A 72,089-nucleotide genomic window follows, 5' to 3' on the forward strand; every position below is an offset into this window, starting at 1 on the left:
TCCGACCTCACATCATTAAACCATGACCTCCATACATGTCCCTTTCAAGGGCATTAAGGGGTTAGTATCTTGTTCCTTGTTCACGCCAGATGAAAACCCGGCAAGAATCACTGTTCAGACTATACCTGGACTCATCCATGAACATAACCTGGGACCACAGTTCCAATGACCATGTACTGTGTTCTTGACACCAGGCTTTACGGGCTCACCTGTGACCAAGGGTCAGTGGAATGCACCTTGCAGGTCTCCAGGCGACTAAACATGCCTGATCAGTCGTCTGTAGACTGTGTGTCTGGATACAACTGTTCCAGTGGCTGCGGTAAGGTCCCGAGCAAGGTTACCTGCAGTACTCCGTGGCCATCTGTGGGCACTGATGGTGAGATATCGGTGTTCTTGTGGTGTTGTACACAGTGCACGTCCCGTACTATAGAGCCTGGACACGTTTCCTGTCTGCTGGAATCGTTGCCATAATCTTGACACACTGAGGGCCTGTCCTACGACCTGATGTGTTTGAGCAGCCTCCAGTCGCCTTCGTATTCTACCCGTCATAACGTCATCAATATGTGCTCTTTGAGACATTTTCAACACACAGTCACCATTACCACGTCTGAATACGTCTGTACACTTACTCGCTGCACCGTATTTTGACATGGACCAACACAGCTCTGTGTATGTGGACTGCTACCAGCGCTATCGTGCGACGACCGTAGGTCAAATTCACCGCATGGTCATACCCCGAGGTGATTCGAACCTGTAGACCGCCCACTAGAGCGTTGTTTCACCATATATCAGCATTATCCATAATGTATGAGCGTTAGTGTATCATGTGCAGTATGATGGACGGTTTTGTGTCGTTATAAACAACAATTGTTGTTGTTGTTGTCTTCAGTCCTGACACTGGTTTGATGCAGCTCTCCATGCTACTCTATCCTGTGCAAGCTTCTTCATCTCCCAGTACCTACTGCAACCTACATCCTTCTGAATTTGCTTAGTGTATTGATCTCTTGGTCTCCCTCTACGATTTTTACCCTCCACGTTGCCCTCCAATACTAAATTGGTGATCCCTTGATGCCCCAGAACATGTCCTTCCAACCGATCCCTTCTTCTGGTCAAGTTGTGCCACAAACTTCTCTTTTCCCCAATCCTATTCAATACTTTCTAAAATATATGTTTCATGGTGTCTGTTATTTATGAAATTATATATGTAGTTGTGTATGTAGGTTCAGAAAACACACGACATCGATTACATTTTTTTTAATGTTTAAAGTCAGATAATACATAAATCTAAATATAAAAAAATCAATATGTTACTAAGATGTCCTATTTTGCTATACTGTTACAGCAACAATTCGTTTGAACTAGTCACCTGGCAACAATTAAGTGTTCGATGTTATTCCATCGGGAATGCTTCTGGAAATGGAAAAACATGTAATTATTTTTAAGAGTAAGTCATCCTGTGATCAGTACAAACAAGCACATATAGGTTTGTTCGATGAGGTTTCGGGATTGCAGCCGGATCATGTTGACGTCTTGCCACGATATTTGGCTGGAAATCGTCCAGCCATCTTCAGGAAAGTGTCCATCACTGGAGACAGAAAGTTTTTTTTTTTTTAAAAAAAGAAAAAAAAGCAAACTTGCAGTCTCCAGTGACGGACACTCACCTGAAGATGGCTGGACTCAACATGATCCGGCTGCAATCCCGAAACTTCGTCGAACATTCAGTACCCCGTGAAAGCTTCAAGAATCACACGTATGGTTTTTTTTTGTTACACTGGGAAGTGAACAAGAGGAAATTAAGTTCTAACTGCCAGTTGCAATAACGCTGGAGTAAAATAAAAATGAACTGAAAAACAAATCAATAACTTGCTGTAGCTCATACTCAAAATAATATTTCGAGCAAAAATAAAAAGGCGAGACGTACAAAGGTTTTGTATAAGGGTGATGATGAGAACTGGGTCTGCGCATAAACATATTTTATATATTTTTTTGCATAACTCATGTCTATGGAAGACTGAGAAACAGTCTCCAACACCAATTCTTAGAAGAACGCGATGCAATATCTATAAACTGTTATTAATTAAATTCATGCGGCACTATTCAGCCTAATTGTTTTTGTTCAACTTTGGCGCAGAGGCCGCAACGGTTATTGCAAACTAAGCTTGGGAACGAAAGTACTGTTTCCCCCTTGAATGTGTGCGAAACTGTAATTTAAGCAAACCAAAATCAACTTTTAAGACTGCAACAGAGAAACATTGATATTATTTCAAGTCACAAGGCGCGTCTGTTGTATGATAGTATTGACGTGTGTGTTATCTGTGGTGTATTGTGAGTCGCGCGTGGTGGTGTTGATTGTTTACACTTTGCGTTTGCAAAAATAATTAAAATAAAAATAACATGCCGCAAGGAAGGAGGAAGGTTCCTTTTAGCGCGAAAGCCAAGAAAATGCAGCTGCAGAACAAGAGGAAGATGAAAGGTGTGTTGCCACATTCATAAAGTCAGTATTTTGTAGTCATCTAATGTCATAATGACATTATATGTGTTTGAAAACAATGTTGTTTATCATTGTAAGAAAAAATGGGTAACTTATTTAATTCACTAAAGAAAAGACTCAATGAGAATACATATAACTGTCACAGTTTTGTACACTGGCTATCCTAATGACTTTTTAATCTATTTTAATTCTGATTGCAAGCCTGGTGATACAGTTTTTATTCTCTCAGACCGTGTGTTTGTCCTTTACTCGTGTTGTGTTCGCAGTCATTTAACAACTTCTGAAATGTTGATAGTTTACTTCGGGCACCAATAATTAGGGACAGTCTTGTCTCACACAAGCATACGTGCGCTTGTGGTAAGTTTTGTTGCCAAAGTTTCAGGTAAGTACTTTGAGCAATGTAGTTTGCCGACTGTAAAAAACGAGAAACAAGACTGCTGAAGTTTTGTTCTAGAGGTAGGGAGAAAAGGTGTACATGTTTGTCTAAAAGGAGTTGCAGGAGCTGTTAGTTTCATGTTTGTTTTTCAGTTGTATGTATGTTCGCCTTTAATGTAATAGTAGAAAAGGGTGTGTCGCTTTTAAGTGTCTGCTGCCACCCCTCATATGCTGGCGGCACGACGTTACTGACTGCAGTAGATTATGTGGAAATAAGCGCATTTATGTGAACAAACAACACATTACAGTTGCTCATACTGACTGGCGTAATTACAAGTAAATAGACAGTGTGCATGGTGTTCACAAATAGAGAAAAGGAAGACCACATAGATATAGCCATAGATGGAACAAAACTGGAAGAAGTTATTTCTATAAAATTTTTGGAAATTACTATTGACAATAAGTTCCAGTGGACACAACATGTAAACAGTGTCTGTTGTAAATTAATCACAGTAATGTTTATTATGTCACATCTGGCACATTATACTGACAAAGAACTTCTGTGTACAGCAGTGTACCATGCTCTATTTGATCTATACTTTCAGTATGGAATTATTGCTTGGGAAACATCAACAGCATCAGCAGTAGTTCAAAAGTAATTTTCGTATTGCAAAAAGAGGCCATTAGAACCATTTTGAATGAAAAAATATACTCGCGCAGAACTGCCTCCCACAATTTAAAAATATATTGACTTTTCCATAGATGTACATATACAGAACAATAATTTCATTAATCAAACACAATACATTGCTGGAAAAAAGATGGCATTCTTATGACGCAAGAAATAAAAGTCAGCTGAGAAGCATACCACACAAAACTTAGAGCTGCTGGAAAAGGTCCTTGATACTTGGGCATCCAATCAGTAATGCATCTTCTGAAGAGTCTACAGGACAGTACGAGTGAAAAGACGTTTCAGAAACTTTTAGGCCTAAGGAATTATGTAATGGAAAAAAGAATCATATAGTGTAGAGGACTATATGTGTAAAGAATGAGAAGTGCTTTTATTACTTGCATATGTATACTGTAATCAGATGAAAATGTTATAGAGGTTGTATGTAAATAACTTGTAGTACATCATTTTATATTGTAATAAGTCAGGTAAATATTTTAAGATAATTGATTACATTGCCCTCTCCTATATTGCAAGTACACGCTCTGTACATAATGGAACAAAATAAAAATTAACCAATCAACAACCTCTGGAGATAACACATTCGTGGACTATTGCGTTAATCAGATCTTTCACTGAATGAGTGACATGAGCTGTTGCTCATGTTGTATGAAAACAGTGGTTTCCAGCAGTCGTGTCCTTCCAGGTCAGGTATCACATGCTGTACAAGGTGGTCTCAATAACATGCAGACATTACAGTACACATCACTGTCCCCCTGTGTGTACTCTCTTCAAAGAAGAATTGACCCAGAATAAATGTGCTTGTGAATCCATACCCCACATTCACATCCAGTGAGTGCAATGGTAATTTGTGCATAACACTCGGCTTAACAGTACACCAAATTCAGCAGTTCTGTGTATTCACTCCACACTGTAGTGTAAAATGTACCTCGTCACTACATAGAATATTGCCCGGCAATTTCCATCCATGCCAGAAATTTAAGAGAATGTTGTTGCAGATCATCAGGTTCAGTTGCCTCACTGTCTGGATTTTGTATGGGAACCACTGTAAAATAGACCACAAAAATTTCCATGCTGTTGACCATGGGATGGACAGTTCTTGGACACTGCATAAGCACTAGCACTAACCAGGTCACATGCTGTATGGTCACTTTCAGCAATAGCAACCTCATCAATAACTTCCACCAGGATAGGACACGTTACTCTTCCAGGCGCCACACAAAGCTCACCCATGGTTTTTAATTTCATTATTATCTTCTTTATACCTTTTAATGAAGTCAGGCCTCTCCTTGGACATTTCAGTTGGTGATAATCTTTCAGTGCAGCACTGTAATTGCTGGTGTTCACATAAAACACTTTTACTAACAGCGCACGGTCTCTCTTCTTGATAGCCATGGTATTCACTCACATTATGGCATGTCAAATGAGTTTATGGCTGTCATAACATCATAGAAACAGTGTACATCTTCACATTTGCAGCTGGTGACCAAAATTTGAACTAGTTTTTTTCCAGTGTAACCACATTTACCGCATTAAGATATCTACTAAATTTTGCTGTAATACGATAATTAAAGCCCACACTGGACCTTCATGAATAGCTACATTTTATTTATAACCACCTGATCAAAAGACTTTTCAATTACTTTTCAAGTACTATAAAGTACAGGAATCTGAAAAAATAGGCTGTGAAAATAATTGAAAGCTTCTGTTGCATTTAGTAATAAGACTGGGTCCACTGTGACGTAGAAATGTTTGTTGTTCAAGTCAATTTTCACAACAGCTGATATTTAACTTGGGCATTGCCAGTGTACTGCATTTGGAGTCTGACGTCAGAAATATTTTCTGTAATTGTATAAGAGAATTTACTGTGTTGTTGAAAACTGTAATTTTACTTTTTATGGATGCCAATGTACAAATAAAAGTGCTGTACAGTAGTTGATTTTAACCAAATGCTATGCCAAATTTTTCTTTCTGTAACCTAGGAGGTGTTCCAAATTTTGTTGTCCGAGGTGACTCTGAGGATGAAACATCTGGTATAAATACAATAAACAAGCAGCCATCAAGCCAGAAAGGCCGGGGAAATGCAAATAGGTAATTTATTGCAGTGTTCATTTGGTTGTCAATCATATGATATTATTTATGTTAACAGTGTAGGTGTAACAATGTACACTGTGGCTGGATCAGCTGTCTCTGCCCTGAATAAATTTCGACCCATCTAGCTTATCTCATATTGATTGTGTAAAGCTTCATGACTTGGCCATAATGAAAACTGAGAACTATTTGATTAACATTTTCACCATGTTGGTGCCTTAGTCATACGCTGAGTGTGTATGTGGTCTGACTTAAATGCCAAGCAGCAAAAGTATTCTCCACACTAAGTTTTTATTTGTTACTGTCAGTGCTGTAGTTTGGTGAATTAGTTTCATTACTACATTAATCTGGAAATGTGCGAACAACCTTGAGAGGCATATATTTCACATTTCTAAAAGACTGCATCAGTGTGAATTTTATCCTCAGTTAATTCATTCTTTCTTTTCCATATATTGTTGGATATTGTCATTTTTATTAGATATTACAACTAATTTGGTTTGATGCTCACTGCTGGGTCACATCTTGTAGCAGATCTTAGAACAAGATTACATTGTGATATATTAGATAAATAAAATTGAAGAGGAATATAGAAATAAAACTAAAAGTAAGGAGGAATGTAACAAGAATGTGAGATGTGGAGGAATACAGAATACAAAGTGAAGAGAAGGGATAAAATTGTACAATGAAATAAAGTTATATATTATCACTGGCAGATATAGGACTAACTACAAAAATAAGAATTTGTGCAGACAGACAAAGGGTACTTGATAATTTTGTATGACATATGGAGCTCTATTTGTAATTATCTACTGCTTTTAAAATATAATAAGTAGTGGGCTATGACACCCGTGCTTTTGTACTGTAGCCAGAATTGTTACTACAGTTTTGGTGGCAACTGCTCCAAATTTTAGTTGAAAGGTAAAGCAATAATTCAACAGCTGGATTTGAGTAGCAGATGATATGTAACAAAAATAGTAACCACCTCATTAAAATAAACTCAGATTCGTGATGTAAACACAGTGCAACATACAGTGATCACGAAGCTGTTGTGCAGTAATTGTTGGTTATCTGTCTCTCATTACCTAAGACTCTCTCAGTTAGCTACAGCATTAATGTGCTTTTCCACACATCACTACTCTAGAATTATCATCTTTGGTTCCAATGGTAAGCCATTTCTGGTGGAACAGTCTGTGTTTTGTGAAGTCACTGACATTCAGCTTTAACAAAAGCACTGCTTACAAATATGAAAGTTCAGTTTAGTTTGAAATTTGAACCTTAAGGACCAATTTAACATTGAGAGTGTTGCTGCATAGCGGTGCACAAAATATTGTGGACTTGCCCCTACACTGCCTCCATTTTTCTGTGCATCTGTATGTTTTAAGGTAGCTGTGTGATTTCACTTTAATAATGTTTGCTGTCATTGGGTACATGTCATCCAATCCTAGTTGAGTGTTGTGATTGAATACTGCTCATTGTTGTATATTGAATACTGCTGAGTGTTGTACAAGAACAAATGTTGTCTGAAGTGATGTTCGATACTCACTGTGGATTCTTCATCATTAAAGAAATATCTGACTGCAAACACAGGGATCTCTGAATCCATGGCACCATGAACACTTAAACATGTTTCTTCATTCCTCCATGTATTTAATGTTATGCATGTACGACATGGCTGTTACGTGCCCAAATCAATGCATGATCAACTTATAGCACATGTATTTTCTTATAATTTATTTATTTATTCGGTAAAGATGAGAAATGAAATTGGCTATGTCTTACTTAAATGAACCATACCTGTATTCCCAGGAAGGAATTAGAAATGTTACAGAAAAATTAAATCTGGATGGGTTTTTACCATGGTTTTTCCAAACTATATGACCAGTAATATAACCCCAGTGCCATCATTTTTGGTCAGTACAAAGCTTTTTTCATGTGGGCTTAACTCAGGTGGCTGTTCTCATATCGACTGTAAGCTAGGTGCAGAACTCTTGCTATTGAAACATTTAGAGTATGTGAGTGTGAATGATTTTGCAAATATGTCATCTGCTCATACTCATCAACTGCATGTAAAGTGTGATGTAAGAAAAGACATTTTGCTGGCATTGTAGAGTGTAGGTATTTATGTAATTTTGAAATATCTTGTAGAAAATGTCCTGTCCGAAATGTTTTTGGTCATCATATACAGTATCTGTTGATCTGGCCCCATCTGGAAAAATACCATAGATTTAACTGAATTACATTAATTTAACATTATGAGGGAAAAGCATGGTTGCAGGATGTTAGGTTTCAAGAACAATGCTGCTCTGATAACTTGATGCTAGATTTGCCAAGGCTTGGTTGGCTGTGAATGGCGAAAAGTCTGCTGTTCAAGTTGCAGAGTTCGGTTGTGCTGCTGACACTCAGTGTCAGAACAGAAATATGTTACACTGATTGGGAAGGAATGTTCTACATGGAAAAAGGATCTTGTAATCCTAGTTAGAGTGTAGTGTGAGGAAAAGAGGGAGCAAGCTGCGTCTCACACCTAGACTACCATTGAGAGAGGAACAATGTGAAGGGAGCATGTGCTGCCTTTGCAGTGCATTTACTTTATGTATGCTTAATATTCAAGCCAGGTATCCATGAAAACATAAGACGTAACAAAAGCTGAAATTGAAATTTGAAATCCACAAATAGGGGGCTGAGCGCTCAACAGAAAATGCATGCACTGTTGTAAGTCGTCTTCTTATTGTAGGTGTCATATTTGCAGACTCTAGGTAGTATTAATTTGGTTATACGAAATAAAAATAATCGTAAAGTTCATGTAAAGTAGCTACATTGCTGCACCTATAAGTTAATGTGGAATGTTTATTGTCCCCTCTACCTAAACAGCTTCAAACTTCAAACCAGTTCAGTGGTAAGATACTGGAGAAATAAATACAGTTCAAATCCTAGGGAAATATTTCTCTCATTGGTTCCTTATGGTTTCTTCAATCAGTCCATTAAAGCTGAGGTATCTCTTTAACAGTCTGCCCTATTTGATATGCTATCTGAAGTGTCCTTGTTAGTTCTGTGTAGAAACGTCACCAAAAAGTGTAAAAGAGTGTCATTTGTCTCTCTATTTTTAAATGTATGTTTAAACTCCCCTAAGCAAAAAAGTTGATTTACAACTTTGAGATATAGTGTAAGTGTGTTGATGTCACAGCATGTCTCTCAACAATGATGGTTTTATGTAAATAATCTTCTTTTATAGCCTTAAAAATTTACATTCATAGTTTATGCCACATATTATTATTATTTTCTGTGCTAGGTATGCACTGCAATTCCATCGTGAAACAGAAGCTGAAATTCGTGAGAGGAAGGAAGCTGCACGTCATGCTCTATTATCTCTTCCTGAAACTTCATTGGAAATAGATGGTAACACTTACTTTCCACCAGATTTAGATTTTCCTAAGAGACCACCATGGAACTTTGATATGTCCCGCGAAGAACTGGAAGCACGAGAACACAGATATTTCAATGTAATAACCTACATAAAGTATTTTACGAGGTAGTAATATCTGTGTAAATATAAACTGATTCAGATTTTGATTATGTATGGTCTTTGCATATGAGTACTCATAGTGTAACCCCTTTTCATGTGGCCAGAATGGAAAAATTTCTCCATTTTAGTCACACTGAAATGAGTACATTAGCATTTACTGTGATCCATAACTTGTAAACTTTCATCTGCTGTTCCACAGACAAATGAGGCTTTGTTTGTGTTTCTGTAAGTGACGTCAAGCAGACATTCTTACCTCGTCAGTGACTTTTGGACAACAGGACAAGAATGAACCCCAGGGCTTTATAACTTCATGGTTAATAAATCTGTCATTGACATTTGTACCTGCCCTATAAACTGAAAATATATTTTTCTGATGAAATGTCTGAATTTGTGAAACCTTTCAGTCAGACCCCATTTTATTCATTCACATCTCCTCATTGACGCATTCTGAGAGGAAACGTTCCTATTGTGTCTATTCAGTAGTTAAGAACAGCTGCTTTTGGTCTTTGTATCATTGCTAGTCTCAATCAAGCTCCTGACTTTTTTTTTTTACATTTCCTCTTAATAATATCTTATGGAATAGCTTACTGCTTAGAAAGTGATCATCGTCATCATCATCATTTTCATCATTGGCACAATAGCCATCTGTGAGCCTTGGCCTTCTGTAGAAGATTATTCCATTCTTCCCTATTTAGTGCCGAACTCCTCCAATTTTCCTTATGACCTCTCTCACACCTTCCTCCCATCTTAGCTTTGGTCTTCCTTCAGGCACTGCACTGAATATTCTCATGTAATCATTCTGTGGTTTGCTGTCAGTACATGTCTTGCCCATTCCAGCCTTTTAATCTTAATGTGGCTGACACAGTCTGGTTCAGTACACAGATTATATAATTTATAGTTGAATCTCCTCCTCCAGACACCATTTTCTTCCACTGGCCCAAGAATTTGTCTTAAGATCTTTCTTTCAAATACACCCAGTTGCCTTTCATCCAATTTTGGTAATGTCCATGTCCTGCACCCTGCATTGCATGTTAACACTGGTCTTACTAAAATTTTATACATTATAACATTAGTTTTCACAAAGAGCATCTTGGATTTCAGATGTTTTCTGAGGCCATGGTAGCACTTCAGAGCTAACATTGTTCTTGCAGTTTACTTCTGATCCAGTGTAAATGAAACTATACATATCAAAAAATGAACACATTTCTGTGGGTAGGGACTCATCTGGATAATGTTTTCTTAGTTACAGGCATACACTTAGTTTTTCCTTCATTTATCTGTTGGTTAATCTTTCTAGCAGCCCTTTCAAGACTTGTAAAGGCTTCTTTCATTGCTCTTGGCGTTCTTGCAATTATATCAATATCATCCACACATGCCAGGACCTGAACTGATTATACAGAATTGATGCCCACTGTAGTGTCCTGCATTTGGCAGCAAAGAACTAACAGTCAATTTGAACACACTTTATTGTAATTAAAGAAAAATGCCGTCTTGGCAGATACTAAGTGCTAAACTCGAGAATGAACAGAAAAACCCCACCACTCTTGTGGTGGCAAACCAGATAAGGAAACAAGCCAATGGAAGAAAATACTGAGCAAAATGTACTGTACAAAATACAATGTGCAACTTCAGTGCTATGGCGAATGAATACAAAGTCTGGGCTGGCGTAAGTACTGGCCAGAACTGTTCCTAGTGGTTGGTAAACACTGCCAGTCTGACGGTCTAGGCATGCTTAAAAAAGCCAGGTCGGCAGAGTGCTACATGAGTTATATGAGTTCCGATTGGTGGAACACTGTCACATGTTGTCTGGTGAAGTAGTTCCATGTGTGTTTTGAAAGTCTGTTATTGTTTCTGTCCACTGGCGATGTTTCTCTGCGCACTCCTGGAAGGGGGTCGGCAACCCATCTTGTGTGTCAGTTGTGTGGGCCCCCTAACAGTAAGGGGCCAATACGACACCCACGTCTCTTATAACCTTTTCTAAGGCATCATTAAACAGAAGGCAGGAAGATGTGATCAACAGTAGATCTTCCCCAATTAAAACCACACTGATAGTCACCAACAAAATGTTCAATGCAGTGTGTAAGTCTGTTAAAAAGGACATTGGAAAATATTTTATATGCTGTAGGTAACAGGCAAATTCTGCTGTAGTTACAACACACCATTTTATCACCTTTCTTGTGTATTGGGTATATTATACCTGTGCTCCAATCACCAGGTATCCTTTCATCACCCAGATCTTAACTACAAGCCTGTGGAAATGTTTAACAAACTCCTACCTTGCATTTTTAATGAGTTCTGCTTGTATTAGATGCATTCCTTGTTCCTTATTGTTCTTCAGATTCTTGATGGCTGCATCCACTTCCCCAGCAGTTGGTACTGGTTCCTTTGTTTCTGAGTTATTTGTGTTTATATAGTGTAAGATTAATTGGTCTCACTGTACAATCATTCATCAGTTCATCAAAGGGTGGAGGCTATAGTCTACATATTGCTTCATCACTACTCAAAACTGAACCAACTGTATTTCTACAGAAATTCACCCTTGGTTCAAAATCCTTCAAGCTCTAATTTAACATCCAGTAAAAAGCTATTCTTTCGCGCCCTCTCTTTTTCTTAGGGTATGGTTTACTTCATGCATTCTCCTGTAGGCTTCATTTTTAATTCTTGTTACTTGTGTTCACTCTTCATCAAACCAGCTATTGTAATCTATTGTTCCTAGACCTTAACCACCAGTTTTTGTAAGGGTGTCTTTTAGGTTTTTCCATATTTCCTCAATACTCTCACTGTCAGGAAAGTGTGACAGGTCTTCCTTGAGTGAGTCAGAGAATCTTTGAGCAAACCTGGGCTTCATGAGCTTATCAATATGAAAGTTTCTTGGACGAGATCGCTGTACATGCCTTGCATTAGATATTTGACTTCTGATTGTTGCTATTACAAAGTAATGGTCAGGGTCAACATTAGCACCCTTATAACTTCTAACACCCATTAGACTGGACAGATGTGTTGCATCTATTAGGAGATGGTCATTTTAGTTAAAATATTTCCATCAGGAGATTTCTGTATCATTTTATGTTTATCTTTGTGGTAAAAAGTTTTACTGTCCACTACCTTATTTCTTGAAGAAGCAGAGCGTGCAAGTCTGATCCCATTGTCATTTGAGTTATCATATATGCTGTATTTTCCAGTGTTAGACTGACATTCATTTTCTTTTCATGTTTTAGCATTCATATCCCCAAACAATTATTGTGTAGTCTCCTCTAGGACATTCAGTGTATACTTCATTAAATACTCATCATAAAAAGCATCCTCTTCGTCATTCTTCTCTTCAGATGGAGCATGACCACATGTAAGACTATAGTTGAAAAATGCACATATTACCCCTTTAACCCCCTTTGAAAGAAAACATTGATTTCAAATAAGTGAGCAGCAAGAATAATATTAGGTGTTCATCCACGGTCACCTTGTAGGTCCTCTTGAAAGAGTTAGGCATCGTAACTGCACCATCACAATAAATGTATTTGCTAATGAAATGTGTCATAAGTAATCCATCGTAATTTGAGAAGAAAGTGATGTTCATACCTACAATACTGAAAGAAAAAATGACTTTTTATTGCCCATTATTAAAGCTTTCAGTGGCTCAGAAAAAGAGTTCAGTATGCAAAACAAGATGTTTCATCATGTGCCCAATAACATAAGATGTCTGACAGATAGGAAAGCAAGTTTTAAATGTAACCCACAATCATTTCTCCTGGATGACTTCTTCTGTTCATGGACAAATGTCTATTTAAAAACTAGTATCCTAGGCAGGCTGCTAGATTTGTTTCCAGTAGGTTCGAACAACAATGCTTCAGTAATTGAAGTGGGAATCCCTGTAGGAAAGATGAAGTTCATTTGGAGAAACATTATTGAGAAAATTTAGAGAACCTGCTTTTAAAGCTGACTCAAATGATACCGCTGCCACCCACCCAACATACATTGCAATGAAGGACCATGACAATAAGATACAAGAAATTAGGGCCCATACAGAGGCATAGAGACAGTCATTTTTCCCTCGCTCTGTTTGTGAATGGAACAGGACAGGAAATGACTGGTAGTGATACGGTGCTTGTGGAGTATCTCTGTAAGTGTAGAGGTAGATGTCTGCATACACGTAACACTCCCCTACTTGCTGTTGAGTACTGGTGTGAATTGTTCTAATTTACAAATTGCTTGTTATTTTTCAATGATAACTGGTGTAAATTTCATGTCCTAATTTTTAAAAATAGAGTAGTTCTATTGTACTTAATCTTGTAACAGTCCTAACAGTAACAAGGACTCATGATTTCAGGAATATCTCTCAGATCTTGAGAAGAAATATGATAGGAAGGAGCTGAGCTATTTTGAACTGAATTTGGAAACCTGGAGACAGCTGTGGAGGGTTCTTGAAATGTCTGATATTATCCTGATAATTGTGGATATCCGATATGCTGTGAGTTTTGCTTTACGTTTGATAATGATTTGTTGCCTTATGCTTTATCACATTCCTGTAATTGACTGTACAGATTTGTGCTACTATATTTCTTCTTATTGCAGGCATTAATGTTCCCACCATCACTGTACCATCATGTTCAGAAACTTGACAAAAGTATGATACTAGTACTGAACAAAATTGATCTGTGCCCTGCTCCTGTTGTAGCAGCATGGATGCATTATTTCAAAGAAAGGTATCCTTCTTTGCACATTTTGATATTTACATCTTTTCCAAGTTACAATATTCGTGGAAATCAAGAAAATAGAACAGGTAAGTAACATTTATTTGTAATATGTTAAATGAATTTCATTGACCACTTAGAGTGTTTTAGCTGTTTGTCTTTAACATAAATTGTACAACAAACTTTACAGGATTACAGACACGTCGTAGACGTGGCAAACTACGTATGGCAGCAGAAGGTGCACAGAAACTCCTTGAGGCATGCAAAGACATTGTTAAAGATGAAGGTATTATTTTCACTTAGCATGTCTAAAATGGTTTAATATTTAAATATTTACAGAGCCAATGTTTTAATATTTAATTAGTGCTCATATTTTATATTAAACATATGGAAATGTTTTCCAGTGTATAAAGGAAAGATCCTGTAAAATGTACATCCGAACTTCAAAGACAGATAAAAATTGTTGCTTGCTGGACAGAATCAGGTGTGGGTATCAATAGTAGGTAATACAAATGTAATTTTTTGTAATCAGAAGCTCTTCCATCTGCCAAAAGAGAAAGAATTGTTGGAGAAATAAAGTTGGAAAAGATCACCCGATGCTGTTGCTCAAGGGTGTGTGTGTGTGTGGGGGGGGGGGGGGGGGGGGGCTACAAAGGCAAAATGGAAGGGACATTGATAAGGGAAAACAAATTACATTTCCTGTAACCCTTCTCTTTGTTTTTGCAGATGAACCATCTTCTTGAATGACAGCTTTGATCACAGTGTCATTTTAGAAGTGTATAATTTATTAAATGATTAAATGAATTTTAATGAGGAGAGGCAACCACACAATTACTGACAATTGATATGTGGCACATAGACACATTTAACAGCCAGACACTTTTGAATTATCAAATCACCGTCTCCCAGACTGAAAATAAAACAAATATGTAACCTCTGCGGACTAGTAAGTGAAGAGTACTCTACTCGTAACTTAGTATCACCCAGGTCTGTCGGGAAATATATTGATTACAAATGAAGGTTAAGCATAATCACACCAAATCAGCCTAAGATTTTAATATTCTGCTGGAAACACCATCTTAGCCAGTGGAATTAATACTTTTTAATGACGTGATGAATTCCGCCATCTCCTTAGAGGTTGTTCGCTGGTTGGCAAAAAAATTGAAGCCCCCAGAAAATATTGTTGAATGTCAATTTAACTTTGGAAAGTTGCACACCATTGGTGGATATGTAAATAATTTGAGTTGAAATTGAAGTAAACAGCCATCTCAGTTCATTAATGTTGTTTATGTTTAATGCTACCAGTAGCCCTATTCTGTATCGTTCGCTCACTCTTCCAATCGGTTCAGTTAGTGAGCGCAACTCCATAAGTGAGTCATTTTGGCTCCTGAGGTACCCGGGCCATGTTGCCTTCTTTCCTCACACTAGCCAATCAAAGACAAGTGACCACAGCTGCAGACACATGATGAGTGCGCACCTGGCACGGTGTGCACAGTGCCCCACATGCAAAGCGGCCAGCTGATACAACTACCAGACACACTATTTCCATTATTGATTTCAAAAAGTGTGTTTACAGAGGATATATAAGATATGAGTAGAAATGATGGAATAAAATGAGAAGGTTAGTACTTTCATATCCAAGTGACAGTGAAATGGCTTCGCATATTGTCATTGTCCGTCTTTATGCTATGTTTGAAACAAGGCCAGCAACCAGGATGCAGTAAGCACTTTATTATTGACTGGTTTTGGCCAGTGTGTCTGGCCTTCCTCAGAATAGCAAACTCTGTTAATTTGTAGCCATTATGCCACAGCTGAGAGCCCTCATAACTTCATCAATGTACCTTGAGACACTTGGCTGACTCATGAACGCTGTGAAGGACATAGAGATGCTGTGCACTAGTATGCGACAGCACCATCAGCATCTAACTGTTTGAAGGAAGCCTCATTGTGGTCGTCATTTAGGTGGTTGGTTGAATTGCACAATATCCAAGTTTGTGGGATCTTTCGATGTGACAGTGGCCCCATGTTGGACTGTGTGAGAACATGAGAACAGGCATATTCATCATCAAGGTTCTGGTCAACCATGTCTGACCACCACAGTAGAGGATCACTTTATTTTGCACTCCCTTCATATCAGCTCTTCCCATCTTGTGTCACCCTACACCATTAATCGAAAACTAGCAGCAGCTGGATTAGGGAATTGCCATCCCACGTGTGGGCTGCCATTAACATCACAGCACTAACAGCTGCACCTGCAGTGCTGCCATGACCAAGAAGCACGAACTGCTGATGAATGACGTTTCATTCTGTTCAGTGATGAATTGCAGTCTTGCAATACAGTGGATGACCATCGTTGACGAGTGTGGTGGTGACCCTGGAGAGGTCCCTTTCTTCCAGTGTTTTGGAGAACTGGAGGCATGTTACTCCTGGCATTATGGTGTGGGGAGCCATTGGGTGTGATTTCAGGTCACAGCTGGTAGTGGTGGAGGGAACTCTGATAGCTCATTGGTATGAAACAAACATCGAGTGTCCTGATATATTACCTCTCATCTTCTAGTATAATTGTGCCATTTTTCAACAGGACAACAGTTGTCCACTCACGGTACATGACTGTCAACTGTATACTTGATGTTGAGATGCTCTCTTGTTCACCAAGATTCCAAGATCTGTTCTAAATAGAATATGTATAGCACCAGCTTGGACGTTAACTCCATGTTAGTGCCAGTATCAGGGATATCAAAGACCAGTTACAATAGTTGCACACCAGTTTGCCTCAGGACAAGATCCAAAGGCTTTTTGACATCTTTCATAATGGAATCAATGTAGACACCCTGGCCACAGAAGATGCAACACTGTACTGATAAATGGGCTCATACTGCAAAGTTCTTTGTAATTTTAACTTGGTTTTGTAATCACCGAAATAATAGCACAAAGCCTCTCAACGCATAAAATTTCATTTCATTTTCTCGTCCCCTTAAGGGTACTTCATTTTTTACTCATGCAATGTATTTTTGAAACTAATGTCTGCTGGTGGTTCATACAGTTTATGCACAAATAAGTCTAATGCACTTTTATTTGCTTGTTCATTATTAGGTGCAGTGTTTGTTGCCACTGCTAGAAAGTAATCATTGAATTTGGTGGCCAGTGACTTGAAAGTGCACCATTTCTGCCTTGTTCTTGAATGTTTTATTTTTGAGTATAGTACATAGTTTTGCTGGAGGATTTTGCAATACTGGTTGTAATGGAGTTTCAAGCCTTGACTACTGTTTGTTCTCTGAATTATGTAGAACTGTCTCTCCCGAGCACACGGCACTTTTACACCAGGAGTTATCCATCCCTTATACATGTGTTTGTTTAATTTTGTCCTTATTTGCTTTAGGGGGAAACAAGACTCCAAAGTGCTGTAGAAATTAGTTTTAAGAGAGAATTAAATTTTCCATTAATGGCATCTGCTTTATAAATGTCTCCTATGTGTTCTTCCCATAATTTCTCTCTAAATACTGTCACCAAGTCATTGCTTATGATTCTGAGATATACTTCACTGATTTGGACGTAAATGGTCAGTAATTTTTATTGTTAACATTTGACCATCCTGGTCAGATAAACCATTGACTATTGGGTTTACAGTTAAATTAGTATAGGTTGTTGGGGGCTAAAACAAATTGTCAGCAATTGTTGCCCTATATCCACCGAGTATCATATGGAATTTTGCTGTGGACAAATCCAGAGCTGGAAGTCAACTACTGTAGGTGCCCTCATTCAGTACCAACTGGTAGAAAATCAACATTATATATGCCACAAACAGTGACAGGTTAAGTTTGCATAAGCTTATTAAAATTGTTTCTAGCTTCTTTATGAAGCATATGATACTTCCTGCTCGTAAACTCCCAATATTACGAGCTTGCTTATTTTCTTATCCACAGTTGTAGCATGTGTATGAGAAAGCTGTTCAACACGTTTGTTAAAGTGAGGGGTCTGGGATGTAACTCAACTTTTGGTATATTTAGTCACTCCCCCTTTTTTTATTGATTCTGTAGTAGTATGATATTAGCTTGTAGTCATCCAGATGAGCATATGTACTTAATACTAAAAAATGGGTGGTAAATCAAAAATTAGTTAAGTCTTAATGCTGTTACAAGTGTCTATGTGACACATGTCAGTAAGTTATAGATGAATGGTTGCATTTCCCATAGATGGCATGATTACTAAGTTGGTATGTATCGGACACCCAAATCCAATGATTTGGTACATTGATTCCAAAAAGTCTTGAGAAGTTTTCTGATGCTTAATATGTCATTGGTCTCTGACTGTGGTTTATATGTATGAAAACCTCAAGCAGAACTATGACTATAGACAGTTTTAATTGTATATTCTTTTGTACCTGGCTACATAAATTAGTCCTTTGATTGGAATAGCTTCAGGACGTACAAGAAGCTGAAGAACCACACCTAATGAAGCATATTGTGTTAAGACCAATCTTGGGCTCGTGACCATATTATTTTCACAGCTAAATATTAAAATTTTAGAAGTAACAGACAAACAATGTAGGAAAAGACAGATTGCTACTTACCGTAAAGAGGACACGTTAAGTTGCAGACAAGCTCAATTAATTGTGCCTTTCTGCAACATAACATTTCTTCTTTACAGTAAGTAGCAATCTGTCTTTTCCTACATTGTTGATATTCCTACCTGGTGCTTCCATTGCTGAAGTAACATATGAATAATTTACAAGTAAAGATAACAACTCATCAAATAGTAGTCATTCAGCCACAGATAGATACATATAAAACAATTAGCTTTTGTGTGTTTCCTGTTTTTGAGCAAGAGTGCACGCCCACACACACACACACACACACACACACACACACACACACATATGCCTGATAGTTTGGGGCATAAGTTCATAGTGTTTTTGTTTTGCATATTTGTATTCTGGGTGCAGTGGCTTTATTCATCGATTGCCATTTCTTATTTGTAGTCCACTGTTGCTGTTTGAGTTACATATTGTAATTTTGTCATTTGGAGATAGTGAATGGAGCTGTGGACACTAGACAGTAGAGTGCCGAGTGGAGAAATCGGAACATTTTCGACATATTCTTTTGTTTGAGTTCAATAGAGGGAGGCTGCCAGAAACATTTGTGCCATGTATGGAGATAATGGCTTTGGATAGAGCACAGAAATAAAATATTTTTCTTGTTTTAAGGAGGATTGTTTTGACATTAGTGACTCTCCACATTTGGAAGGATCTTTGGGATTTGTCACACCATTGTGTAACATTTGCATGCACAGGGGAAGATTCAAGTATTGTATTATAGATGCCACATCAGCAGATGGCCATATGTGCATCTCTGCTTGATTGTAATCAATTGGCTTATGAACAACACTGACCATTCATGTCCTGTATCATTACTGGTGATGAGAAATGGTGTCTTTATGCTAACACGAGGAAAAGAAAGGAATGGTTGAGTCCAAACAAAGCAGCAACTTCCCGTACAATGATGTGCATATTCACAAAAGATAAAGTTACACGTCTGGTGAAACGATGACAATGTGGTGAACTATGAATTGCTTCCCTGAGGTGTAACCATGATGTTGATATTTGTTGTCAACAATTGAGATGCCTTGCAGACACAGTCCAAGGATATTGACAAGGAAGACCATGTGAAGTGTTACTGCTCCATGATACATGATAATGCCCGCCCGCATTTTGCTAGACTCAGAAAGAACACTATACAGAAGTTGGGTTAAGAAGTCATTCTGCACCCACCTTATCACCCTCAGATTTTCACCTCTTCCACTCTCTATCAAAGAGCCTTCAGGGGCTTCCTTTCCTGATGAAAATGCGTTCCAAACATGGCTCGACAGGTTCTTCACCTCAGCAGTCCACAGATTTCTACAGTTGCGGAATTGAAAAGTTACCCCAGCATTGGCGGACTGTTGTAAATAGTGAAGAAGAATATATCATTGATCACTGAAGTTATGTGTGTTGGTTGTGTTTATGAAACTTATCGAAAACGCTATGAACTTATGTGCCAACCCAATACATTGTGCCAGCCAAATACACAGTCACTGCTGCTGGCTGACACACACACACCATTGTGCTGGCCAAACACACAATACTGGGACTGCAGGTGGACTGTGGTGAAGGATTGAATTTGGTGTAGTGGGAGAGGGAGGAGGGATTGGGGAAGGTGTGGGTGACAGCTTGGAGAGAGGCAGCAGGTATGCAAGATACAAATGTGGGAGGGAGAGGTAGCTGGTGCACAGGGCAGATATAAGAGACATGGGCACCAGGGCCTCTGAGTTGGTACAGCACACATTGATGATGCTGTGAGTGAGTGGATTGGGAGCAGGGTGATAGAAGAGAGGAAGAACTATAGGGAGAGGGTATGGGGCAGGATATTAGCAGATATTGATGCCAAAAGGATTATAATAATGAAGGATGAGTTGCATCTACGTAGTTAGAAAAGTTGGTGCTGGGGTGGGGGGGGGGGGGGGAGGATACAAATGCCACAGGCTGTGAAGCAAACATTGTAATCCAGCATGCTGCACTCAGCTGTGTTTTACTATTAGGTGGCCAACTCTGCTCATTGCTACAGTTTGGCAGTGGCCATTCATTCAAGTGGCCTTGCCCACATAAAAAGCTGTACAGAAATTGCAGGAGAGCAAGTGCATGACATGACTACTTTCACAGGTTCTTGTGCTGAGATGGGATAGGATAAACCTGTGATGGGACCAGAATAGAATGTGCTGGTAGGTCTTGCAGTTGGGTCTCCCAAAGGGGTCTGACTCATGACAAGTGATTGAGAGTGTGAGTGGCATTGGAATGGACCAGTACATTGGGTTAGTTGAGTGGACAGGAGAATACCACTGTAAAATGGGTGGGAAGGATTATGGGTGGCATGTCCTTCATTTCTGGGCTCGCTGATAGATACTCAAAGGCCTGGCAAAAGGCATGGTTCAATTGCTCCACTGCATGTTGATATTGGAGGGGGGAGCAGGGTGCTCATTTGCAGCTTGTTCTTAGGGTGTGACGGGAGGATTAGGGGCGTTTGAAGACATGGCGTGGGAAATCTGTTTGCGGAATAAAGGCCTTTGTGAGACCATCAGCCTACTGGGAAAGGGAATTATTTTTTGTCACATCAAATAAGCCATCCACAGTTGGCCAGACTATATGGGAGTGAATATTTGGTCTAGGAGGGATGATGGCTGTCAGAATGTAGGCATTGTTGATGACTAGTGTGGACATAAATATGGATGGAGCCATGAGACAGGTGGAGGTCAGTGTCCAGGAAGGTTTCTCATTTAGCTGAGAAGTTCCAGTTGAAGTGAATGGGAGAAGTGTTGAGGCTACAGAGAAAGAGATTATGGTGTTTTGACCCGTGGTTCAGATAACGAAGGTACCTTAGGAAGCTTTCCTCTAAATGGTTCATAAACAGGTTAGCATAGGAGGGTGCCATGCTGTTGCCCATGGGAGTGTGGCAGATTTGTTTGGATATCTCCACCTCAAAGGAAATGTAGTTAGGTGTGAGAATAATCAGTAAAATGTATAAGGAATGAAAGGTCATATCAAAATACCTTCAGTCATCTAAATTTCCATTTTTATTTTATTTGTGCAACCAGTTTTGTATTATATTATGCCATCTTCAGGCCCCATGATCGATATGTAGGAAGAATTCCACCTTTTGTACAGAGGTGGGATTCTTCCTGCACTTTGGTCAGGGGACCTGAAGATGACATAAGGTAATACTGAACTGGTTGCACAAATAAAATAAAACTGGAAATTTAGGAAGTAGCTCATATCAAGAATGCAGTGAATTAAATAAGCACATCCACCAGTAAGTATGTTCTGATTAATAAAAATACACATGAATTAAATTAAAATCATGAATTATGAGGCCATAATGTTGCAGAGTTGAAGAGCATATGAAGAGACATGAATATGAAGTAATGGGAAAACACTAAATCTCTCAGAAGGTGGGTGGTGGTGAAAAAGGGAGGGGGGGGGGGGCATAGAACAAAGAACATATTTAAGACCAAGATAGTGGGGCTTATTGTCTGGTGACAGAATACAAACTTGACAAAAATCCCAAATAAAACAAGATGTGAGATTTTGGGGGAAAGAATTCGAACAGGAGTTTAAAATACACCAGCAACCAGAGCAGGCTAGAAATAATTGTAATAGTAATCATAATTAGTTTTACTTGGTGTTTGTAAGTAACTTGATATCTGAACTGTGAATAGTTTTGTCCCCTCCAGCCACCTGATGGAATATTTTCTACTGAAAGATTGCGTAATCTGTTTTTTTAGAGGCTTACAGAAAAGGGTAGTGAATGCATATAAGATACTTGTACTACTTGTTCCACAGTGCTGTTCCACTATTTGATATCCTTATGTAGAGAGGATGATAGAAGCTGTCAAAGAAGATCCACAGCTAAGACTAAAAAGTTTTTGTATGTCATATGGATGATTAACAACAATTTGAAAAGCATAAATGATGGTACTTGCTACACAGAGGAGATGTTTAGTGACAGACATTCACGTTGAAAATTCCACTGTTAAATGCAGAGGAGAGAGTGAATAGGTGGAAAGAATTCAATAAGGGCCTCTTTGCATCTCCCAATACCTACTGCAACCTACATCCTTCTGAATCTGCTTAGTGTATTCGTCTCTTGGTCTCCCTCTACGATTTTTACCATCCGCGGTGCCCTCCAATACTAAATTAGTGATCCCTTGATGCCTCAGAACCAACCGAATTCTTCTTCTAGTCATGTTGTGCTACAAATTTCTCTTCTCCTCAATTCTGTTCAATACCTCCTCATTAGTTATGTGATCTACCCATCTAATTTTCATCATTCGTCTGTAGCACCACATTTCAACAGCTTTTTTTCGCTTCTTGTCCAATCTGTTTATCGTTCATGTTTCACTTCCATACATGTCTATACTCCATACAAATACTTTCAGAAATGACTGCCTGACACTTAAATCAATACTCTATGTTAACAAATTTCTCTTCTTCAGAAACGATTTCCTTGCTATTGCCAGTCTATATTTTATATCCTCTCTACTTTGACCATCATCAGTTATTTTGCTCCCCAAATAGCAAAAATCCTTTACTAATTTAAGTGTCTCATTTCCTAATCTAATTCCCTCATTATCACCCGACTTAATTCGACTACATTCCATTATCCTTGTTTTGCTTTTTTTGATGTTCATCTTATACCCTCCGTTGAAGACACTGTCCATTCCGTTCATCTGCTTTTCCAAGTCCTTTGCTGTCTCTGGCAGAATTACAATGTCATCGGCGAACCTTGAAGTTTTTATTTCTTCTCCATGGATTTTAATACCTACTCTGATTTTTTCTTTTGTTTCCTTTAATGCTTGCTCAATATACAGATTGAATAACATTGGGAATAGGCTACAACCCTGTCTCACTCCAACCACTGCTTCCCTTTCATGCCCCTCGACTCTTATTTCTGCCATCCGCTTTCTGTACAAATTGTAAATAGCCTTTTGCTCCCTGTATTTTACTCCTGCCACCTTCAGAATTTGAAAGAGAGTATTCCAGTCAACATTATCAATAGCTTATCTAAGTCTACAAATGTTAGAAATGTAGGTTTTCCTTTCCTTAATCTATCTCCTTAGATAAGTCGTAGGGTCAGTATTGCCTCACATGTTCCAATATTTCTACGGAATCCAAACTGATCTTCCTCGAGGTCAGCTTCTACCAGTTTTTCCATTCGTCTGTAAAGAATTCATGTTAGTACTTTAGAGCCCTGACTTATTAAACTGATAGTTTGGTAATTTTCACATCTGTCAACACCTGCTTTCTTTGGGATTGGAATTATTATATTCTTCTTGAAGTCTGAGGGTATTTCACCTGTCTCATACATCTTGCTCACCAGATGGTAGAGTTTTGTCAGGGCTGACTCTCCCAAGGCTGTCAGTAGTTTTAATGGAATGTTGTCTACTCCCGGGGCCTTGTTTCGACGCAGGTCTTTCAGTGCTCTGTCAAACTCTTCACGCAGTATCATATCTCCCATTTCATCTCGTCTACATCCTCTTCCATTTCCAAAATATGGTCCTCAAGTACATTGTTCTCATATAGACCCTTTCACCTTTCTGCTTTCCCTTCTTTGCTCATAACTGGGTTTCCATCTGAGCTCTTTATATTCGTACTGGTGGTTTTCTTTTCTCCAAAGGTATCTTTAATTTTCCTGTAGGCAGTATCTATCTTACCCCCAGTGATATATGCCTCTACATCCTTACATTTGTCCTCTAGCCATCCCTGCTTAGCCATTTTGCACTTCCTGTTGATCTCATTTTTGAGATGTTTGTATTCCGTTTTGCCTGCTTCATTCATTGTATTTTTATATTTTCTCCTTTCATCAATTAAATTCAGTATCTCTTCTGTTACCTAAGGATTTCTACTAGCCCTCGTCTTTTTACCTACTTGATCGTCTGCTGCCTTCACTATTTCATCCCTCAAACCTACTCATTCTTCTTCTACTGTATTTCTTTCCCCCATTCCTGTCAATCAGTTCTAATGCTCTCCCTGAAACTCTCTACAGCCTCTGGTTCTGTCAGTTTATCCAGATCCCATCTCCTTAATTTCTCACATTTTTGCAGTTTCTTCAGTTTTACTCTACAGTTCATAACCAATAGATTGTGGTCAGAGTCAACATCTGTCCCTGGAAATGTCTTACAATTTAAAACCTGTTTCCTAAATCTCTGTCTTATCATTATATAAACCATCTGAAACCTTCCAGTATCTCCAGGCCTCTTCGATGTGTACAACCTCTTTTCATCATTCTTGAACCAAGTGTTAGCTATGATTAAGTTATGCTCTGTGCAAAATTCTACCATGCAGCTGCCTCTTTCATTTCTTAGCCCCAATCCATATTCACCTACTATGTTTCCTTCTCTTCCTTTTCCTACTATCAATTTCCAGTCACCCATGGCTATTAAATTTTCGTCTCCCTTCACTATCTGAATAATTTCTTTTGTCTCATCATACATTTCATCCATCTCTTCATGATCTGCAGAGCTAGTTGGCATATAAACTTGTACTACTGTGGTAGGCGAGGGCTTCGTGTCTATCGTGGCCACAATAATGCATTCACTAGGGATGCGATAGCGGATCTAGCATTAGAATCAGGGTTTAGAAGAGCTTTGGAAGACTTAAAATCAAATAAGGCAGAAGAGGTTGATAACATACCATCAGAATTTATAAGACCGTTGTGGGAAGTGGCAACAGAAGGATTAAAAATGTATGAGACTGACGACATACCATCAGACTTTCGGAGAAACATCATCCTCACAATTCCGAAGATTGCATGAGCTGACAAGTGCGAGAATTGCCGCAAAATCAGCTTAATAGTTCATACATCCAATTTGCTGACAAGAATAACACACAGAAGAATGGAAGAGAAAACTGAGCAACTGTTACATGGTGATGAGTTTGACATTAGAAAAGGTAAAAGTACCAGAGAGGCAGTTCTGACATTGCGATTGGTAATGGAAGCAAGGCTGAAGAAAAATCAAGACATGTTCATAGGATTTGTTGACCTGGAAAAAGTGTTCAACAGTATAAAATGGTCCAAGATATTTGAAATTCTCGAAAAATACGTTTAGCTATAGGGAATGATGGATGATATACAATAAGTACAAGAACCAAGAGGGAACGGTAGGAGTGGAAGACAAAGAATGAAGCACATGGATTAAAAGGGATGTATGTTTTGAATGTAGTCTTTTGCCCCTGCTGTTCAATCTATACGCCGAAGGAGCAGTGATGAAAATAAGAGAAATTCAAAAGTGGGATTAAAATTCAAGGTGAAAGGATTTTAATGTTAAGATCTGCTTATGGAAAAGGATTACTGTGTCTGTTAAATGGAATGAACAGTCTGATGAGTACAGAATATGAACTGAGAGTAAATTGAAGAAAGGCAAAAGTAAAGAGAAGTAACAGAAATGAGAAAGTGAGAAACTTAACATCATAATTCATGATCACAAGGTAGATGAAGTTAAGGAATTCTGCAACCTAGGTAGCAAAATAAGCCATGATGGATGTACCGAGGGGGGCATAAAAATGGATTAGTAATGACAAAAAGGGCATTCCTGGCCAGGAGAAGTCTACTAGTGTCAAACAAAGGTTATGATGAAGAAATGTCTGAAAAAGTACGTTTGGAGAACAGCATTTTATGGCACTGAGACATGGACTGCAGGAAAATTGGAACAGAGGAGAATCAAAGCATTTGAAATGTGGTGAATCAAAGCATTTGAGATGTGGTGCTATAGTAGAATGTTGAAAATTAGGTGGACTTATAAGCTAACGAATAAGGAAGTCCTCCGCAGAATCACCAAGGAAAGGAATACACTGAAAACACTGACAGGAGGAAAAGACAGGATGATACAACATCTGTTAAGACATCGGGGAATAACTGGCATGGTACTAGAGGGAGCTGTAAAAACTATGTAGTTGTACAAAGTGTGGGATAGATCCAGCAAATAAATGAGGATGTAAAACTTTCTGAGCTACCGAAGCACGACTCACGCCCGGTACTCACGGCTTTACTTCTGCCAGTACCTCGTCTCCTACCTTCCAAACTTTACAGAAGGTCTCCTGTGAACCTTGCAGAACTAGCACTCCTGAAAGAAAGGATATTGCAGAGACATGGCTTAGCCACAGCCTGGGGGATGTTTCCAGAATTCTGGATGAATTCTCAGATGGTAGAGCACTTGCCCGCGAAAGGCAAAGGTCCCGAGTTCGAGTCTCGGTCGGGCACACAGTTTTAATCTGCCAGAAAGTTTCATATCAGCACACACTCCGCTGCAGAGTGAAAATCTCAAATGAGGATGTAGTTGCAAGTGCTACTCTGAGATGAAAAGGTTGGCACAGGAGAGGAGTTTGTGGTGGGACGCATCAGCCAAGTGTGATGACTAATGACTCAGAAAAAAATCATATTATTAGCTATCAGACAAATATTTCATCACACATGGAAAAAAGAAAAGGAAAGAGAACCACTTGGACATGTTCATAATTCCGTAACTCGCACACGCATGGCCATTGTCATCTCTGGGTACTAAGGCCCAACTGTGAATGCACCTGAGCTGTGCAGCAGTCTTTGCTGGGATGAGTAGTGAATGTACAGAAGAGATGTGTGATGAGGAAGGCAAGTGAAAGCAGTATGGGAGTGGTGGAATATGCGAGTGCTGGTTGTGGAAGTGTACAGGGATGCAGTGGGGAGAGGAAAGTGGGCTACTGCATGCAGCATTGGAAGGCAGTACATGGGAAGGGGGCAGGGGGGAGGGAGAGACAAGGGGAGAGTAGAGTAGAGAAAGGTAAAAGATTATGCAGGTTTGTTGATGGGATAGAAGGTGTATGTAGGGCTTTTTTGGGAGGGGGAAAGGGACATGCAGAATCAGGACAGAGACTAGTGAAAGTTGAGGCCAGTGGGTTATGGGAATGAAGAATGTGTTGCAGGGAGATTTCTCACCTGCACTGTTCAGAAAAGCTGGTGTTGGTGGGAAGAATTCAGATGGCACAGACTGTGAAGCAGTCATTAGCAAGTGCACTGTGGTGGGCAGCATGCTCAGCAATCGCGTGTTCCATCTGTCTCTTGGCCCCAGTTTAGCAGTGCCTGTTCATGCGGGCAGAAAGCTTGTTAGTGGTCATGCTCACTTTGGATGTGGCACATTGGTTGCAGCTTTTACAGGTGGGCCTACCTTTGAAGAGGGAGGAGATGCCTGTGACAGGAATGATGGAGGTGATTGTGAAGGAATGTATGGGACAGATTTTGAATCCAGATCTATCGCAGGTGTACCATGGGGTAAGGTGTTGAGAGCAGAGTTTGAATATGGACATAAAGGTTGTTGTATAGTTTGGGTAGCAGACGGAGTAGCACTGTGGGAGTGATGAGGAGGATAGTAGGGATGATATTTCTTATTTCAGGGCCAGAGATTTGACTCAGTTGCTTCAGTCTTGGGTGGTACCGAGTCACAAGGGGAGTGTTCCTTTGGAGCTCTACAGTGGGTAATTGGACAAGATGTGGGAGATCTGTTTCTGGGCGGGTTGGGGAGAGTAATTTCACTCTGTAAAGGTCTCAGTGAGACTCTTCACACATTTCGAGAGGGACAGCTTGTCACTATAGATGCAGTCAGAATGGGTTGCTAGGCTGTATGCAGGCGTCGTACAGGTGAAAGCTGTCGAAGTGGAGATATTGTTGGTGGTTAGTAGATTTGATATGGACATAGGTACAGATGTAGCCATTCTCGAGGTGGAGGTTGACATCAAGGAAGTGGATCATTGAGCTGAGGAGGAAAAGGTGAAGCAGATGGGGGAGATGATGTTGAGGTTCTTGAGAAATGGGATAGGTTGGCCTGACCCTCAGTCCATATCATGAAGGTGTTGTCAATGTATCCAAACCAAGCAAGTGGTTATGGAGTCTGGGTGGTTAGGAAGGATTCCTCTAGTTGACACATGAATAGGTTGGCATAGGATCACATCAAGTTGGTGCCCATTGCTGTGCCAGTAATTTGTTTATAGATGGTGCCTTCAAAGGAGAAGTAATTGTGATGAGGAAGTGGTTGGTTGTGGTGACCAGGAAGAAGGTTGTAGGTTTGGAATCATGCAACGGGAAAGGTAATGTCAATAGTGGCAAGCTTTAGGCATTCGGGATATAGTGTAGAGGGAAGTGGAATTGATAGTGATGAGCTGGGTGCTGGATGATAGAAGAATAGGACATGTGAAGAATCAGTTGAGGAAATTTTTAGTGTCTTTTGTGTAGGAGGATAGGTTATGGTTAATATGCTGAAGGTGTTGGTTCACAGGGGACAGACTCTCCCTGTGGGCATACAGTAACCAACCACGATGGTACATCCTGTGTGGTTGGGTTTATGTACTTCAGGAAGCGTGTAGAATGTCGGAATATGGGGGTGAGGAGGCAGAGGTTCTGGGATGGACTTTGGGATCTGTAGAGGGACTGGAGCTCCTGCTGGATTTCTGAAAAGGGATCTCTGTGGCAGGACTTGTAAATGGACGTTTTCCGGTAGTTCATAACCACAGCAGTGGAACCTTTGCCTTTGCCAGGATCGTAAATTGGTGCTTGTAGTCCAGGGAATAGCATGTTTGACTAGTAATCAAATGTCCTGGGTCCCAGGTTGACCCTCACCACAGCTGAAACTTTGAGAAAAATCATCAGCGATGAGAGGAGCAGATAGAGGTTCAGGACACCCTCTTGCCCTTCAGGTGGGAAACTGCCCCTAAAATGTGGAAGAATCTGCGATGATTAACAGCATAAGGATGAATAAGGCAATGGAAACCACTGTATTAAAGACACATCTGGTGTACCCACAGAACTTCTGCACTGTAATTAAGAAAAGTGTCCTCTCCATTGTGTAATGAAGCAGGCTTGCCCACTGCTATCCTGTTTTGGTTTTAGACTCCTTCAGTAACTTAGTTAAGCAATGATTTTATTTTATTTTATTTTTTTCTTTTTCCACTTCTCAGATTCCGACTACAGATTCTGTGGCCTTCAGCCTCATAGTGCCTCAAGTTGGTGCCAGAACGTGATGTGACAATACTTGAAACAGAAGCTTAACTTTTCCGGTCCGTGCCAAAAAAGTATAATTGTATTCGGCTTTGAACATTAAACGCGTGTTGTGAACATTGTTAAAGACTGGAAGTTTTTGACCTTCCTAATGTGACACTTATTAAGTGTAAGAGGTCTGGTCACATGAATATTGTGTGTGTGAGTGATAACAAATAAATCACACTGTGGTTGTCATAAGTGTTCAACAATGAATATGGTCTTGACTTTTGATTTTGGAAAACATAATCTAGGATCGTGGCTTCTTAATTGCAGTGTGATTTAGGTGAGACGGACATGGCTACCGAGAAGACAATATTGAATAAGCAAAGCAAGGTAGGTCAGGAACACTGCACACTATCTACTGGGTGAGGGAATGTTTCACTACATCTGGTTGTGACGTGAACTTTAAGTGGCGCTAATACAAGGATTCAGCCCGGCACGTTACATTTGTCAAAAGATTCCAGATTAGTCTGCCAATTGGGTCTCTGGTAGGGGACTGCCAAGGAAGAAGTGACCATGAGAAAAAGACGGATTAACCAATGAAAGGGCAACATTGTATGAGTTGGAGTGTCAAATGTCAGAAGTTTGAATATGGTAGGGAAGCTACAAAATATGAAAAGAGAAATGCAAAGGCTCGATCTATATATAGAGGGGTCAGTGAATTTAAATGGAAAGAAGATAAGGATTGCTGGTCGGATGAATATAGTATAATATCAGCAGCAGCAGCAAATGGCATAACGGGAGTAGCATTCATTATGAATAGGGAGGTAGAGCAGAGACTGTGTTACTGTGAACAGGTAAGTGACAGGGTTGTTCTCGTCAGATTCAATAGGATCCAGTGCTGACAATAGTAGCTCAGGTAAATATGCCAACATCACAAGCAGAAGGCGAAGAGACGGAGGATATTGAACAGGTGATTCAGTATGTAAAGGAAGATCAAAATCTACTAGTAATAGGGGCTTGGAATGTGGTTGTAGGGGAAGGAGTAGAAGAATTGATTACAGGAGAATATGGGCTTGATAGTAGGAATGAGTCTGCAGTAAATTCCAGTGAATACTCTCAAATCACAAGAGGAGTAGTTCACATGAAAAAGTCACAGAGACATGCGAAAATTCCAGGTGAATTACATCATGGCCAGACAGAAATTTCAAAATCATTTATTGGATTGTAAGGTATATGCCGGAGTAGATATAAACTCAGCTCACAATTTAGGTATGGTGAAGAGTATATTGAATTTCAAGAGAATCGTCCTGAAGCATAACTGTGGAATGAAGTGGGACGAGGAAGTATTGAGGAATGATGAGATACATTTTAAGTTCGCCCAAGATATGGATACTGCTATAAGGGGTACCAACTAGGCAGTTCATTGGAAGAGGAATAGGTATCTCCAAAAAGACCAATCACAGATGCCATACAGACAAACATTGATACAAGAAAGGTAATTTGTGAAGAAACTGTGGGTAATAGAAGAGATACTGTAGCTGATTGACAAAAGAAGATAGTATAAAAATGTTCATGGAGATTCAGGAATACACTAATATAAGACACTTAGGAACGTAGTAATAGGAAGTACAGAGAACCCAAGATGAAATGGCTGAAGGAAAAATGTGAAGAAATTGAGAAAGAAATGGTTGTTGGAAGAACTAACTCAGCTTACTGAAAAGTCAGCAACATTTAGAATTCAATGATGGATAACTTTCCATCAGAATTCCTAAAATAATTGGGGGAAATGGTAATCAAAAAACTTTTTGAGTTAGTGTTTAGAATCTATGAGACTCAGGATGCACCATCAGATTATCAGAATCTGCACAATTCAAAAGATAGTAAGAGCAGATGAGCATTAGAAGTATCACATAATTAGCTTAACAGCTCATGTTTCCAAGTTACTGATAAGAATAATATGCAGAAGAATGGGAAAGAAAATTGAGGATCTGTTAGATGACAATCGTCTTGGCTTCAGGAAAGATAAAGGCTCCAGAGAGACATTCATGACGATGTAGTTGATAATGGAAGCAAGACTGAACAAAAATCAAGACACATTTATAGGATTTGTTGACCCAGGAAAAGCATTTGACAGTGTAAAGTGGTCCAAATTGTCTGAAATTCTGAGAAAAATAGTAGTGAGTTATAGGGAAAGTCAGGTAATATGCGATATGTGCAAGAAGAAAGAGTAAGACTGGAAGACCAAGAACAAAGTGCCTGGATTAAAAAGGGCATAAAACAGGGCAGGGATGCAATCTACCTCCCCCTCCACACACACACACACACACACACACACACACACACACACACACACAATGCCATCTTTACAGCAAAGAAGCAATGACTGAAAGTTTCAACAGGGGGAAAAATTTTGAGGTGTTTCAGTTCAAAAGAAAACCAAGCTTGTTTTCCATATCTCATTACCTTGTTATTGACAGAATTTTAAACCTTAATCTTCCATTTTTACTTCCCAATATGTAAAATTCACTTGGGTGCCCCCTCATTTTGTTAAGTGTGATGCGGCTCTGCAGTGTAAAACAAACTTGCTTACAAAGAAAAAGGAATCAGTGGACATGGAAGAAGTGCTCAGTTCTGGAAACAGTTCAATTCAGGTCGAATGTTTCTCCTTTTTTCCTCCTTCTTTCCTTTCCATTCTCTTGCTGTGGCGCTGTTATTGTGTACTGGACACTGAAATCTATAGTAACAAAAGATGTAGTTGATAATAAGGGTGCCTGGACTAAAAAGATAGTATCTAGATTTATAAGTAGGAGGAAACTCATACTAGAGGAGAAAGATGTATTAGATAATACAGCTCAGTAAGAGGTTCAGTGTGTGATTGGTCTCTAACTCTGTTACTCATCTTACTTTTGAGGCCCAAAACTGTTCAACAGCTGATATCTGGTGAAGGTGCTCTTGGTGAAAAGTTTGCACTCAACACAGATCTGTTGACTGAGCTATTATTACAATCAGAGTTTGCTTTCCTGAGTATCTTATTCAAAGCTGTAAAATATGAGACAAGCTCAGTTATCTTTTTGGCTTGAAATATACCTTGTACTGTCAGGTAATAAAATTAATTATAAAATATAAGTGTTATAGCACCACAGAAACACAGCAGTTATCAATACACTGAATTAATAACTGTTGTGTTTCAGTGGTGCTATAAACTAAAATAAATTTTACTAACAAATTTGAGGTAGTATATTTGGTTTGAAACATCTTTTGTGTGACTTACGTTGAAACTCCAAATTGTGGCAGGAAACTGGTGGAACAGTTTTAGAGTATTAACGCAATTATGTAGATAGGTGGTTCATTGTGAAGTCAGACATTAAACTCCTAATCACATTGGTCACAATATGAATCTTAAGTTAACCATTACTGTTCCAGTTCGTAAGAATCCAGTAATGCTGGTAAGCATCCTCAGTAAGAAAAGCTGCTCACTGGCAGAATAAAATGTACTTGTTGGCTAAATAGTCTATTCTTCATTTCATTATTTGGAGATGCCAAGACAATAAGTACGTCTGTGTTGTCTCATTATACCTCACTTATTTTTCCTTTCATAGTGACTGCTCACAAAATATAAATATAATTAATAATTTAATAATGAAGCTAATTAGTATGTTAGAAATGCATTGTGATATGCGTATTGCTTTGTTAGATAATTAAGTATGTGAGTTTCTGATATTTTTTTCAGTTGTAAGCATTATTTGACACCATTAAGACATTTAGAGATATTGTAAAAAGTCAATAAATTGTATATCTGAACATTGCAATTTACTATGAATTTGAAATCTTGCATCTTTAGCAAGCTGTCAAGAGCTCAGAATGCTTATTGCTGCCTGTATAAGAGGAATTTTTGTCTTTCCTAAAATTATTTGTTATTCAATATTGCATCCACAGTTTTCCACTTAGATTGGAATCTAGGCTCCTCATGTTATTTCAGCAATACTTTGGGATGATACAATATTACTTACATAACAGAATGAGGTGGTACTTTCTGGTATGCAGACCTTGGAGGGAAATAGAAATGAATCATATTAATGTACAATAACAATTTTTGTTACATTCTGGATCAGTATCAGATTGTGTTGTATTTCTTTGTAGTTGACCTTAGTTCCTGGCAAAGTAAAATCTCCGAGGAGATGGAAACAGAGTACGAATGTGATGATTTAGAAATAGAAGAAACTGTGGAAGTAAGTTGATGAAAATATTGTTTTTTCACATGAAATCCTGTTGCAATCCATTTCATACAACTGAAATAAATAAATCCAATAAATGATATTTTTTCTTTTTTCTCCCCCAGATGAAAAAGGTAGACACGAGCTATATTGAACATGTAAGGTATCGAGAGGGAGCTCTTACTATTGGCTGTATAGGGCAACCAAATGTTGGAAAATCATCATTGATGAATGCCATAATGGGAAAAAAGGTAAAGTAATAATTATCTTACTGTATTTTCTATATTGATAATGATCTTGTGTAATGCAAGTAACAGTGCAGATTGTGTAAAATAAAGTACTTGTATAATATTTCAGGTGGTGAGTGTTTCTAGGACCCCAGGTCACACGAAACACTTCCAAACTATTTACCTCACATCAAATGTCAGACTCTGTGATTGTCCAGGACTGGTTTTTCCATCAAAAGTCCCAAAGACATTGCAAGTAAGTCATCGTAATTTCATTCTTTTCAGGATTATACTACTACTCGTTCTGTAACACCTGAGAACAACACTCATTCACTTTAAGAGTAATTGTTGTGTTCATTTTAGAGGACACATGGGCTTGAATTGTGAAACAATTACATCAGTTCATTGGCACAGTTACAAATGCAGTTTACTGTATTTATCGTGCGAACTGTGTATCTGTGCACTAATGTTCACACAACACACTATTGTGTTAACACAGCTGACTGAATTTCAGGACAGTTAAAGAATTCCTTAGAAAACAAATGTCTAAGTCTCAGATGGTTGTGCCAGCTCCCCAGAGGATTTAATTATCAAAATGACATAGCTATTCTAGCAATGCATAATGTAAAGGTTCAGCCAATATTTCTTACGCGGACGCCGCGCAGTAAAACCCGGAACACCGCAGATACGGAAGGGAATACTACAAATAGCCTGAGCTAGTAAACACATCGAGGATACGGACAGTGCGTCTCCCAGACCGGGACTCTGCCTGACAATCAAAACCAATATAGGTCCACAGCGACGAAATGCCCGGGAAGACCGAGAAATGAGTTAGAGAAAGCGGATGTGAGGGCTGCGACCGAGCAGGGCAGACCTTCAAAATGGGTATTTAAGGGTGTCCACGAGCAACAAGAAGCAGAGGCATCACAGAAGTTGAAGAGGGCAAAAGCAGACAAGGCCCGACAGCATCGAGAAGGTAGCAGCCGCTACTGATGAATAGGAACTGCAACTACGAGAAGACGGTGATGCTCTGGTCGCAGCAACTACAACTGTCAGCTAAGTAGAAGTTTTGCATTGGAATAGTTTTGAACAGGGACAGTTTGTCTCTGCCTCAAGAAGCCTCTACAGTTAGTTTCAGCAATAGAAGGAACAGGCCACTGGCTGGTGCTTGTCTCCTGTGAGATAGGACAAGGGTCCATTATTTATACGAAGAGTGAATTCAAAGGTGGTAGTTCTCGTGAGTAGTCGTTTCCGACATAGAGTGAGAAGTGGAGATTCTAGATGAATCCATAGAAGTGTACAGAGTAAGGGAAGGGTCTGACACCTCTCATGTCCTTTGTGATACTAGTTCAATAAAGGAGAAATCTCACCTTACTGTTTTGACAGTTCAGTGCTGCCAATTCCCCCCTCATACCTGCTACCTATTGAAAGTATTGTCTAATGTATCTACACCTCCTACATGCCCTTAGACAGTCCAGGAGATTCTACACCCTTTCACCTCTGTAATAAAGGCTAGTTAAAGGGAACCACAAACCCATAATTGTCGTCAACATCCCGATTGCGCCACGCAGGCTCACCCAACTCTATATTGGTATCTGGGACCCGTGCCAAGACGCGGCCCAAAAAAAAAAAAAAAAAAAAAAAAAAAAAAAAAAAAAAAAAAAAAAAAAAAAAAAAAAAAAAGGTATCAGATGTGGAGTGGTGCCGTATATGTGTAGATCCATAACACCAGAGTGGGGGAAAGATAAGGAGCAGCAGACTGTTGTACCACCGAGTATCACCGCAAGAAGAAGAGGCCCGTACAAGTAGCAGCGCCCAAGACCCGGCAGACCACAGGAGCCCAGCAGCCCAGCGACAGATTGAGCAGCAGAGCCAGCAACAGGGAGGCCTAGCAGAGCCCAGTGGACAGGACGAGTGGGCCAGCAGCAAGCAGCAGACACAGGCAAGACAGTGTGTCGAAGTAGTAATAAGGTCTTTTGTAATTATAAACAATGACATCCTCCAGTAGTGATAAGAGTGGCATAAGTGCGAAAGATGTGTTAGTTTTAGTTCCTAAGGTTTTTGAGGATAACCAAAGGGAATTGCAAGAGTTCATTGAGAATTTGAATGCTTCATTCGATGTTGGTAAAAGTGAGGATGAGAAGTTATTGTTCTTATATGTAAAGTCCAAAATAACAGGGGAGGCCACGTCGAAACTATTAGTGAGGGATCAAACAAATAATTGGCCGGAGGTTCGAAGCATATTGGAAGAGAATTATTCGGATAAGAGAACCATACATTTCTATGCATGTTGCATGTTCCAAGCAAGGCAATATCCGGGAGAATCTGTAGCATCTTGGGGTAATAGGATAGACGAGCTATCCAAATAGTTCAGAGTTACCGTAACACGAGTAACAGAGAAGGCACAGCTGAAACGTGCTTTAGAATTGGTTTAAGCGCTAGGTTGTGCATGCTTTATTCAGGGACTAGTAAATGGTAGAATACAGACAATTGTTCGCAGCAGAGGGGAAGAAATAAGTCTTGGGGATGCAGTAGAAATAGCACAGCTGGAGGAAAGTGCATTGCTGTCGATGAAAGAAAAGGGATGATTTCATAAAGGGGCTCGTAGATAGACAGAAATTAGAAATAACTCGGGAGCAAAATGCTATAATTGTGGGAAGAAGGGTCACATTGCTAGAGTATGTAGGAAACCGAAGATGATTAGTAAAGTATGATGGGTAAAGACACCCACTAGGGCAGAGGAAGCTAGGAGGTTCCAGAATTTTTGTTATAATTGTGATGAGTCGGGGCATACAGATACTAAGTGTAGTACAATTATAACTTGTGAGAAATGTCAGAGACGTGGGCATAAGGCGACGGACTGCCGACCCCCAAGTGTTTTATATGTAATAAATACGGACATACCGCATACCAATGTATGGAAAAAGTAGGAGTAACCTTAGGAAAAAAGAAAGTGGTTTCGGGAAACTAAGGTGGTGGGATATGGAGCAGTCACATGTTACCACCATCAGATGGCCCATGGTTAGGGTGATAGACTGCAAGGCAGAAAACGATGTTATGACGACTCATTGCAAAGAAATTGGTAAAGGATTGAAGTTTTTAATAGATACAGGAGCACATATTAGTCTAATTATGGAAGAAGCTATGATCCCAGGGTTACCAGTTAACAGATCACAAGGGCGGAGGTTAAAAGGGGTAACAAATGGTACAGTAAGTACACTTGGTACTGTGATATTAACTTTGAGAATAGTTGAAACTGTGTTGGGGAAACACACATTTCACGTTTTAAACAAGGGAACAGATGTTCCTTATAATGTTTTGGTAGGCAGAGATTTTCTACAAAAGCAAAGAGCAGTCATTGATTACAGAAACAGAAAGTTAGGAATAAATGGATGGACAACACCATTATTAGCAGTGCCCGAAGAGGAAGCAACAAAGGAACCAAGAGAAGTACAAAGCATGAGAGAGGTAAATGCGCATCAGAAGGGTAAGGACCCGACAAATGGAAAGTGTGGGAAGAAACGATGTTATAGGCCGCACCACAAAAATTTAAAGGACTAGAGTGTCGTCGGTGAGAGTAACCAGCCGAGACAGCCATCAGGCAGGATGACGCAAAGCCAGGAGCGCTTAAGTCGCGACAGAAGTGGAACAATCGGACCAAGGGAGGAGAAAGTTATGAGAATTTGCGTCAAGGGACATGAAGCTATTTCAGAAGGTGAAGAGATTATTGTACCGAAACAAGAGATAACACAGGGTATTTATGTTCCAGAAGCGATAGTATGAAACGTACAAGGGAAGAGTATCATTAGTGTGCTGAATACAAGAGAGGAATAATGTGATTTAAGTTCCATACAATTAGTGGCAGAAAAGATATGCAATGAAGCCGCAGTATGAAGAGTGCAAGATGCGCCGAACAGGCAAAAAGTTATAGGAATCGCAGCTTACAGGTCCGAGAAGCTTTACGAATGGAGCATTTAAACGAAGAAGAAAAGTATGAGTTGCAGAAATTGTGTGTGATGTGTTTCATTTAGAGGGTGACAGGTTATCCTTTACAGAAACAGTAAAGCATACCTTTCCGATACTGCCTGAGCATAAAGGTTAAGTTATCAATGTTCGACCATATTGGATTCCAGAAGCACAGAAACTGATATTGAGGGAACATATAGAGAAAATGTTGGCTGATGATATTATTGTGGAAAGTCAGAGTCCCTGGAACACACCAGTATTGTTAGTTCCAAAGAAGATTGATGCTAGTGGGCAAATGAAGTACAGGTTGGTGACGGATTACAGAAAGTTAAATGAGATTTCAGTAGGGGAAGCGTTCCCATTACCAAATATATTGGAAACACTGGACCAGTTAGGAAAGGCCAAGTATTTTAACACGTTAGACTCAGCAAGTGGCTACCATAAGATATTAATGGACCCTCGGGACAGAGAGAAAAGAGCTTTCAGTGCCAATTATGAGCACTATTAGTACAAGAGACTGCCAATGGGATTAAAAGGGGCACCCAGTACATTTCAGAGATTAATGAATGTTGCACTAATGGGGTTACAAGGAACCAAGTGCTTGGTGTATTTAGACGATATAATTTGTTATGGAAGCTCATTGGTGGAACACAATGAAAAATTGAGGGAAATTTTCGATCGACTAAGGGAACACAGGCTAAAGTTGCAGCCAGCTAAGTGTGAATTATTGCGTGAAGAAGTAGTATTTCTTGGACATAAAATCAGAGACAGAGGGGTACAGCCGGATGAAAGGAATGTATAAAAAGTGAAGAAGTTCCCAGTACCGAAAACCAAAAAAGAGTTACAAGGATTCCTAGGATTCATAGGCTACTATAGGAAATTTCTGAAGGACTTCAGTAAGATTGCAGCACCCTTGCACAAATTGCTGAATGGAAATGAAAGTTATGAATGGGGAGGACAGCAGCAAGATGCGTTTGAACAGTTAAAAGAGAAGTTAATCAATCCCCCCATATTACAATATCCGGATTTTGAGAAACCGTTCGTTACTACCACAGATGCTAGTGGTGACACGATTGGAGCAGTTTTATCTCAGGGGAAGATTGGAAGCGATTTGCCAATAGCATATGCTTCAAGATCATTAAATAAAGCAGAGAGGAATTACTCAGCAACTGAGCTAGAGTGTTTAGCATTAGTATGGGCAACAAAACAATTCAGACCATTTGTATATGGGAGAAAATTTGCAATTGTCACAGACCATAAGCCACCAACTTGGATTTTCAGTGTGAAAGACCCATCATTGCATTTATTAAAATGGAGGCTAAAACTAGAAGAGTATTCATACGAAGTTATATATAAACCAGGGCGACTGAACCCCAATGCAGATGCATTAAGCAGACTGAAACAAAGTAACAAAGAGGCACATACGAAGGAAAGCTAAGAGCTAATAAGAATGATAACCGAGACTAATGAGTTAGAGGAAGAGGAGGCAGAGCTAAGTGAGGAACAGAAAGCCGAAATTTTGAAGGAGGTACATGATAATCCACTAGGTGGACACCAAGGTATTCACTGAACTCTAGAACATTTAAAGAAATACATTAGAACACGTGATTAATGTCAGCGAAATAAGTTTACGCAGAGTAAGATAAAGATGCCATTAGTTGTTACAGACATGGCAGAAACTGTGTTTGGGAAGTGTTATGGACGTAGTTGGTCCTTTAGATGTAACAACAGGAGGTAATAGATATATTTTAACATTTCAGAATGATTCGAGTAAGTTCACAGTAGCTATTCCAGTGGAGAGGCAAGACACAGATACAGTAGCTGAGAAATTCGTGGAAGAAATTATATTACGATTTGGAATTCCATCACTATTGTTAACAGATGAAGGATCAAACTTTCTGAGTCAAGTTTTTAAGATATTATGTAAAATATTGAGAATCAAAAAGATCCAGACCACTGCTTTTCGTCCCCAGACTAATGGAGCGTTAGAAAGGATGCATTGAACACTAGTGGAATACTTAAGGCACATTATAAACGAGGACCACAGCAATTGGGATAAGTGGATTCCTTACAGTACATTTGTTTTTAATACTACCCCTCATAGCAGCACCGGGTACACCCCATTCAAGTTACTATTTGGGAGAATTGTGAATGTACCAGGAATCTTACAGAAAGAGACAGCCACAATAGGGTACAATTATGACAATTATGTAGACCAGTTCAAAACAAGAATGCAGGAAGCACATAGGATAGCACGAGAGAAAATAAAAGAGGCAAAATTAACCAACAAGGCTTACTATGACAAGACAGAGAATTCCCGAAACTTTAAAAGATAGGTGACAGAGTGCTGGTACATGACGAGACCGTAAGACATGAGAAATCGAAGAAACTAGATTCCCAATTTAGAGGTCCCTACGAAGTAGTGGAAGTAGATTTGCCTAATGTAGTATTAAAAACGCATAGAAAGCAATAATTAAAAGTACATGCTAACAGGCTGAAGCCATATTATTAGGTTATAAAATTTCGCGTACAGACCCAGCAGGGTGCCCAGACCAGTGACATTTTGGATTTGGATTGTAATCTGTGTGGGGTGGTCATACTGTTTTCAAGCGCTTGGAGAAGTGGACCATGTCATAGAAATTCACCCGATAAAGGTTGGCTGTAGTCAGAGCCACGCTGACTGGTCTAAGTAGAACGGTAGAATCAATCAGTTCGAATGAGCAAATTGCTCAAGAACAGAATGGCCAAGCTGGAACAATTTATCACCTATTAATTGAAAACAACTGATCATTGTTTGAGACGGATGGCAGCATTCATGACGATCAATGAGCAGCTCCTACAGTTGCAAGGCTTGTTTAATGAGGTAGGTGTGCAATATGAACAATTAGTAAGTGCCATAGTTCATGCACAGAAGGGTATCCTTGCACCTCTTATTGTGAATCCAGTGTCAATTGTTCAGAATTTAAGATTAATTCATGACAACTTAAGAGACATAAGATTTCCCATCCCTCTAGTAGAAGAATATGGGTATATACTTTTAAAAGTTATGGATCTGGATGTATTTGTAACCAAGGATGTATTAGGTTATGTGATTAATATACCCCTAATTGAAAATAAGGAATTTAATCTATATAAGATGTTATCACTACACGTGGAAGTAACGGCTGGCACAGGACAGTTTACTTACATACAGCTGGAAAAAGAATATTTACTGTTAGATAGCTCTAAAAAGTTATATGCTAAGGTATCCATGAGCATTTAGAATGAAAGGAAATAGATAAGAATAGTAAAATACGTAAACAGACGTTTGGCCTAATATCAATGTATGACCAAGAGGACTGTGAAGTTACTACAAGATACACAGATTGTGTTAAGAAAATGATTTCCTTTGAACAAAGTTTATGGACTTGGTTAAGTAGCAATGAATGATTGTATATAGTACCGAAGGAGGAAGACATGACGATTTTATGCAGTTCACATCCGTCACAGGACGTAAAACTTCGTGGGAGAGGAATAATAAGATTCAAAAAGAATTGTGAAGGATATGGGACACACATCCATTCAGACAAAGTGATTCAAAGAATTATACTAGGAAAGATATTATACCTAACGTAGATATTAATTTAGATTGTTGTGAGGAAGTGAAAACAAAAATTAATGAGTCGGAAATAAGATTTGATTTACCTTTGAAGCACATCACTTCCAAACTTCCAATCTAGATGATTTAAGAGTAGCAGGTAAAAAACGGGACGAAATTAGTAAATTCATAGACAAGGAACAAATTGAATTAGAGGGAGAGAAAAGAGTCCAAACATATTTAATTACTACGTATGTAAGTATAAGTTTACTTATCATAGTCATTGTATTTCTGTGTTGTGTGAAGTGTAATTGTTGTAAATATTTATACAAGAAGTTGTTTGATGAGAAGGGAGGAGGGAGCTGTTGTCACTCGATTTGTGTAAGAACAACTGTAGTTAATGCAACTGAAACATCTAGACTACCTGTAAGATCAGGAGACAGAGACGAAGAAATAGTAATCTATGAAAGGCATCCACTAGATGCGGATGACAGAGTATTTATAAAGAATAGACGATAGAACATAGCAAGTAGTCATTTTCTTTCAGCGTAATATAAGGACAATTTTTGGTAATACTGTGATGTAAAGTTGTTTGTCTTCCAGATAAAAAAATAGTAATAATTGTAACAATTTGATGTATTAACAGCACTTTGAGTAGTGCGCATTAATGTACTTTTGGGGGGAGGTGTCAGGTCCCCATAGGATTTAATTAACAAAATGACATAGCTATTCTTAGCAACACATAATGTAAAGGTTCAGCCAGTATATACTACGTGGACGCCGCGCAGCGAAACCCGGAGTTTCGCAGACAGGGAAGGGAAAGTGTCACACATTACAAATAGCCCAAGCTAGTAAACACGTCAAGGATACGGACAGCCCGTCTCCCGCACCTTGGAGGGCGAGAAGGAACTTTCCGCCCCGGACTCTGCCGGACATATCGAAACCAATATAGGTTCACAGTGACGAAATGTCCAGGAAGACTGAAAAATAAGTTAAAGAAAGCGGATGTGAGGGCTGCGTCCGAGCAGGGCAGACCTTCAAAATGGGTATTACTGGCATCCACGAGCAGCAAGAAGCAGAGTCATCGCAGAAGTTGAAGAGGGCAAAAGCAGACGAGGCCCGGCAGCATCGAGAAGGTAGCAGCCGCTACTGATGAGTCTATAGGAACTGCAACTACGAGAAAACGGTGATGCTCTGGTCGAAGCAACTACAACTGTCAGCTAAGTAGAAGTTTTGCATTGGAATGGTTTTGAACAGGGACAGTTTGTCTCTACTTCAAGTAGCCTCTACAGTTAGTTTCAGCAATAGAAGGAACAGGCCACTGGCTGGTGATGGTCTCCTGTGAGATAGGACAAGGGTCCATTATTTATACGAAGAGTGAATTCAAAGGTGGTAGTTCTCGTGAGTAGTCGTTTCCGACATAGAGTGAAAAGTGGAGATTCTGGCTGAATCTATAGAAGTGTACAGAGTAAGAGGAAGGGTCTGACACCTCACATTTCCTTTGTGATACTAGTTCAATAAAGGAGAAATCTCACCTTACTGTTTTGACAGTTCAGTGTTGCCAATTCCCCCTCACACCCGCTACCTATTGAAAGTATTGTCTAATGTATCTACACCTCCTATATGTCCTTAGACAGTCCAGGAGATTCTACTCCCTTTCACCTCCATAATAAAGTCTAGTTAAAGGGAACCACAAACCCATAATTGTTGTCAACATACCGATTGCACCACGCAGGCTCACCCAACTCTGTATTGGTATCCGGGACCTGTGCCGGGACGCGACAGTTGTATGTGGCAGTGAAGTTCTGTGTACCAGTCTGAGACTTGAACTTAGATTTCTTCCTCTTGATTACAATGCAATGCTAATTATGCCTTGTGAGCATGCTTGACAGGCAGACTCAAAGCATCAATTTGTCATGCCTCAACTCCTTTCTCTGGGTAGTGTAAAATAATCCATTTTTATTGAATCAAACAATGAGTTTACTGTTGCCTGTCTCTGTTTATTTATTACAACATGTTTGAAGGTTTAAACTTCCATCATCAGGTCAATTTATGTGTCTTAATACGACAGGTATGTGTTGTGTTATTCCACACTGAAAAATTCCCCCCCCCCCCCCCACTCTCTCTCTCTCTCTCTCTCTCTCTCTCTCTCTCTCTCTCTCTCTCTCTCTCTCTCTCTCTACGCTAGACAGTATCACTGGTTAGTCCAAAGTCGTAACAGAACTCATACATTTCATATATTTAAACCATCAAAACACATTGTGGTAATAAATAAACAGTGACTGGTAACAGCAAACTTTTTGTTTCATTCGATATCAATAAGTTGTAGTAAAGCACAACCAAAAATGTTCGCATTTACATTTAAACCATTCTAAAGATACTGAACTTATTTTCACAGTTCAACTAAGTATAATTTCCTATGAATGTGGTTGATGGGGAGGGAAATGTATGCAGGAAGTGAAAAGAATAACCTCTTAAGAAGATAATGAAGAAAAGAGAATGTTAAGAAACAGGAATATATGAAACCATAACAGGTGCAGGCAAATGGAGATATTGAGGGGAAGACAATATGACTTGGGAGAGAGAATTGTAATGTGTGCCAGTCGAGTAATACATTCTAATGAAGTAACAACTTGGCAGTGTATATACGTGTGTGTTAGTTGAAGTGAGATGAATAACAGATTATCGTATAGTTGGATGGATAAAATATCTTCTAACGAAGCTGCGGCGGGAGGAAACACAAACAAACATTACAAAAATGTGCAAGCTTTTGGAGCCGGTGGTTTCTTCTTCTGGCAGAAGGGTTGAAGCAGAAAAGAAAGAGGACTGGTGGGATTTAGGAAATCAGGAGAGTTATGAAAAAGTCACATCCGACAAGTCTCCCTTAACCCAGGGTTCTCGTGACTTTTCTGTAACTCTCCCCATTTCCTAAATCTGACCAGTCCTTTCCTTTCACCCCTCTTCTTTCCCCTCCAGCCCTTCTGCCAGAACAAAGAGCCACTGGCTCCAAAAGCTTGAACATTTCTATAACTTTTACCTGTGTTTTCTGCTGCCACTGCTTGGTGAATAGATTTTTTAACCATCCAATCATATTAAATTTCTAGAAATTGGTTATTTTTAATTGATGGATTATAACATGAGCTGAAGAAGACAAAAGTGTATAATGTCCCAAAGGAAAAGTTTATCTCTCATATATAGTACATTGTGTAACATATGCTTTTGTTGGGGTTTCTCCTCACTCATTCAGATAAAGCAAAATTGTTGTTTGAATTTTTAATTGCTGACCGTGTCTTTCGCATGAAAGAAAATTACTTTTGTGCATATTTGTGTACCCCCTTCCTCCTCTTAGTGCCATGACAAATAGAAAGGCTGCAGCGTACTTGCAGTCAGGCCAAAGTCCAGTCACGGGCTTGCACCAGACAGACAGACTTGTGCCAAGTAATGAAAATCTTAGGTAGAATACAGAAATTGGCCTCATAAGAGTTTGCTACTGGTGGTTGCCTTAAGTGTTTGAGTTATACCTTTCCTAAATGAATTCATGGGCACAATGGTTTTCTTCATTCAAGTTAAGATTTGTACGAACTGTACATATTTTCAGACCTGACAAAAAAGTCTGACTACAGATTCATTAATTTTGTCACAATGTACAGTAAATAATTTCCATCTTTGAGTTTCAGTGGTTTAAAGGTAACACCATTAAGATATGCTCTTAAACAGTATGAGCCATAAGCACTGCCTCTGTTAAAATTTGGAGGTTATGTTTTAAACAAGGAAATCTCTTGTTCAGAATATTACTTTAAGTGACTGGTACGCTCCTGCAAGGTGTACTGCAATACATTCTCTATAAAAAAAAATGAGTACTGAATCAGACTGACCTGCACTGTAAGTATGAACAATGATCCCCTTCGACTAGGAAAAAAAAAAAAAAAAAAAACAATAAACAGTTTCGCAATAATTAACATCTTTTTGGTGTTTTATACAACATTGCACTAAATGTACCTTATTTCACTCCTGATACCTTCACTTTCCCACCAGCCAAGGCCAATTTGCAATCATTGATGTTGAGGACATATAGGTTTAGCAACTTGCACCAGAGTAAAAATGTTTACTTAAAATATGCAGACCAAATCAGAGACATGTTTCACTAAAATTTAACTTCCAGAGTGCTGAGCTTCACTAATTGACTCTGAATTGAATAAATTGTTAGAAGTTGATAGTGGACTCATACATTATTAAAATTTTATGAAGTTGATTTAATTCCATAGTTGTATGTCAAGATTCTCTCTATTAACTAGTACTTACAGTCTTGGAATGGACCATCATCAGATTCGAGAGTTTGCTGTAATTAGCTGGGCTGCACAATTTCAGAGACTGCACATTCACAACCATTATATATGTGCCAGAATAATTATTGGTAGTTTCATCACTTCTCTTGTGTGTTTATGTTGAATTTATGTAAAGCATGAAGACTAATGCTAGCCTATATAAAAATATACCACAGAAACCTTCAGTACTTGGAGGAGGAGGCTGTTCACATGTCCATGCTATGTAGACAATTTACAGAGTGCTTGTGAGTAGTAACTTCATTCTGAGTGTTGCTCTTTAGTAGGCTAACTTCCTTCATATATTACGGAGGAAAATTTTACTAATTATGGAATCAGGAAATGAGGGCCAGGGTACTTCATGCCACCCTAAAGAGAAGTTCTTAACACTTTCTGTACCAGCAGTTAACACAAGTCAGCAAGAACACATTAAAATGGCAAATCTTTGTCTTTTATTGGTACCAAACTCATTACTAGAGGATTAAATGGCACATTGTATCATGTGGTGCAAAGAAATCCTCAAACAGTGTGGAAGTGATACACCTCACTACGTGAATACTGTTGTTACGAGTAACAAAACAGCTTTATTTTCTAAATGAGTCAAGCAGTCATCAACCTGAAGATTTTTTTGAACACTGAAGTGCTTTAGTCCTGTTGGCTGCTGTCTTCCTCTGGCCTTTGAACCAACTTAGCCAGTTACAGGAACATTTACTATTTAACATGGATTCCAAACTACTGTGCAACTCAACATTTTACACATCAGCAAACATTGCAAGAGGTGAAAAAAGTGACAAGTGACAGATAAAAATCCTAGGATTGACCGCGTACCGAACCTGAGATCTTTGATATGTACTCTGCCACTTCACCACAATATCACCAAACAAGCAACAGAACTTGGCTTTATTTTTGTAATTTTTAAGCAAGTCAAAAAACTAATCTGTTTTGAGGCTGCGCCAGTCGCAGCCTGAAAGCCCCGACTGTAAAGTTAAAATGACATTAATTTTCTTCACTATAAGATGTGTGTTAGTATTTACTGGCATTCAGATTTCAGCAGGCATCGATTCAGAAAAAGTATATAGAATAAAGCCTTGCTCAAGATGCAGAGACACTTTAATATGTTTCAAATCAAAACACTGATTAAGGATCTTTCATCACAGTATTGTTCGAAGACATAGACGAAATTTTTAGTGATTTTTCAGCAGCAATAAGCTTCAGAGTTATTGAGCAGCCACTCTCATATGACATTACCTGTCTTACACAACTGAAGTTGAAGAACTTCTGCAGGCCTGAGGCAGTGAGCATGCCTAGTTTTCAGAAGGTGTGTGGGGAAAATAAATTGTTTGAGGAATAGTTTTTAAAGGCGAGGAGATGTGTTGAGTGCAGTGGTGAGTGAAATTGAAACATGCTGTTCTAGATTAGTTCAGAAAGACAATTGGTGATGGAGGATGCTTTAAAGGATTCATTTTTCGACAGAGATATTGTTTGTCCTGATATTACATGTATGTTTTGGGAGAATAGTGGCAGTTTCATAAAAAACTGTGTACATTTGGAGTTACAAGTGATACAGGCTAAATACCATCAATTGTGACTGCAATAAAGTCTTTATTGTAAATTATTGTTAGTAGCCAGCATAACAATATATTAGGTTGGTGCATAAGTATGGAGGGTTTTTGTTTTGCATGTGGGTATTCCAAATTCTGTGGGCTTATTTATCAATTGTCATTTTTATTTATACTTCACTGTTGCTATTTGAGTTTGCATGTTGTCACATTGTCATTTGGAGCTGTGAACACTAGAAAATGGAGAAATCAGAATTGTTTGAATTCAATAGCAGCCAGAAGAATTTGTGCTGTATTGGGTGATAATGGCTTAGGACATGATAATGGCATTGGACAAAGCATGGCAAAAAAAAATGGTTTTCTCATTTTGACATTAGTAAATCTCCACATTCAGAAAGCCCTTTGGGGATTGATGAAGATAGTTTAAACACATTAATCAAAATGATCTGCATCATTGTACATGAGAACTGGCAAATGCGATGAACTGTGGTCATTCCACCATTGTGCAAAATTTCCATGTACTAGGGTAGATTCAAATATCGGGTGTGTGCATACCGCATCAGCAGGTGGCCATATATGCATCTCTGCTTGCTTGCCATCAATTGGCTTGTGAAAACTCCAACCATTCCTATCGTGTATTGCTACTGGTGACAAGAAATCGTATCTTTATGCTAGCATAAGGAAAAGAAAGGAATGGCTGAGACAAAACAAAGCAACAACTCCCTGTACAACGACCTGTGCACATCCACAAAATATAGTTATGCATCTGGTGGGACAGCGACAGTGTGCTGTACTATAAATGGTTTCACCAAGATGTGAGCATGACTACTGGCCTGTATTGTTAACAGCTGAGATGTCTTGCAGAAGCAATCCAAGAACAATGACTAGGAATACCTTGTGAGTTGATGTTGCTCCATGATAAGGCGTGCGCACATTGTGCTAGAGTGACAAAAAGCACTATACAGGAGTTGGGTTGGGAAATCTTCCTCCATTCACCTTATTCACCTGATCTTTCACCCTCAGATTTTCGCTTATTAAACAACCTTCTGGGGTTTCCTTTCTTGATGAAAATGCGCTCCGAACATGATTCAATGAGTTCTTCACCTCAAAACCATGTGATTTCTACTGTCACTGAATTGAAAAGTTATCCTATGTCAGCAGACTGTTGTAAATAGGCAAGGAAAATTGATGACTTAAAAGTCTCTGTGATGTATATGTGTTGTGTTCATTAAACTTACAGAATGCTACAAACTTATGCACCAATCCAATAGTTTTTCTTACAATTTTGGGCTAGGGATCGTGAACAGTTCTCATGCTTTACCTTGCATTTGTAAGCAGTATTAACTATTATCATTCCTTACAGTTTTTGTTTGCTGCACCATTCTTTACATTCTTCTACACTTATATGGTAGATTCAAGTACAAAGCACACTCGCTAATACTAAATATATTCTTGCAATTCGTTTTTATGTGTGGAATTAATTTCTTTTGTTTCGTGTTGCTGTAGCAAGAGTGTCTGCTGTTTGTGTGTGTGTGTGTGTGTGTGTGTGTGTGTGTGTGTGTGTGTGTTTAATTACTGAACTTTTTTCTGAACTTAGTATGTATAACACAGGATAGCTTGTTTTCAGTAAACTGTAACGACTGGCTCTATTCAGTAATTTGATATCCAGAATTCTGCCTGATTTCTCCATTTTGCCATGATAATCAATTGCTTGAACTGTGTGTACCTTAATTACTTGTTGTCAAACTTGTCAAGAGTTAACTGCATTTGAAGATGCTTCACTTAGTAATGAGCTTGATGAAGTTCAATTTCTTTAATACTTCTTTATGTTCGTTCTTTTAAGGTGCTAATGGGGAGTTACCCAATTGCTCAGCTCCGAGAACCATATTCAGCAATTCAGTTTCTTGGGGAGAGAATGGATTTACCACATTTACTACAAATCAAGCATCCTGAGGGAGATGAGGAGTGGTCTGCAATGGACATCTGTGATGGTAAGAATCTACTACAATATACCAGTGCTCCTGAAAACTATCCCTGGCACTCCTCCTATAAAAAAGAAAATATTGAATGGCTGGTAGATGAGATGGATCTATACAGCTTTTTAACAGCCGTGAATTCCAATTTACATTCATAGTCCATGCTCTGTATTAATCTTTTACAGCTACATTATTATTTATTGAATGTCATGAAATGTCATATCTTTTGGCAATTTGCTGTGTTGTTACAGAATAAAATAACTAAAATGACAAGACCGAAACATGAAACAGTGCTGTGTTTGCATAATTTTGCTGTTTTTGTTATGTGAATGGCTGTAGTTAATTCATTCTACCAATGTAATTTGATGCAAATGAAAATTGTTTTCAGTAGTGTATTATTAAAGGTTTTAACAGATGTGACTGAATTACTCCTTGCTTACATTATGGTCTTATTTTTCATGTTTCAGGGTGGGCTCAGAAACGTGGTTTTTTCACAGCAAGGACATCACGCCTCGATTCATATCGAGCAGCAAATCATCTGTTACGTATGGCACTTGATGGAAAAATATGTCTTTGCCTGCGGCCAGCAGGCTACAGCAACAATAAAGGTAAGGATTCTATAAATATTTGTAACAGTTGCATGATTTAGAGACATGTATTTCTAAATCAGTAGGTATTGGGGAGAAAAAAGGATCAGTTATAAACTAAATGGGCATATCATATCCTATACATCATAAAGGTAATTTCCCCATTGTCTGAATCCCACTGACAACTAAAGTTAGTTCAGTATAACAAGAAAAAGAACTGCTTTGCTACTTGAGACAGTTCTTTGGAATATTCATTTGTAATCGGCAAAAATAATGATTCTGAACAATTTCACCTTTTATGAGTAAGGCACATAGTATTTTCCATATACAGTGGAACTTCAATTTTACATTCTCTGATTTGATGTTTTTGGCAATTCTACACCATAAATTCATGGCTCAAAAGACAGATGGTTTGCACCACGGTTGGTGGTGAAATGCAGGAAATCTTTTAGGCAATTGTGGGGAGAAGAGATGTGAGAGAGGGAATGCTGATGTAATCCTCGATCGGTATTGCCAACACAAGTTGCAACATTTAACTTCACTGCGGAACTATGATACAATTACTGCTAGGTTGCAGTGATAATGGTAAAACAAGACAGTTGATGCATAGTGTTTGTACCGAACCAATACATGAGGAAGGGGTCCAACCACCACCTTTTTTCGTGCCACTTATAACTAAGTCTCATCTTTTTACATGTATATCCGATATACTATATTCTGCAACAACAGCAATTGTCAACATTTTAAATTCAAATGCTGAGTCTCAAAGAATATGCTTAATCATAATCAAGGAAACATCGCTCATTTCTGATTAGTGAAGTGTTATTGGCTGGCGACTTGTTAAGTCACCCAATAGCCAGCGAAGTCACTACACCACACTAACACAAGTAAAATGAGCTACTGAATACGTGTAGAGTGGGAGTTACCTGTTGTTGATGTGATTGCAGGTGGGAGTGAAAGCATTTTGTAAAGTGCTGAAAATGTACTTTTCATGCAGATGATGTGCTATGACAGAGATGTGACATGGAAACAGAATGAGGGGATTTGTAATAGCTCATTTTAAAGACTTTCATGTTCAAATCTGACATGATACAGTCGCAACAACTATGTACACCACTCATGTATGTACTTTGCACCACACACTGTAGATCACAAAGATTGGCAGCAGTGATAGATAGCATGAAGTGAAACTGTAGCACATGAGCATTCTTTAAAATTTACATTTCACACAGTGTAGAGAATTCACTGAGCCCACTTCTAATAAGCTTGTGACTTGAATTGGGGAAGTAAACTCAGTTTTGCATGTCTCTGTTTCTCTCAAAAAGCCTAAAATAACATTTTAACGGTGGTGAGCATATGAAGTGCAGCTCATATTAAACAATAATAGCAATGGTGACAAAGAGTGTCATTAAACTGATGTCCGCATTTATGCTTATGGTTTAACACCACTTGGCTGTTGTGATGTTTTTTGTTTAATTCACCATGCAGTGTTGCTCATACATTTCATCCACTGTTACAAATGGTACAATACATTTTCTATTGGATTAAGACTGGGTGATTTAATGGACTGGTCAAGATGAGATATGCTGGCTAAGTGTTTGTCAAATCAGGATTGTATGTGTGCAGCCCTTTGAACATGGCTGTTGACTTACTGGAAGACAGTAGGGTACACAGCATACTCATCATGAAGATACAGAAGAAAGGGCTACACTTGGGCACCTACAGTGTTGAAATAAGCATCCTGGCTTATGTTCACAGTAACCTCAATGAGTGGGCCTATACCTGGGTCAGAATAACAAAGTAATCTACAGCAGGAAAGGAGCAGATGTTATCATTTTGCCATTACACCAAAGCGCCATATGGCTCCAGTACAGCAGCAGCTACGCAGTTCTATTTAAAGTATTTATGCTTCCCCCGTTATCATGTAGTACTGAGTTCACGTTGTAGCATCTTAATAGTCTTAGCACTTTTCGAAGAAATTTCACATGATGTCGCAGATCACAATTGTTATATGCAGTTGTGACTGCAGATCAATATGACAGCTGTGCACAGAACAGAAGGTGTGACCAAACTTGTACTCTGATTGGTTATTGCTATGGTACTGTCTTGTAAGTAATGAGCCATCTTATCACTTTTTTAAATTCTGATCCAGGTAGGCCTATAAGATATGATATGTAAATGTCCCCAAAATGCCACACGACAACCTCCAGCTTGAACTACACCCTCCACACACCACAGAATAAATAACTCATTGGTTTATTCATGCCTCCGAAACTTGTGTAGTTTGAAAATAGGCAAAATCTCAACTTGTGAGACTACACACTATCTGCCTCTAGTCAGTTACTTTCTAGTTTGTACATCGTCCACCCAGTGAAGACATACAGCTGTATTTGCCACAGTGAACAGTGGCCTTATGCCAATTAACTGACTGCATATGACCACTACATGCAGTTCCTCTGTAATATTCCTTTGAAAACTTGTTGAGGTGTACCTGCCTTCACTGACAGCAGCAATTCATGTTGCATTTGAAAATGATAGTAAGTGAAGAGGCATAACAGCTAGGGTCTTTTTATGACTACTGTTACTGTGTTACATGTCTGTGAGTGATACATCTTTCCTTGTTGAGGAGTCTGCATTGATACATCAACAAATGGAGCAGCTTCAGTTAATATGTTGTCATTAGGATGTCGAACACAGTAGCATCTTTTTGCCATTCTGTCACGTCTTCATGTCAACCCGTCTTATTGTGCTGATTCGATATAACTGATTGTCACATACAAACTACTTCACTGTCATGAATTACTTTAGAAGTGGAGGGTTGCATTAACTCCTTGTGTCAGTTTTACACCATTTACAGCAGACATTCCAAAGCCATTGATTTTTATGAAATATTGTGGAATTTGTCACTTTAACTGGTAGCTATTGAATGCTGAAACATGCATTTGGCCTCCTTTTTCCTCGAAACCAAGGTTCATGCATAATCTTTAAATGACATTTTATTTCCCGGGTAACAAACTACGATGCAATGTTGAAAAACACTGCCAAAATCGGAAAAAATGTCAAAATTAGCAAAAATAACAGAAACATTGACAAAAAAACTCTGAATTTGGCAAAGAAGTAACACCATATTTGACAAAAAATATAATCGACTCTGGTAAGAAATTAACACTGTATTCAGAAAAAAAGTACTGAATTTGGCAAAAAATAGCACTGCATTTGGCAGAAGAATTGCACCAGATTTGCCATAAAACTGCAGCAAAATTGGCGAACAATAATAACAAATTTGGTTAAAAAAAAAAAAAAAAAAAAAAAAAAAAAAAAAAAAAAAAAAAAAGGACGCTATTTGGAAAAAATAACAATACAGTTGTAAAGAAATAATATTGAAATTGACGAAAAAAATATTGAAAGTGTAAAAAATGAATTAGGCAACAAAGTAGCACTGAATATGGGCATAAAATAAAACAATTTTTTCCTCTCCCTAGAAATAACCAATAACATCTGTTAAGAATGTGTTACAAAATGGTACTTTAGTGCAGTTTCATGTATGGCCCTTGATGTCCTGTCACTAATTCAGTGAAATTTAGGTAACTTTGCTGTCTCTTTGCAGTGTCTGATATTGTCACTTTGTCTGAAAGTAATATTGCAGACACTCTTCATCATTACTCTGTAAATATTGACTGCTAAGTCGAGATGTACAGTAACCTTGTGGGAACTATATTGAGCTGGCTGCAGGTACAATGTTACCACGATTGGCAGCACTCTCTTTTTTGGCTGTCCACACTTTTGGCGGACATGTGTGACACACAGAAACGTGATGCAGAAGCAGAAAGAGGTCCAGGTATGTGAGTGTCATCTGGAGGCTGCTGCATGGAACTGAGAGGTACCAAATGAAAGGTTGAGGTTGCACCTGTCTGGTGGTGGCCTTTCAATGTATTTGTTGTGTACCTCTTGCTTGCTACACAACACATTCATTGGTTTCCATAATTCAACAGTGTCATCACCCTCTGAATTTCCTCAGATGGACTGTTTGCCAAACATTGTGTCCTCACTTTTAACAACACAGTAATTTTCTTGAAATAATTAAGTAACAGTGTTGGATCTTCATCTACACATTTTACATCTACATCCACATCCACATCCACGCTCCGCAATCGACCATACGGTGCGTGGCGGAGGGTACCTCGTACCACAACTAGCATCTTCTCTCACTGTTCCAATCCCAAACAGAACGAGGGAAAAATGACTGCCTATATGCCTCTGTACAAACCCTAATCTCTCTTATCTTATCTTTGTGGTCTTTCCGCAAAATGTAAGTTGGCGGCAGTAAAATTGTACTGCAGTCAGCGTCAAATGCTAGTTCTCTAAATTTCCTCAGTAGTGATTCACGAAAAGAACGCCTCCTTTACTCTAGAGACTCCCACCCGAGTTCCTGAAGCATTTCTGTAACACTCGCGTGATGATCAAACCTACCAGTAACAAATCTAGCAGCCTGCCTCTGAATTGCTTCTATGTCCTCCCTCAATCCCACCTGATAGGGATCTCAAACGCTCGAGCAGTATTCAAGAATAGGTCGAATTAGTGTTTTATAAGTGGTCTCCTTTACAGATGAACCACATCTTCCTAAAATCCTACCAATGAACTGAAGACGACTATCCACCTTCCCCACAACTGCCATTACATGCTTGTCCCACTCTATATCACTCTGCAATGTTACGCCTAAATATTTAATTGACGTGACTGTGTCAAGCACTACACTACTAATGGAGTATTCAAACATTACATGACTGTGACTGTGTCAAGCACTACACTACTAATGGAGTATTCAAACATTACAGGATTCTTTTTCCTATTCATCTGCATTAATTTACATTTATCTATATTTAGAGTTAGCTGCCATTCTTTACACCAATCATAAATCCTGTCCAAGTCACCTTGTATCTTCCTGTTGTTGTTGTTGTTGTTGTTGTTGTTGTTGTGATCTTCAGTCCTGAGACTGGTTTGATGCAGCTCTCCATGCTACTCTATCCTGTGCAAGCTTCTTCATCTCCCAGTACCTACTGCAACCTACATCCTTCTGAAACTGTTTATTGTATTCATCTCTTGGTCTCCCTCTATGATTTTTACTCTCCATGCTGCCTTCCAATACTGAATTGGTGATCCCTTGATGCTGCAGAATATGTCGTACCAACCAATTCCTTCTTCTAGTCAAGTTGGGCCACAAATTTCTCTTCTCCCCAATTCTATTCAATACCTCCTCATTAGTTATGTGATCTGCCCATCTAATCTTCATCATTCTTCTGTAGCACCACATTTCGAAAGCTTCTATTCTCTTCTTGTCCAGACTATTTATTGTCCATGTTTCACTTCCATACATGGCTACACTCCATACAAATACTTTCAGAAACAACTTCCTGACACTTAAATCTATACTCGATGTTAACAAATTTCTCTTCTTCAGAAACGCTTTCCTTGCCATTGCCAGTCTACATTTTATATCCTCATTACTTCGACCATTATTAGTTATTTTGCTCCCCAAATAGTAAAACTCAGTTACTACTTTAAGCGTCTCATTTCCTAATCTAATTCCCACAGCATCACCTAATTTTATTAGACTACATTCCATTATCCTCGTTTTGCTTTTGTTGATGTTCATCTTATATCCTCCTTTCAAGACACTGTCCATTCTGTTCAGCTGCTCATCCAGGTCCTTTGCTGTCTCTGACAGAATTACAATGTCACTGGCGAACCTCAAAGTTTTTATTTCTTCTCCATGGATTTTAATACCTACTCCAAATTTTTCTTTTGTTTCCTTTACTGCTTGCTCAATATACAGACTGAATAACATCGGGGATAGGCTACAACCCTGTCTCACACCCTTCCCAACCACTGCTTCTCTTTCATGCCCCTCAACTCTTATAACTGCCATCTGGTTTCTGTACAAATTGTAAATAGCCTTTCGCTCCCTGTATTTTACCCCTACCACCTTCAGAATTTGAAAGAGAGTATTCCAGTCAACCTTGTCAAAAGCTTTCTCTAAGTCTACAAATGCTAGAAACGTAGGTTTGCCTTTCCTTAATCTTTCTTCTAAGATAAGTCATAAGGTCAGTATTGCCTCACGTGTTCCAACATTTATACGGAATCCAAACCGTCTACCAGTTTTTCCATTCGTCTGTAAAGAATTCATGTTAGTATTTTGCAGCCGTGGCTTATAAACGAATTGTTTGGTAATTTTCACATCTTTGGGATTGGAATTATTATATTCTTCTTGAAGTCTGAAGGTATTTCGCCTGTCTCATGCATCTTGCTCACCACATGGTAGAGTTTTGTCAGGACTGCCTCTCCCAAGGCTGTCAGTAGTTCTAATGGAATGTTGTCTACTCCCGGGGTCTTGTTTCGACTCAGGTCTTTCAGTGCTCTGTCATTCTCTTCACGCAGTATCATATCTCCTATTTCATCTTCATATACATTCTCTTCCATTTCTATAATATTGTCCTCAAGAACATCGCTCTTGTATAGACCCTCTATATACTCCTTCCACCTTTCTGCTTTCCCTTCTTTGCTTAGAACTGGGTTTTCATCTGAGCTCTTGATATTCATACAAGTGGTTCTCTATTCTCCAAAGGTCTCTTTAATTTTCCTGTAGGCAGTATCTATCTTACCCCTAGTTATATGTGCCTCTACATCCTTACATTTGTCCTCTAGCCATCCCTGCTTAGCCATTTTGCTCTTCCTGTTGATCTCATTTTTGAGATGTTTGTATTCCTTTTTGCCTATGTGTAACACATAAATTTTCTTGCATTCACATACCCTGTTGGTTGTTATGCTAAAACTGGGAGAAAAGTAGATGCTGGACAACAAAGGTGATCACACCCAATGAAGAAAAAGAAAAAAAAGCCATACAAGTCATGTTGACCCAACATGTGTGTTAATGGGTGATCTCCATCCTCTCATAGCTGCAGAACTGTGTCAGTCTTCTTTTCTGTTCTCTATATTTCTGAAGTTCTCAACTGTAGACCCTATCAGATAATATGTGGTAATTCCCTTGTTTTGTTTCAGTTGCTGTTAGCCTGGACTTAGTTTTCTACAATTGGTTGATAGTATTTTAACCTATTTTTATGCATGTTAAGCCACTATTCATCTGTAACGTTGTGTTCTGTTCTATTTCCAATAGTAAGTAATGTCATTTCTAAAGTAACGAGTAACTTTTCTTTCTTTTAGAATTATGGGAAAACCATGAGTATGTTGAAACTGTGCACTGGGTTCAAGCAAAAGGACAAGAGAAGAACACAGAGCTGAAGGATGGAACTGAGTCATCTGATGAAGAAAGTGATACACCTGAGAAGCAGATTAGTCTTGAAAATACAGGAGAAAAAAGTGAGGGTGATTCAGTGGAGGAAGATGATGATAAAGAAGAAGAGTCTGTAGGTGCAGTTGGATATAGCAACAAATTTATGGGCCTAGACACAAGTGATTAATAAAACTTGAATACTGTACTTATTGTTATAAGTGAGAGCTGTGAAGTTCATGATAATATAAATTTAAGATTATGAATATCCATATGTTAAAAATATACAATTAAATATTGATTGTTCTTCTAAGAGTTGCCGTCATTCAGAATTATATTACGTACAACAACACCCACAAGGGAACGGTCCAATCTGACATGTCGAAACCTGCCCCAGAATTTTTTTATGTAGGCAGAATACACCAAAATAACACAAGGCCAAGATTTTAGCTGCTACTACACATTGCAAATATTTCTTAAAAATGTTGTAAATTGCCAAATTTTTTAGATCACCAGGTATCTGGAGAAATATATGCCCCTGCCATGGAGGTAGCAGAATGCACATGTGCAACACAGTAGGCACATATCCTTAAGCAGGTATTACACAACGATTTGCCACAAAGCGTGCTGGTCTAGCGCTACAGCCATCTAATGATAGAATGGGCGAAACTACGAAAATTAGCAGACACGTTAGCCAGGTGCTTTCTGCTTGTTATTTGCTTATTGTTCGATGGCTAGTAGTTATTTTCAGTTTTTGTGTTGGGGATTTTCTGTGTGTTTTTTTCCAATAAATAGGTTTTCTTAAATGCAGGGTTTTTTTTTAATGCCAGGAGGCTAATACTAGCTGTTTATGAAAGCATTTTTTTTCTTTTAATAATTTGCATTATGGAAATGAAATTGTGGAAAGAGGTGTTAAGCGTCTTAATTCAGGTATACAGCGAGGAAAGGTGTCCATACAACCCACTGTATCATAATATGGTACGTTGGCAATCGGTCAGTTGTTTCTTTCTGAGTAATATACGTTTAATGTACGTTAATGTTTACGTGGTGATTTTTCACTCGCAAGGGTAGGGTAGCCAAGAGCGCTAACGCGCTGCTTCCTGGACTCCGGTAGGTGCGCCAGCCCTGGATCGAATCTGCCCAGCAGATTGACGACGAGGGTCAGTGTGCGTGCCAACCTGGATGTGGTTTTTAGAAGGTTTTCCACATCCCCCTAGGTGAATACCAGGCTGCTCCCCATGTTCCACCTCAGTTACACATGTTGCAGGCATTTGATACACGTTCACACTGTTTCACAATTTACACTAGATACAGACAATTGGGGTACACTGATTCCGTCCTGGGGGAGGGGGGGGGGGGGGGGTTACGGGGTAGTGGCAGCAATGGCATCCGGCCACGCCTAAAAATTAACCTTGCCAACTCCATTGTAACCATGCCGACCCTGTGATCGCTGTGGAACTAAGGCGTAAGCGATAGATAGTTAAATGGTGATTTTAGGTTTGTATCGTAATGCCTTAGCTTTTTTAATTCTTACTCTCAAGAAGGTGAGAGCCTCCCTCATGACACTGTCACTCTTGCTAATTCCATCTTCTATTATAGACAGCAGCTCCTAGAAACAGGCCATGTCCACCCTCATGAAGTTCCGAAATTCTTGTGGATCTTCAGGTTTTGGTTCTTTACGATCCCCTGCCTTTGTTCCTTCTTTTCAGCCAGGTTCGAACTCAGCAACATCTGGCTTTTCGTTTTCGTTGTTTTTCTGCCCTAATCCAAAGATTTACTGTCACTGCCAGGGCAATATCTCAAAAAAAAAAAAAAAAAAAAAAAAAAAAAAAAAAAAAAAAAAAAGTGGGTCGTCCATGTGTAAAATGTAAATTTTGATATACATGTACCTGTGTAACCAAGTGTCGTAATACAAAACTAACTGTTGAGTCTGTAATTCCGAACAGTAATAACCTACATAATAGATTACAATTACTTAATAAATAATGATGATAAACAATTTCTTTTAAATAGGAACCTTTAGCTTACATAAATAATTTGAACGAATGACGTTCCAATATGTCATATGGTTCCCCCTTGTGTTTCGCACGGTAGAACGAGCGACTTTAGAAGCGATCAGCTGCTCCTATTTGAATATTGCGCGTTATTATCTTCTATTGTGCATGAGTGCCAGGTATATCCCACATGGATGGTGTAATAAGTCTATGTGAACCAGCCTGTAGTTACAGATATGCATGTTTGAGGTGCTGGAGCATAGGTGTACAGTTTACACACATGATGTAATAGGGGCTCTAGTTGATGGCACGTTGGTAAACAGATAACATGGCATGATGCAGCCATAACTTGTAAAGCGAATTTCAGTTTCCATTGGTAGTTCCTCTAGCACAATTGTTCAGTCACTATTTGCTTGAATTTGCAACTTATTTAATATCCATAAAAATTAGCAGTGGTTGCTAACAGCATCAGTCTTTGTGCAAGTTGCAGAGTTTTGCAGAATGTGGAATCCAACCCTGCAAAGGTGAAATACGAGGAATGGTGTAGAATTGAAATCACAGGCCTCATCTGAAGAAGTTCATCATTTTGAGCGAAAAAAAGACAAAAGTTACCTACAGTTGCTAAATGCTATGACATATTCATATTCAACGACGCCAGTGATTACTGTTTCTGCTGCTTTGTCTCTGTCTTCAGAAATATCAGGGCAAAAAGACTGTTTACTTGCAAAAATCTTGGAGCTGACATAGCAAAATTTGGAAAAAGTGGAGAAAATAATTTCTAATACTATATCCGAAAAGTCTTTGTATCAGTTGCAGAAATTAATTCATTGTTTTTGTTGGATTCTTGGCCTGGACATAATGACACCTCTGTTTATGATGACAACAAAAAGACTTAATATAATAATATAATTTCCTATAGCTCTTTGTCATTCCAGGTTTATTAGTGGAAGAGTTGTTAAACTTAAGACATTTCTCACTGTCAGTTTCCATCACTACACTTTACGAATTTGATCAAATATGCCTGCTATGCAGCAAGTCAGGTACAGATTTAGAAATGGCTGCTTATTATCAAATTTTCACTGACATTGATAAATGGTTTAAAGCTAATTCACTGTCATTGAACTTTGTAAAGACTCACTAGAGGCAGCTCGGAATATGTAAGAGATTTCATTCCAACATTTGCATAACATATGAAGACAAGCAGATTGAAGAGATTGACAGTGTTAAATTTCTGCCATTACAACTCAATAATAAATTCAGTTGGGGGGGGGGGGGGGGGGGTGCCTAAACGAGTCTGTATTTGCAGTGAAATGTCAAGTGTAGGAGATATAAATATAAAAAAAAAACTTCCATACTTTGCTTACTTTCATTATATTATGTCAAACGGTATCATATTCTGGGGTAACTCATCAAACTGAGCAAAATATTTTAATGTGCAAATTCGAGATCATCATACAGAAACCTGTTCAAGGAACTTTTGTGTTCTAACCACTGCCTCTCAGTGTATTTATTCCTTCATGAAATATGTTGTAAGTATATATCTCCATCTCCAACCAATAGCTCAATACATAGTAGCAATACTAGGAATAAGAACAATCTACGCAAAGACCTAAAATCACTTACCTTGGTCCAGAAAGGTATCCAATATTCAGGAACGTACGTTTTCAATAAATTGCCAGCAATCATAAAAAAACTTTGTTTCAGGTCAAGCACAGTCTAAACAGAGTTTGAAGACTTTCTGATAGGCAACTCCTTCTACTCTACAACCCTTACGCGCGCGCATTTTTTGTAGGAACTCAGTGATGATAATTTTATTTTTGTGATTTAGGACCAAAAAGCCAACGGCTTTGCTGCAGTGGTAATACTGGTTCTCATCAAATGATAAGCCATGTCAGGCTGGGGTAGTACTTGAATGGGTAACCATCTGGTCTGCCGTGCACTGTTGGCAAGCAGGGTGCACTCAGCCCTTGTGAGGCAAACTGAGGAGCTACGTGAATGAGAAGTAGCGGCTCCAGTCTTGTAAACTGACATATAGCTGGGACAGAGGTGCGCTGACCATATGCCCGTTCGTCTCGGCATCCAGTGTCTGGGCGGAGTTTAGTTAAGTTTTAGGACCAAAAACTATGGTGATACCTGTATCACTGTGGCAACTTTGTGATGTATTAAAACTGGTGGTAAATGGATTTCCCACTTCACTTGTATGTACTGTTATGTGTTGCCATTACAAGTAAAAAAAAAATGAACAGTGTTTTCTGTTTTATGTTTTACTGTACTTTATTTAAAAAAAATTGTTTGTTCCTGATATTAAAGTTTACATATCATAATGTGAAGACAATCCTTGAAACTTTATGACACAATAAAGATGAACTGATACTTGTCACAATAATGTATATTGCAGAAGTGAAGCAGTGTGTTGTGACAACATTAGTGATTCCAAGACAGCAGTTTTCATACACTGGTGCAGTGTACTAGCACAAGATATCAGGCATAGACAGAGGTCATAAAATGTATTGCCAAAAGATTTGGGGTATACCTCGAAGTTGGTGTGCTTCCAAAGCCTCTTCCAGTAACTACATTGATGGTAACTATACTTCCCAATAACACATAAAACACCATTGTTTGGTGGGATATATATTTCCCACAGTCCTGAAGGCTGTATTTCACATCAAACAGAAACTACAGCTGGTGCAGCAGACTGTCACTAGATGCCAGGAGTGTACAGAAGTGATAACATATATTTCCTTAAATGCTGTGAAGAAGTATGTTTAGTGGGAAGTATGGGGATATACAACTAGTTTGGACAAGAAGATAATAGAAGCTTTCGAAATGTGGTGCTACAGAAGAATGCTGAAGATTAGATGGGTAGATCACATAACTAATGAGGAGGTATTGAATAGAATTGGGAAGAAGAGGAGTTTGTGGCACAACTTGACAAGAAGAAGGGTCCGGTTGGTAGGACATGTTCTGAGGCATCAAGGGATCACAAATTTAGCATTGGAGGGCAGCGTGGAGGGTAAAAATCGTAGAGGGAGACCAAGAGATGAATACACTAAGCAGATTCAGAAGGATGTAGGTTGCATTAAGTACTGGGAGATGAAGAAGCTTGCACAGGATAGAGTAGCATGGAGAGCTGCATCAAACCAGTCTGAGGACTGAAGACCACAACAACAACATGGGGATATACTGCAAAAGGGGTAGCAATGACTGATAGACCAGCTTAAGTAAAAATGTGTTAGATTTCAGTTTTGATAACACTTGGCCACAGCGATTGAGATTAGGTATTTTGTGTATGATAAACCTATAAACATTGCATGACTATGTTTCATTCTGACATTGTTAATTCTGTAAATAATAGCAGGTCCAGTTTATTGTAATGTTTTCACCTATTTTGACAATCTCCTGACAAATGATCAGGTAGTTAGTATGGTATTCAGATGTTTTATGTTATAGCTTCCGACTTGTTCCACACCTGCAAGAGTCATCTCATTTTTGGGTCTACGGAACAAATCGAATATAATCTAATCTCATTTAACTGTCTTACTCCATTCCAGTTCTGTATAAATAAAACTAGTAATTATTATTAACCAGTTCTGTATAAATAAAACTAGTAATTATTATTAAGTGCCTGACAACATACATTTTTTGTCAGGTATGCCTGGTGTAAGGAAAATGTTTGTTTTCATCATCCAATAGATGCTTTTCATTTTTGTGATTATTACAGGGAATACACAAGGAATGGTGCTAAAGGAATTATTAAGAAATAGTTGTGAAATCCTGATTGACAGAAGTAATTTGTAATGAAATGTCATACACTGGTGTAAGAAATACATCTGCAACAGTTTATTTGCCAATATCAAGGGAATAGGTGTCAAAAAACTAACAATCGGAGACTTGTTCAGTATGGTTTCAATTTGCATACGTGCACTTTGAACTTCACGCTATGTGGCGCTATGTCTCATGTCACTGCTGCATCTGCTTATTAGCCGAACTCATGCTAGACAGGAAGGGCTGTACAAACCGCCATTAGAAACAGTTCTTCATGTAGCAAAAAGAGTAGCTTTAACTTTTTTGAATACGTGCAGTGCCCTTAGCAGCTAAAAATTATGACAGTGCATTTATTTTGGTGTATTCTTTCTGTAAAAATTTCGTAGTAGGTTTCAACACATTGGGTGGGACGATTCCCTTGTCATTCAAGTAGAACCTTTAACAGGGTTTATGTGTAATATTAAAAGGAACTATAGTTACTGCCCCAGAAATGATGAATATTTTTCATGAATAATGGTAGAAATACATTATGGTTAATAAAATGAAACTGTTGAGGATGGAGAGATAGCTGCATTAGAGGTTAGGAGGAAAGTATAAGTTTGTGGCCAGGGGGATGTTGAATAAAAGTAAAACAAGCACAAAGGAAGCTATTTGTGACAATTATCTATTTTAAGAGCAAATAATTACTGAGTTAGAGAGAGAAGGGTGAATAAATGGTAGACTGACCAGTGAAGTGATTTTCTGGATGCCAACAGATAAGAAATTCTAAAACAACTACCTAAAAGAAGGTAGGTAAATGACACTAAAAGTATGCAAGAGCAATGTAGATGTGTGTAGCTAATAACTGTAACAGATGGAGAAGTCTAGAACTTTATCCACACTGTCTGAAGAAGACTAAAAAAAATAATGCCCAATGTTACAACCTTGTGCAAAATCATGTATTAGGCAAAGTCTATGTTTTGTTACTTGCAGACCAAATTGATCACTGTTGTTGTTGTGGTCTTCAGTCCTGAGACTGGTTTGATGCAGCTCTCCATGCTAATTTATCCTGTGCAAGCTCCTTCATCTCCCAGTACCTACTGCAACATACATCCTTCTGAATCTGCTTAGTGTATTCATCTCATGGTCTCCCTCTACAACTGTTACCCTCCACGTTGCCCTCCAATGCTAAATTTGTGATCCCGTGATGCCTCAGGACATGTCCTACCAACTGATCCCTTCTTCTAGTCAAGTTGGGCCACAAACTTATCTTCTCCCCAATCCTATTCAATACCTCCTCATTAGTTATGTGATCTGCCCATCTAATCTTCATCATTCTTCTGTAGCACCACATTTCGAAAGCTTCTATTCTCTCCTTGTCCAAACTATTTATTGTCCACGTTTCACTTCCATACATGGCTACACTCCATACAAATACTTTCAGAAATGACATCCTGACACTTAAATCTATAATCGATGTTAACAAATTTCTCTTCTTCAGAAACACTTTCCTTGCCATTGCCAGTCTACATTTTACATCCTCTCTACTTCGACCATCATCAGTTAGTTTGCTCCCCAAATAGTAAAAAGTCATTTACTACTTTAAGCGTCTCATTTCCTAATCTAATTCCCACAGCATCACCTAATTTTATTAGACTACATTCCATTATCCTCGTTTTGCTTTTGTTGATGTTCATCTTATATCCTCCTTCCAAGACACTGTCCATTCCGTTCAACTGCTCTTCCAAGTCCTTCGCTGTCTCTGCCAGAATTACAATGTCATTGGCAAACCTCAAAGTTTTTATTTCTTCTTCCTAGATTTTAATACCTACGCCAAATTTTTCTTTTGTTTCCTTTACTGCTTGTTCAATATACAGACTGAATAACATCGGGGATAGGTTACAACCCTGTCTCACACCCTTCCCAACCACTGCTTCTCTTTCATGCCCCTCAACTCTTATAACTGCCATCTGGTTTCTGTACAAATTGTAAATAGCCTTTCACTCCCTGTATTTTACCCCTACCACCTTCAGAATTTGAAAGAGAGTATTCCAGTCAACCTTGTCAAAAGCTTTCTCTAAGTCTACAAATGCTAGAAACGTAGGTTTGCCTTTCCTTAATCTTTCTTCTAAGATAAGTCATAAGGTTAGTATTGCCTCACGTGTTCCAACATTTTACGGAATCCAAACCGATCTTCCCCGAGGTCGGCTTCTACCAGTTTTTCCATTCGTCTGTAAAGAATTCATGTTAGTATTTTGCAGCCATGGCTTATAAACTAATTGTTTGGTAATTTTCACATCTGTCAACACCTACTTTCTTTGGGATTGGAATTATTATATTCTTCTTGAAGTCTGAAGGTATTTTCGTCTGTCTCATACATCTTGCTCACCAGATGGTAGAGTTTTGTCAGGACTGCCTCTCCCAAGGCCGTCAGTAGTTCTAATGGAATGTTGTCTACTCCCGGGGTCTTGTTTCGACTCAGGTCTTTCAGTGCTCTGTCAAACTCTTCACGCAGTATCGTTATCTCCTATTTCATCTACATCCTCTCCCATTTCCATAATATTGTCCTCAAGTTCATCACCCTTGTATAGACCCTCTTGACTAGAAGAAGGAATCGGTTGGTAGGACATTTTTTGAGGCATCAAGGGATCACAAATTTAGCATTGGAGGGCAGCGTGGAGGGTAAAAATCGTAGAGGGAGACCGAGAGATGAGTACACTAAGCAGATTCAGAAGGATGTAGGTTGCAGTAGGTACTGGGAGATGAAGCAGCTTGCACAGGATAGAGTAGCATGGAGAGCTGCATCAAACCAGTCTCAGGACTGAAGACAACAACAACATCCATGTCTAATGACCTCGTCATTGGCAGATTGTTGAACTACCTGACTGAAGCTTAATTATAGTCTTTTGTCTCACGACAAATTTTGATTTTGTTACTTTCCACCAGAGAGCTTTGTGATTCTTGAATATTTGATTTAGTTCATAAAATAACAAGAATTTTCACATTATTAATGGGATTAATGGTGAACATTTTTTGTACTTTGTAATCATTTCCATACATTTTCTCAACAGAAATAGTTGTTCTGCTTAATTTGGGCTCTACTTCTTAATAAATAGTAAATATTAGTAACATCTGTCTACCTGTACTTAAGTCCTGTAGTGGTTATTTCTTGTGGTCTGGCGTTATCAAGATTGCATTTTTTCCTCAGAAAATTGTAAATGCTAAGTAATGGAATGTTTGAAACTCACCTTAATTGTAAGGTACCATCAACCTAATTCCAAAGCGTACAACCCTACTTAAGGCAAGTACATACAGGAGAGAGGAGAGAGAGAGAGGGGGGGGGGGGGGGGGGGGAAGAATGGCTGGCCAATATGCGTAAAATTGGATCCAACACTTTTAGCTCTTAAAACTAGATGTTCATTGATCATGGAGGAAAGATTGATTGATTGCTACATCTACATCCAAATGCTGAAAAACATTGAAGTGTTTGGTAGAGGGTACTTATCTTTCAACTGCATATTAAAATTTCTTCCTGTTATATTCACAAATGGAGGGCAGGAAGAATGATTGATTAAATGTCTTTGCATGCACTGAAAATAGTTTAATCTTGTCATCATAGTCCCTATGGGAGTGATACTTAGGGGGCCAGCATATTGTAATAAATTCTTCACTTAATACTGTCTGCCACTTTAGGACTTTCAGCATTTTTGTGAGCCTCTTCTGTGGGTTAGACAAACTTGTGACCATTCAATCTGTCCTTTGTATACAGTGTTTTAAAGAAGAAGGAAAAATATCTACTTAACAAGAGCTCTAAAATGCAAACCTTAGGAGCCATAAGCACTTGTCCATCTTCGTTACTGTGAAACACATCTTTTCTACTGCAACCCCTTTGTTATTATGAACAACCTGCAGACTGTAGTAAATGAGTGAAAACGTATTACACTGTTACTGCGAAACAGCAGAGCTTCTAACATAAACTGTTTGCTATTACAAATGCTCTGAACTTGTGAGTCTTCGCTACAATAGTGCTATGGTGTCATCATAGTAAGCCATACCTCTCCCCAACATCCTAGGGGATCACACACTCTCTGAATAACTCCAGGTTCATCACAGTTCATCACAGGTGCATGGCCAGAATTTATGATGTGTTCTCGTAGTGCCTGCACATCATTAGTGGGGCTTGCATACACAAGAGATTTCAAGTATCCCCACAACCAAAAACCCACAGGATTTAAGATCAAGGAAATGAGCAGGACAACATATTTGACATCCCCAATCTATCTGTTCCCCAGTAAATGTCTGTGTGAAGTGTTCTCAGACATTTTGGAGAAAGCGAGCTAGTGCTCCATCATATGTGAACCCTGTTTCCAGCCATTGTTGGAATGGGAATTCCTCTAGTAGGCCAGACAAATAGTTTGATGTCAACTGGTGTTCCTTGCATCAGTCAATCTGTTTGATAGCAAGTAATATCCTGTCAGTCTATTGTCAATAACTCCTGCCCATACATTAACTGAAAATCAGTGCTTGACACCTTGCTTCTTCAACTGTATGTGGTTTTGCAACAGTCCACAACATTGGTTATGAAAATTGACAATCCCAACTCATGTGAAACCAGTTTCCTCTGTGAACAGCATCTTTGTTGTGAAAAGTGGACCTTCAGCACACCTTTGGAACAGCTATTGGCAGAACTGTATTCAAACTGGCTGATCTTTTGTCAGAGGGCTTGGAAACTTTGTACAGAATATCAGTATAGCAACTGTTTATATAGGATTGTCTACGTTAGAGATTGACTAATGCACCCCTAGATATTGAAATTCTATGTAACGGTACACTAGTTCCAGGGTCTTCTTCCACTCATAGCGATACTTGCTCCTCCACAACAGGAGTTCGAATAGTGTGAGTCTACCACAATTTGCCGTTGTTGGAGCTATAGAGCGAGTGTCTGCTAGTCACTGGAAAAGATAGCTGAATAATTGTGCAGATGTTGCCCTATCTTCTGAATATTTTTCAGCATACATGATACAGACTTGACAGTTGCTGCCATTTGCCACACAGTAACAGTATATTATGTCTGTCATTTTTCCATGTGGAATATTAGGCTTCCATTATACTGGGAAGTACGAAGATAAAAATATACTATACAAGCATTTCATATACTGATCAAAGCACTGCACTTACCCAGGACTGTGTCTATAGTTTAAAGTAATAATATTAACAAACATTTACTGCATGCTGTATCCATTGAATGTGTCCTCTTTTGTTTACTGCATTCTGGTAGGTCATTTGTAATCACAAAGATGTTGCAATACTCGCAGTAGAAGAGATGTGTCTCACAGTAGTAAAGCCAAACAATTGCTCATAATTCTTAAGGTATGCATTTTAGAGCCCATGTTTACTGGGCATTTTTGTCTTGTTTCTATCCATACTACCACCTCTCAAAATAGGGAGTATTTTTTTTCCACACGTAGTATGTTCAACATGTCCTGTTTGGTAAGGGTCCTACGCACTTGAGCAATATCTAGGATGGGTCACATGAGTGCCTTTTAAGCAATCTCCTTTGTAGACTGACTACATTTTTCCAGTATCCTATTGATAAATTTAAGTCTGCACCAGCTTCATCGACAAGTATTGTTTAGTTTCAGTGCTGCTGCCACAAAATATTACTCATCTTTGCAGTGGTGCAATAGTGCTGGTGTTCTTTACTACCCTCAGTTTCAGTACCTGTGTCATCTGTTGTGCAGTAGTCACTGCCCTTTAAAAAGTTTCATTACAGAGACTGCATACCATGAAGTGTCCCTTCTGTCATTAATTGTTCTACTAGGTACACATTATCAGGTGCTTGGTTGAACTATTTTTCTACACTTGAGCCATAGTTCCTGTACATGCTCCTACCCAGAGTTAAATGTTTCAAGTTCATCTTGCTTAGTTGTCCTTTATATTTGGTAATCATTGTTCTGCAACTGCTCATGGTCAGATCTATTTGTTGCCATTAGGCCTAATATAATTGTCTCTTGAGCAGAAAGTCTAGTCACACCCATCACATACAAAACTGAAAGGATCCACGTGACTCCATAAACAGAACACATTGCTGAACACAAAACATACTCAAACTTGCAATGGTTGCTTCATGCCCATGCCATGTAAGTTGCATCTCCCCTCCCCCTCACATACCAGCTACTTTGAATTACATAATTGGGAATAGCCCTTGCCGTTATCCTTCAGTCCTGCAAAACTTCTAGTTTCCACAGTTTCCATTATCCTCCATCTCACTTACATCTTCACCCCTGCCTGCCTTCACTGTTTATACACTTGCACACTCTTCTCCATAGTCCAACTCTTTTTCTGTTCAATCTCCTTTCTATGTTCCCACGCTTCTCTGTACGCCACACACATCTCTCTCTCTGCCTGACTAGTGTGAACCCACTGGTGCCACATTCCTGTCCTGTCCCTCTCTTTTTCTCCCTCCCAGCCATCAGCTACGTTCCCTTCCACCCCTTACTCAAGAAACCCACATACTTCTTTCTGTCACCCATGTCTCAGAAAACAACCTCTCACCACGGTTGAGCTGCTGTTAGTTCTGAATAACTGTGTCCAAAAGCTTCATAATTCATCCCATTTTTTGCACCCCTCCTCCCTACCATATGATGAGTTGTTTATCTTCTATAGCTAGTTTAATAATCACTTGATTGCATTGGTATTTTTCAAAGAAAATGTGTGCCACTATTTGTAATTGCAGAATTCTGTTTAGAATGCATTACTGCTTATCATGCAGCTTTACAAAAACTGCGACTTGCTATTTAGAACTTTTCAGTCCTTGAATCTAGATATTTAGTTTGTAGTAGTAGTTCCTAATGAAGTATGCTTTTAATTTTCTTTTGAATTGACAGATTCAAAATTTATTGCTTAAATTATATGGGTGCATGCTGAATATCTACATAAGGAGGCAAAGACTGCATATAAATTTTTTGTACATCTTATGACAAAAACAAATACATATATACAACATTTGTGGAAAAATCACAAGCTCGACAATCTGACATCTCCAGATCTAGTTCCCTGATCCATTCAGTCATGTCATCTGATATATGGTGAATGACCATACATTTTCCTTTGTACACTCAAAGGCAGTCAGCAAAAATATGGCGGATTGACTGTAAGGAGACACCACAGTCACAATGTGCAGAACTCGCCCATCCCAACGTGTGGGTTAAATAACCACATCTACTTTGCATGGTTTGAATCTGGTTCATGATCCACCATTAACACCTGGGAGATCAAATCCTCATATCTGCTTGGAAGTTATCAAGTAGATGTTAACTGAGTATATATGATTGAAGTCATATAAATTGTCTCTGTATTACATTTTGTTATCGTGTAGATCATAGATCACAGTTCAGCTGAAACCAGTTTGTCAGTAACTAAAATCATTAAGGACTTAAGTGTATTGGGATGAGACTGTAACAATTCCCCACTATTGTTGGTGGTGATTCAAATTTTTGTGTTGACAATGACGCTATTTGTAGCGGATCTGTTGTTGATGTAGGCATCTTATCTTCTTTGACAAAGGAAGTGGCAAAATGTAAACAATATGATGATGTAGTTTGTCTGGACACAACTGAACAACAAAGTAGAAGGAAAGGTTTAGCATCAAAATTAGATGTTCTGTGTATGTCCTGCAGTAAATCTACCTTGAAAATGACTTTGAACATTGTGCATTATTCATATGATGTGAATTTGAACTTAGTGTATGCAAAGCTTGTAATAGGAAAAGGAAAAAAAGACTGCTCAAATGTTTTGTGGTTTGCCGGACTTCCCTCCTCCTCCCAGCAGCTTCAGCAAGTATATAAAAATACTTTTAGGTGCCTTGATGGTTGTGTCTAAAGCATCTATGAAATGTGCAGTAGAAGAAACTGCATATATTAGTGGAACCAGGGACATTGCTGTTGCACTTGAAGGGACATGGCAATGTCAAGGACATCGTTACTTCAATGGTGTTGTAAGTGCTACTTCTCTGGAGAATGGAGAAGTTGTTGATGTTGAGTGCTAATCTAAGTACTGCCACGGTAACACTCCACGGTAACACTGAAGGACATACTGAACATCAGTGTTCTCAGAATTATGGTGACAGTGGAGGTGTGGAGCGTGATGGAGCTCTACAAAAATTTAGAGGTCAGTGCCCATTTATAACGTTAGATATATGAAGTACCTAGACGATGGGGGGACTAAAGCTTTAAATAAAATTAAGATCACATACACACATAAAAACACTAGACACAGAAAAATGCATGGTACTGAAAAATGCACAGTACCGAAATAGCACTGATCTCAAAAGGCACAGATTACTAGTCACAGAATACACCAACGATGGTGCTGAAGTCTGTTTCATCAGCCAATGATGGCTGCTGCTGCAGCATGTGGCCTGCAGGCACTGGTAAGTTGGGGCAGAAGTGATGGGGGGCAGTTTGGCACTCTGTCCCCCCCCCCCCCCCTCCCTCTCATGAGAAGCCACACAGCAGGACCAGGGACATCCTCATAGAAGTCAGCACTCGGCGCCAGAGGCACTTGTGGGGGTGTCAGACATGACAGAGGAGGCCGCGACGTCAGGTGCTGTCGGGCAATGGCAGACAATGAACGGGGCAGAGGCAGAGAACCCAGGCAGCTCCCCCACTGCGGCATGAACCGCACTGTCTTGGACACAGGAACAGGCATTGGCGGTGGTGAGGTTAGTTGAGGTGGTGGGCCCTCCAGAACAGACCCCGCCATGCACGGCCGCAGCTGATCAAAGTCATGGAATGCCTGCCAGTCAAGAGTGTGGGTGACTCTCAGGCATCAGCCCCAGCGACACTCAATAATGGCAGAAATTCAGTGCAGCCTGCAGCCAAAATCACGAGCCCAGATAGGCACAACTGGCCAGAACCATCGCAAAGCTGGCAGCGCCAGCGGATGCGGTGTTGAATGCAGCAAGTAAAGGAGGGTCCATGGGTGGTGTCCATGTAGTATAGATCTGTGGCTCTTGTACACCACCAGAGTAAAATGGTACAAGCTCAAAAAACTGTCTAAAGCAGCTTCATGGAATATACCAGATACGTATGACTGCATCCATGTTTTAAATGTCCAAACCATGCATTCGGCTTCATCATTAGATTGAGGATGAAACAGGGGACCTGTGAGATGGCAACACCATTAGCCTGACAAAAGATACAAATTCTTATGAAACAAACTGGTGTCCATTATTGGTAACCATGGTAT

The 72,089-nt window shown here is 39.0% G+C and overlaps 1 protein-coding gene across 1 annotated transcript; it reads left to right on the top strand.

Annotated features, from left to right (window-relative positions):
• The first annotated feature begins 1,649 nt into the window (after window positions 1-1,649).
• On the top strand, window positions 1,650-57,415 carry LOC126340542 (guanine nucleotide-binding protein-like 1). Its single transcript, XM_050001698.1, has 12 exons — window positions 1,650-2,473; window positions 5,540-5,648; window positions 8,935-9,145; window positions 13,493-13,633; window positions 13,738-13,945; window positions 14,047-14,142; window positions 33,530-33,618; window positions 33,729-33,854; window positions 33,961-34,086; window positions 49,098-49,245; window positions 49,698-49,838; window positions 57,036-57,415. Exons 1-12 carry the CDS (start codon window positions 2,395-2,397, stop codon window positions 57,290-57,292), a joined length of 1,731 nt encoding a protein of 576 aa, XP_049857655.1. The 5' UTR covers window positions 1,650-2,394; the 3' UTR covers window positions 57,293-57,415.
• Window positions 57,416-72,089: the final 14,674 nt, after the last annotated feature.

Source organism: Schistocerca gregaria, chromosome 1 (assembly GCF_023897955.1).
Source record: "Schistocerca gregaria isolate iqSchGreg1 chromosome 1, iqSchGreg1.2, whole genome shotgun sequence".
NCBI lineage: Eukaryota > Metazoa > Arthropoda > Insecta > Orthoptera > Acrididae > Schistocerca > Schistocerca gregaria.

What these genes read in the sequence shown, in the direction of transcription:
- LOC126340542 (XM_050001698.1), top strand. Translation starts at nt 2,395, where the DNA reads ATGCCGCAAGGAAGGAGGAAGGTTCCTTTTAGCGCGAAAGCCAAGAAA. An exon ending in GAACAAGAGGAAGATGAAAG is followed by an intron (nt 2,474 to 5,539) that starts GTGTGTTGCCAC and finishes TCTGTAACCTAG; the next exon opens with GAGGTGTTCCAAATTTTGTT. An exon ending in AAGTCCCAAAGACATTGCAA is followed by an intron (nt 34,087 to 49,097) that starts GTAAGTCATCGT and finishes CGTTCTTTTAAG; the next exon opens with GTGCTAATGGGGAGTTACCC.